Raw genomic sequence first — 72089 nt, 5'->3', positions numbered from 1 at the left:
ACCATAGTAAGTAAACTAATATTAAATACATTAAAAAAAGGGTTAAAGATGTTCATTCTAATTATTATTCTTTGTACTTTGTGAACACTTGTAGTTTGAACAGTTTCTTAAATTCAATCATATCGGTGCTTTTTTTGATTTATTTGATTAATCCATTCCATAATTTAATTCCACATACTGATATACTAAAGGTTTTAAGTTTTGAATGAGCATACAAATGTTTTAAATTAGATTTTCTTCTAAGATTGTATTTTTCCTCTTTTGTTTAGAAGAATTGTTGTACATTCTTGGATAGCAGGCTATAATTTTGCTTTGTACATCATTTTAGCTGTTTGCAAATGCACCAAATCATTGAATTTCAATATCTGTGATTGAATAAATAAAGGGTGTTTATGTCCTTCTAAGTGATCTTTTTTGTAACACGGTTAGTGAATGAAGTGCACATTTGTAGTTGTTGCACCATATTTCTACACAATAACTCAGATATGGTAACACTAGTGAGCAGTAAAGAATATGAAGGGATTTTTGGTTTAAAACATGTTTTGCTTTATTCATTATTGATGTGTTTCTTCCTACTTTATGTTATATAATTTTACATGAGGTTTCCAATTCATTTTATCTAATATTACACCCAAAAATGTGTTTTCTTTTACCCTTTCAATATCTACTCCGTCTATTTGTATTTGTTTTTGACTTTCTCTTCTCCTGTTACCAAATAGCATTATTTTAGTTTTACTGAGATTCAAGTATAGTCTGTTTTTGTCAAACCATCTTTTTAATTTGTTCATTTCTTCTGTCATTATTTGTATTAGCTTCTGTGTTCTCTTCTGAACAAAACACAGTTGTATAATCTGCAAATAATACTAATTTAATGGCTTGTGTAACTTTACAAATGTCGTTTATATAAAGACCGAACTATTTTGGTCCCGGTATTGATCCCTGAGGTACGCCACAAATCATTTTTAGCTCTGTAGAAGTGTGTTCGCCTATCTTCACGTATTACTTCCTGTTTGTTAAGCAGCTTCTAACCCAGTTAAATACCAACACTCTGATGCCGTACCTTTTTATTTTATTTATTAATGTGCTGTGATTAATTTTGTCAAATGGTTTTGTTGAATCCATTAACACTGTAGCAGCACATTTTTTGCTATCTATTGTATTTGTGATGTCTTCCGTTATTTCGATTACTGCCATTGATGTTGAGATGTTGGCTCTGTGTCCGTATTGGTTGTCTGTGAGTGTTTCATTTTTATTTATGAATTTGTCTAATCCGTGAAACAGTTTTTCCTATTATTTTTTTTTTAGAAAACTGTGGCAGTAGAGAAACAGGACTGTAGTTTGTAAACTGGTGTTTGTCTCCAGTCTTATAAATCGTTAAGACTTTCGCTATTTTCATTTTATCTGGGAATTTGCCTGTTTGAAAGGCTAGGTTGCTAATATATGTTAAATGTTCTAAGATCTCTTCAATAACTTTTTTATCGTTTCGATATCAATTTTGTTGCAATCAGTTGAGGTCTTGGATTTACTTTTTTTCAACATATTGTTTCCTCTTAGGAACATAGCGTTGGGTATATCTATGGTGTCATTCAAGTCCTCAGCTGACTCAGGATCTGGAATACTTTCCTCCAAATTTGGACCAATGTTCACAAAGTACTTATTGAAGATTCCAACTACTTCGTTCATATTGCCATTTTTCACATTTCCATCTCAGAAGTATTCAGGATAGTCCTTTTTAGCACCATTTTTAATAATGCTTTTTAGGATGCCCCATGTTGCTTTCATATTGTTTATGTTCTTGTCCAAGAATTGACTGTGATAATATTTTCTACATGTCCGTAGTATGCCAGTTTGCTGGTTCTTATACCTTTTGTACTTGGTTTCTGCTTCTGTAGATCTTTGTGTTATAAATGTTCTATACAGTGTATTCTACTTTTTGCAATAATTTTTCAGTCCTTTTGTCATCCATGGTTGATTATTTTCTTTTGCTTCTTACTAAGTTGTTTCAATGGATAGCGTTTGTCATAAAGCATCTCAAAGGTATTAAAAAATAAATACCGTATGCATCATCTACATCATGTCCCAACTCTGTTTTCTCAGATCATTTTTACTGTCATACTTTGTTCTGTACATATTCTTCGAAAAGTCTTTTTGTCATCAATGTTCCTCTTGTAATTTTCGTCGTAGATTATGAAAACTGGCAGATGATCTCCAATGTCAGATATTAGCGGGTCACTCGTGATATTATCAAAATCATTTTTGAAAATATCAATAAGTGTGGTGCTGTGTCCTGAGAATCTTCTTTTTCTTGTGATTTTAGGATATGAACTCAGGCAATACATTGTGTCAATAAAGGCATCTATGGGCTTTTGTTTGTTAGGATTCAAGAGGTCAATGTTGAAGTCTCCACATGCGAAGCTTATTTTTTGACTGATTTCGGTAAAAGATGCCCTAATCCAGTTCTCAAACGTGTCAATGTTTGACTTCGGTGATGTATATATACAACTGATCAGATCGTTTTTGCTTTTTTCATGACATAATTCAATAGGGGGGTATAGCTCGGTTGGTAGAGTGGCCGTGCCAGCAACTTGAGGGTTGCAGGTTCGATTCCCGCATCCGCCATCCTAGTCACTGCCGTTGTGTCCTTGGGCAAGACACTTTACCCACCTGCTCCCAGTGCCACCCACACTGGTTTAAATGTAACTTAGATATTGCGTTTCACTATGTAAAGCGCTTTGAGTCACTAGAGAAAAGCGCTATATAAATATAATTCACTTCACTTCACTAGTGATACACTCTAAGATATTATCAATAGCAAGTGAAATTTTTTACCACTTTGTAGTTTAGGTTCTTCATCACGTACACGGCTACTCCCCCTCCGTTCTTGTTGATTTATTTGGTTTAATTTAGTTAATATCTTTCTACGTAAAAATCCATTCATTTTAACATCCATCAATGTTTCTGAAATAGTGATAATTTTGAAGGGTTTGTTCAATTGTTCCAAAAAATGATAAATAAATAAATGATAAATGGGTTGTACTTGTATAGCGCTTTTCTACCTTCAAGGTACTCAAAGCGCTTTGACACTACTTCCACATTTACCCATTCACACACACATTCACACACTGATGGAGGGAGCTGCCATGCAAGGCGCCAACCAGTACTCATCAGGAGCAAGGGTGAAGTGTCTTGCTCAGGACACAACGGACGTGACGAGGTTGGTACTAGGTGGGATTTGAACCAGGGCCCTTCGGGTTGCGCACGGCCGCTCTCCCACTGCGCCACGCAGCAACAGAACCGCTCGCAAAAAATGCTTCATATTGTTGAAGTTAGCATTCAAACTTCTGCTGTAAATAAATAATCAACAGTTTGTTGTATATTTAAATGTTTCCGTTATATTGTTCGTCTATATATTAAATACAATTATTCTTGGTGTGAAAGAAAACATTTGGATCTGGAACTATATCCTTGTCTAATTCCGGACTATTGTAATCTATGCTGCTGATGGTTTTCAGTTCCATACTTTCCTGTTCTCAAATCATTTGTGTTGTCCGATGTGATGAATGTGCACTTGAGTGAAGATCATCTTGTTCTGTAATCCCTTGGACCGTGGTTATTTTGTAGTCGAATGTCAATGTTTGTTTTCCGTCAGACTCCATTATCGTTGTTGTTGTTGCTGGGAGTTCTGATATCCGTTCAGATCCTTGATGTCATTGACAACTAGGACTCTTGCTTCTGGACTTCTATTCAGCTGTATGTAGATTTTACAGTTGGCGCGCCGAGCTCCCTAAATTTTTCCTTGTTTCCTCAAGTCGCGTGCTTTCTTGGCAATTTCAGCATTGCATTCAGTGAGGTGCTCGAAACGGCCTTCTTTCATCTCCGTAATATCGCTAAAATTCGCTCCATTTTGTCCACTAAAGACGCCGAGATCATTATCCATGCGTTTGTTACGTCTCGTCTCGATTACTGTAACGTATTATTTTCGGGTCTCCCCATGTCTAGCATTAAAAGATTACAGTTGGTACAAAATGCGGCTGCTAGACTTTTGACAAGAACAAGAAAGTTTGATCACATTACGCCTGTACTGGCTCACCTGCACTGGCTTCCTGTGCACCTAAGATGTGACTTTAAGGTTTTACTACTTACGTATAAAATACTACACGGTCTAGCTCCATCCTATCTTGCCGATTGTATTGTACCATATGTCCTGGCAAGAAATCTGCGTTCAAAGGACTCCGGCTTATTAGTGATTCCTAGGGCCCCAAAAAAGTCTGCGGGCTATAGAGCGTTTTCCGTTCGGGCTCCAGTACTCTGGAATGCCCTCCCGGTAACAGTTGGAGATGCTACCTCAGTAGAAGCATTTAAGTCTCATCTTAAAACTCATTTGTATACTCTAGCCTTTAAGTAGACCTCCTTTTTAGACTAGTTGATCTGCCGCTTCTTTTCTTTCTCCTATGTCCCCCCCTCCCTTGTGGAGGGGGTCCGGTCCGATGACCATGGATGAAGTACTGGCTGTCCAGAGTCGAGACCCAGGATGGACCGCTCGTCGGGACCCAGGATGGACCGCTCGCCTGTATCGGTTGGGGACATCTCTATGCTGCTGATCCGCCTCCGCTTGAGATGGTTTCCTGTGGACGGGACTCTTGCTGCTGTCTTGGATCCGCTTGAACTGAACTCTCGCGGCTGTGTTGGAGCCACTATGGATTGAACTTTCACAGTATCATGTTAGACCCGCTCGACATCCATTGCTTTCGGTCCCCTAGAGGGGGGGGGGGGGGGGTTGCCCACATCTGAGGTCCTCTCCAAGGTTTCTCATAGTCAGCATTGTCACTGGCGTCCCACTGGATGTGAATTCTCCCTGCCCACTGGGTGTGAGTTTTCCTTGCCCTTTTGTGGGTTCTTCCGAGGATGTTGTAGTCGTAATGATTTGTGCAGTCCTTTGAGACATTTGTGATTTGGGGCTATATAAATAAACATTGATTGATTGATTGATGTACACATTTGTGCCCTTCAGCTTTTTTTCCCCTGTGTGAGCAATGCCATTTTGGATTTCCTGTTGGCGAGCTTAACGATGGTCACTGGCGTGGTGGTGTTGCCTCTTCTATTCAGTGGAATGCACGCACCAATGGTGTTAATATGAACATCAATTCCCTGTGATTGCAGAAAGTTGACCACTTGTTGCTCCGTTGAAGCAGCATCCGTGTTATCTGGTTCTCTTCTGTTGTCAGCTGCTCTTGCATAGGATCGAGGATTGATGCGTAGCCCTGCAATGATGATGTCATTCTGTCGTGTAAACTGATCCATTTCCTATTTGATGTTTTCACAACAGTGATATTCCCCAGATTGCTGACATCTTTGGGCTGTTGTCTCTCCACAACAATGCTATTGTCAATCAATCAATCAATCAATGTTTACTTATACAGCCCTAAATCACTAGTGTCTCAAAGGGCTGCACAAACCACCACGACATCCTCGGTAGGCCCACATAAGGGCAAGGAAAACTCACACCCAGTGGGACATCGGTGACAATAATGACCCAGTGGGACATCGGTGACAATAATGACTATGAGAACCTTGGAGAGGAGGAAAGCAATGGATGTCGAGCGGGTCTAACATGATACTGTGAAAGTTCAATCCACAATGGATCCAACACAGTCGCGAGAGTCCAGTCCAAAGCGGATCCAACACAGCAGCGAGTCCCGTTCACAGCGGAGCGAGCAGGAAACCATCCCAAGCGGAGGCGGATCAGCAGCGCAGAGATGTCCCCAGCCGATACACAGGCGAGCAGTACATGGCCACCGGATCGGACCGGACCCCCTCCACAAGGGAGAGTGGGACATAGAAGAAAAAGAAAAGAAACGGCAGATCAAGTGGTCTAAAAAGGGAGTCTATTTAAAGGCTAGAGTATACAAATGAGTTTTAAGGTGAGACTTAAATGCTTCTACTGAGGTGGCATCTCGAACTGTTACCGGGAGGGCATTCCAGAGTACTGGAGCCCGAACGGAAAACGCTCTATAGCCCGCAGACTTTTTTTGGGCTTTGCGAATCACTAACAAGCCGGAGTCCTTTGAACGCAGATTTCTTGCCGGGACATATGGTACAATACAATCGGCAAGATAGGATGGAGCTAGACCGTGTAGTATTTTATACGTAAGTAGTAAAACCTTAAAGTCACATCTTAAGTGCACAGGAAGCCAGTGCAGGTGAGCCAGTACAGGCGTAATGTGATCAAACTTTCTTGTTCTTGTCAAAAGTCTAGCAGCCGCATTTTGTACCAACTGTAATCTTTTAATGCTAGACATGGGGAGACCCGAAAATAATACGTTACAGTAATCGAGGCGAGACGTAACAAACGCATGGATAATGATCTCAGCGTCTTTAGTGGACAAAATGGAGCGAATTTTAGCGATATTACGGAGATGAAAGAAGGCCGTTTTAGTAACGCTTTTAATGTGTGCCTCAATGTCAATGTGTAGCACTCATTGTCCCAATGGGTGTTATCTTGTTGTGTGGCATGTAACTGTTGGCGCAACAATGCATTCTCCACAAGCTGTTTTAATGCATTCATTTCTTCTCTGAACATTCTAAATTCCACTATATCTTTAGGATTTTCTTTTCTGTCTTTGATTACCTGTTCTTGGATATTTGCAACATGTTTTTTTGTACACCGCTGATTAGCTGTTCCTTGAGAGTGTTGACCCTGCTCTGTGGAGTTACTACTTGTCACGATCCGGTATGCGGATCGTTTTTTTGTTTTGCCGCTTATATGTCTTTGTTCATGTTTAGTTCTGGACTCTGCCGATTCCTTGTGTTTGAGCACTTCCCCGTTTGTTTAGTCACCATGGCAACGCTTTGTGCTCCTCCTCACGGGCTCCTGTCACACCTGTTGTTGATTATCATTTGTGTATTTAAGCCCACCTGATTCCTCAGTTCGTCCTCGGTCCATTACTTGCTTTTCGCAACACGTCACGTTTTGTATCCTTCTGCCCTCGATTATTTTGTGCTAAGTTCCGCCTTAGCTTCACGTGCGTGTGGCACGTCGTTTAATGTTTTCTGTTTCCTGCTACGTTTTAGCATTAGCTTTCCGTGCATTGGCACGCGCTTTGTTTTTCTCCTTTTTTTGCACCAGTGTTCTTTTGTTTTATTATATTAAAACATATTCTTACCTGCAATCCTGCTGACTGGTAGTGTGTGCATCCACGAAGTGGCAACTCCGCGCAACAAGTGCGCCGAACACGTGACACTACTAACTCTTAGAATAGAGTTTTATTGTCTTTATTACAGGCGGATCGGTGCGGCGTCTTCAGTAATGCGGACGTTGTACCGATCCGTTGTGGTGAAGAAGGAGCTGAGCCGGAAGGCAAAGCTCTCAATTTACAGGTCGATCTACGTTCCCATCCTAACCTATGGTCATGAGCTTTGGGTCATGCCCGAAAGGATAAGATCACGGGTACAAGCGGCGGAAATGAGTTTCCTCCGCTGTGTGGCGGGGCTCTCCCTTAGAGTTAGGTTGAGAAGCTCTGCCATCCGGGAGGAACTCAAAGTAAAGCCGCTGCTCCTCCACATCGAGAGGAGCCAGATGAGGTGATTCGGGCATCTGGTCAGGAGACCACCCGAACGCCTCCCTAGGGATGTGTTTAGGGCACGTCCAACCGGGAGGAGGCCACGAGGAAGACCCAATCCAATCCAATCCACTTTATTTATATAGCACATTTAAACAACAATAACGTTTCCAAAGTGCTGCACAGCCATGTTAAAAACAATATTAAAAAAATATATATTATGCTCCACCAATGACTGAATAAAAACAAAATATAAATAAACATAAAAACAATATAAAAAAACAATATAAAAACAAATATGATTAAAAACAATTTTAAAGGGTAAAATCAATTAAAACAGTAAAATAGAAATCAAAGTGTATAAAAAACACAGAGGACAACAGAGGACAGAGGACCACACAACTCACGTAGTGTTAAAAGCCAAAGAATAAAAGTGGGTCTTAAGACGAGACTTAAAACACTCCACTGTGGAAGCAGTTTGAACATGGAGGGGCAGAGTGTTCCAGAGCTTAGGGCCGACCACAGAGAAGGCCCTGTTTTCCCATCGTCTAAAGTCTGGAACTGGCTCTCGGACCTCAGAGCGCGCGCAGGAATGTAAATTTGGATGATGTCCGAGATATATTGAGGTGCCATTCCATGTAAAGATTTAAAAACAAACAGCAATGTTTTAAAATCAATTCTAAAATGAACAGGGAGCCAGTGCAAACTCTGAAGAATTGGGGTTATATGCTGGCGTTTCCTGGCCCCTGTTAAAAGTCGTGCTACTCAGGACACGTTGGGAAGACTATTTCTCCCGGCTGGCCTGGGAATGCCTCGGAATCCCCCAGGAGGAGCTAGACGAAGTGGCTGGGGAGAGGGCAGTCTGGATTTCCCTGCTTAGGCTGCTGCCCCCGTGACCCGACCTCGGATAAGCGGAAGTAGATGGATGGATGGATGGATGTCTTTACTACAGTGAACAGGTTCAAAGAACCACAAAATTGGAGCAGATCCCCTAAGGTGCATACACAATAATTTAGTATTATAAATAATTAAAAACGATTAAAAATAAGATATATATCCACACACATGCATATATCCATACATATGCCTATATATACATATACACATATAACAGTGACGTGCGGGAGGTTCATGGCTGGTGAGACACTGACTTCATCACAATCAGATTTACAAACACATTAACCCTAAAGAGTATCTTATTCACCATTTGATTGGCAGCACTTAACGGGTTATGTTTAAAAGATCATACCAGCATTCTTTACACATACAAACTGTAGCACACAAAAAAGCACATTTCATTAAAAAAAACGTTATCATGGTCTTACCTTTGCTTATAAATGAAGTCAATGCGCCGCTCCTGCTTCGATTGAAATTCCAGTTTAGAAAACAGTTTTATTTTAGATATGTAATCATCCGTGTTAAAAGTCCGGAGGAGAGAAAAAAGTAAACACACGCTGCTCACTCTTGCTGCTTGTTGTCACTTCTTCTGCAGCCGAGTTGTCGCAAGAATGATCCGGGGGATCACTAGCGCCCTCTATCACCAGGAGGCGGGAAAACAGGTGCCTCGCACAGTGCGTCTTCGCAGCCGTTTTATGATTGCCCAGCACAAGAAATACGTTACACACATCCAGTTGTTGACAAAATACACTGTACATTATATACCTTAGCTAACTAAACGAGGAAAAAACGTATAATATAATTCATTTAGCAATATGGTCTCACTGCACAGCAGCCAGCAATTAGCCGAGTCATTGCGCAATCCATGGTGAGGCTCAGCTGCTGACTCAACGCATGTCTCTTCTCAGTATTTGAATGACAAAAGTGAAAATTCTGAGATTTTGAATAAAAATAATCTAAAACTGGTGAAGTTAAATGGAAAATAACTTCATAAAGTATAATCACTGGATAGATATAACAATTTAATTAACATTTTTTCTTTCCATGATGCCACTTGAGGCCCCGCCTCCCCTGACTGCACGTCACTGACATATAACATTATTGCACATTTAAGTCCAAAACAATAAAAAGACATGAAACATGTCTTTTTATTGGGACAGCGTGGCGCAGTGGAAGAGCGGCCGTGCGCAACCCGAGGGTCCCTGATTCAATCCCCACCTAGTACAAACCTCATCACCTCCGTTGTGTCCTGAGCAAGACACTTCACCCTTGCTCCTGATGGGTGCTGGTTAGTGCCTTGCATGGCAGCTCCCTCCATCAGTGTATGAATGTGTGTGTGAATGGGTAAATGTGGAAGTAGTGTCAAAGCGCTTTGAGTACCTTGAAGGTAGAAAAGCGCTATACAAGTACAACCCATTTATTTACATGACGGACACATTGTGCTCACTCAGTGCCTGTTTAATGCTACTATGGCTCTTGGGGTTTTTTAGTCTATTTATGTCCACTTTTAGCACCCTATAGCGTCTGCCCGAGAGTAGCAGTTCTAGGTGGCAGTGCCCGGGCTGGGATGGGTCATTCAGGATGCTCCGTACTTTCCTGAGACAACAGGAGCTGTACAGGGAGGGGGGCATGCGATGATCTTCTGGGCGGTCTTTACGACCCTCTGGAGCAGGGGTGTCAAACTCAAATACAGAGTGGGAAAAAATTTAAAACTGAACAAAGCCGCAGGCCAAAGTTGAACAAATTAACCAATAGGTACCCAAACAAGTTTTGCATTGAACAAGCAAGGCTTATATACAGTAACTTTATAGTGACATGCAAAATCGAGTTTCAAATAATAATAATAATAATAATTAAAAAATGGCATCCATCCATCCATCATCTTCCGCTTATCCGAGGTCGGGTCGCGGGGGCAACAGCCTAAGCAGGGAAACCCAGACTTCCCTCTCCCCAGCCACTTCGTCTAGCTCTTCCCGGGGGATCCCGAGGCGTTCCCAGGCCAGCCGGGAGACATAGTCTTCCCAACGTGTCCTGGGTCTTCCCCGTGGCCTCTTACCGGTTGGACGTGCCCTAAACACCTCCCTAGGGAGGCGTTCGGGTGGCATCCTGACCAGATGCCCGAACCACCTCATCTGGCTCCTCTCGATGTGGAGGAGCAGCGGCTTTACTTTGAGTCCCTCCCGGATGGCAGAGCTTCTCACCCTATCTCTAAGGGAGAGCCCCGCCACACGGCGGAGGAAACTCATTTCGGCCGCTTGTACCCGTGATCTTATCCTTTCGGTCATGACCCAAAGCTCATGACCATAGGTGAGGATGGGAACGTAGATCGACCGGTAAATTGAGAGCTTTGCCTTCCGGCTCAGCTCCTTCTTCACCGCAACGGATCGGTACAACGTCCGCATTACTGAAGACGCCGCACCGATCCGCCTGTCGATCTCACGATCCGCTCTTCCCCTCACTCGTGAACAAGACTCCTAGGTACTTGAACTCCTCCACTTGGGGCAGGGTCTCCTCCCCAACCCGGAGATGGCATTCCAACCTTTTCCGGGCGAGAACCATGGACTCGGACTTGGAGGTGCTGATTCTCAGTCCGGTCGCTTCACACTCGGCTGCGAACCGATCCAGCGAGAGCTGAAGATCCCGGTCAGATGAAGCCATCAGGACCACATCATCTGCAAAAAGCAGAGACCTAATCCTGCGGTCACCAAACCGGAACCCCTCAACGCCTTGACTGCGCCTAGAAATTCAAATTGAATGCATCTTTTGTATTTGCAGCCTTCTGAGGTAAATATCAAAATATATTGTAGCGTCCCAAAAGAGTTTGTGCTGCAAGGGGTTCTGGGTATGTGTTATGTTGTGTTTATGTTATGTCACAGGGCGGATGTTCTCCCGAAATGTGTTTGTCATTCTTGTTTGGTGTGAGTTCACAGTGTGGCGCATATTTTTTAACAGTGTTAAAGTTGTTTATATGGCCACCCTCAGTGTGACCTGTATGGCTGTTGACCAAGTATGCTTTGCATTCACTTATGTGTGTGTAATAGCCGCATATATTATGCGAGTGGGCCTGCATGCTGTTTGTATGGAGGAAATGGGGACGTGACGACAGGTTGCAGAGAATACTAAAGGCAGTGCCTTTAAGGCACGCCCTCAATATTGTTGTCCGGGTGGAAATCGGGAGAATGCTTGCCCCGGGAGATTTTTGGGAGGGGCACTGAACTTCGGGCGGATTGGCAAGTGTGAGAAATCGCGGTGTTACAGCGGCACCGCTGCTGTGTGATAACGGCGGGCCAGCTATAACGGTAATTTGATATTGCCTCAAGGGCCAAATTTGGCCCGCGGGCAAGAGTTCGACAACCATGCTCTGGAGCGTCGTTCTCTTTGCGGCCGTGCAGCTGCTGAACCACACGCAGATGCAGTAGGTCAGGATGCTCTCAATGGAGCACCGGTAGAGGGACACCAGCAGTTCCTGTGAGAGGTGGTTGTTCCTGAGTATTCTCAGGAAGTGCAGTCTCTGGTGTGCCTTTTTGATGGTAACCGTGGTGTTGGTGCTCCAGGTGGACTCCCCGGGAGCAGAAGTCGGAGACCCTCTCCACACAGTCATCGCTGATGACCAGGGGCAGGATGTCCGTTTTTTTCCTCCTGAAGTCTATGACCAGCTCCTTGGTTTTGGAGGTTGTACCACTCTCTAGTTGCGGGATCTCAGTGACAGGAAATAATCAGTCTGGGTTTGCAGACTTTTTATTTTCTTTTTCTACTCTGTTGAGTCTATTATATTTTGTCGAGTTTCTCTCCTTCACTCTCCGTCCCCCTGAGTCTCTCTGGGCTCCCTCTTCCTTCCGGGCTCCTCACGCTGCTTTAAATAAAGAGACAGGTTTATTGTTTATTGACTGGATCCCCAATAGCTGACTCCAAGGCGACTGCTAGTCTTCCTTGGGTCCCTACAGGAGCATACAAAATTAAACTACAAAGAATACATGCATTACCAAACATTATACAATGGAAAAATACAACATAAGATAAAAAAAAAGCTAGTTAAAACCAGTATTAAAAACCCACGTCATGTGGGCAGCTGCAATAGGTGTATCTTCAAAGCTGTCTTAAATGAGAATTTACTTTGTGAGAAATTCAATCAATCAATCAATCAATGTTTACTTATATAGCCCTAAATCACTAGTGTCTCAAAGGGCTGCACAAACCACTACGACATCCTCGGTAGGCCCACATAAAGGCAAGGAAAACTCACACCCAGTGGGACGTCGGTGACAATGATGACTATGAGAACCTTGGAGAGGAGGAAAGCAATGGATGTCAACATGATACTGTGAATGTTCAATCCATAATGGATCCAACACAGTCGCGAGAGTCCAGTCCAAAGCGGATCCAACACAGCAGCGAGAGTCCCGTTCACAGCGGAGCCAGCAGGAAACCACCCCAAGCGGAGGCGGATCAGCATCGCAGAGATGTCCCCAGCCGATACACAGGCAAGCAGTACATGGCCACCGGATCGGACCGGACCCCCTCCACAAGGGAGAGTGGGACATAGAAGAAAAAGAAAAGAAACGGCAGATCAACTGGTCTAAAAAGGGAGTCTATTTAAAGGCTAGAGTATACAAATGAGTTTTAAGGGGAGACTTAAATGCTTCTACTGAGGTGGCATCTCGAACTTTTACCGGGAGGGCATTCCAGAGTACTGGAGCCCGAACGGAAAACGCTCTATAGCCCGCAGACTTTTTTTGGGCTTTGGGAATCACTAATAAGCCGGAGTCCTTTGAACGCAGATTTGGTACAATACAATCGGCAAGATAGGATGGAGCTAGACCGTGTAGTATTTTATACGTAAGTAGTAAAACCTTAAAGTCACATCTTAAGTGCACAGGAAGCCAGTGCAGGTGAGCCAGTACAGGTGTAATATGATCAAACTTTCTTGTTCTTGTCAAAGGTCTAGCAGCCGCATTTTGTACCAACTGTAATCTTTTAATGCTAGACATGGGGAGACCCGAAAATAATACGTTACAGTAATCGAGGTGAGACGTAACAAACGCATGGATAATGATCTCAGCGTCTTTAGTGGACAGAATGGAGCGAATTTTAGCGATATTACGGAGATGAAAGAAGGCCGTTTTAGTAACGCTTTTAATGTGTGCCTCAAAGGAGAGAGTTGGGTCAAAGATAATACCCAGATTCTTTACCGTGTCGCCTTGTTTAATTGTTTGGTTGTCAAATGTTAGAGTTGTATTATTAAATAGAGGTCGGTGTCTAGCAGGACCGATAATCAGCATTTCCGTTTTTTTGGCGTTAAGTTGCAAAACGTTAGCGGACATCCATTGTTTAATTTCATTAAGACACGCCTCCAGCTGACTACAATCCGGCGTGTTGGTCAGCTTTAGGGGCATGTAGAGTTGGGTGTCATCAGCATAACAGTGAAAGCTAACACCGTATTTGCGTATGATGTCACCTAGCGGCAGCATGTAGATGCTGAAGAGTGCAGGGCCAAGGACCGAACCCTGGGGAACTCCACATGTTACCTTAACATAGTCCGAGGTCACATTGTTATGAGAGACACACTGCATCCTATCAGTAAGATAAGAGTTAAACCATGACAGGGCTGAGTCCGACATACCAATTCGTGTTTTGATACGCTCTAATAAAATATTATGATCGACGGTATCGAAAGCAGCGCTAAGATCGAGGAGCAGCAACATAGATGACGCATCAGAGTCCATCGTTAGCAATAGATCATTAGTCAATTTTGCGAGGGCTGTCTCAGTCGAGTGATTTGCCCTGAAACCAATCTGAAGGTGTCTTTATTTTAAAGTTATCGTGGCCGTGATTTTACCAGTCCGGCCCACTCGAGAGTAGATTTTTCTCCATGTGGCCCCCGATCTACAATGAGTTTGACACCCCTGGTCTAGCCACTCAGTTTTGAACAAGTTGCAGTTTGTTCAGGTCAGACTTAGTCGTAGCGGACCATGTTATAGGACAGTAATGAAGATGACAGAAAACCGAGGACTGTATGACTTGACCCATTGTTGAGGATGTCAACAAGGTGGAGTACTATTCTAAACCTCTTCCCATTTTCATTAAAATACTATCAATATGATTGGACCATGACAGTTTACTGTCTAATAGCACACCAAGCAGTTTTGCTTTTTTGACCTGCACAATAGGTATATCTGACATTGAAATGTGAAGCTGAGGGTCATCAACAAGCATATGCCTGGATCCATTAAGAATGCTTTTTGTTTTGTCAATATTCACAACAAGTTTACTCTCATTTACCCAGCGTGACACTCTCTCCAGGTCCTGATTTAAAGGCCTACTGAAACCCACTACAACCGACCACGCAGTCTGATAGTTTATATATCAATGATGAAATATTAATATTGCAACACATGCCAACAGGGCCGGTTTAGTTTAATAAATTGTCATTTTAAATTTACCGCTGAGTTTCTTGTTGAAAACGTCGCGGAATAACGACGCGTGCGCGTGACGTCACGGACTGTCAGGAAATATTAGCGCAGCACCATTTGCGGCTAAAAGTCGTCTTTATTCATCGCGCAATCAAACAGTATTCTGGACATCTGTGTTGCTGAATCTTTTGCAATTTGTTCAATTAATAATGGAGAAGTCAAAGTAGAAAGATGGAGTTGGGAAGCTTTAGCCTTTAGCCACACAAACACACGGTGATTCCTTGTTTTAAATTCCCCTAGGTGAAGCTTTACTATGGATCAGAGCGGTCAAGCGGACATGGTTCCCGACTACATGTCAACCGGCAGGTTTCGGTGAGAAAATTGTGTTAAAAAGTCGCCTCTTACCGGAGATCTGTGGAGTTTGCGCTGTCCTTGTATCTGCCGTGACTTCCCTCAGACACTGGCCTCTAGACACCCGTGGACACACCCCTCCGACTATCAGGTACTATTTAATCCCACTAAAACACTAGTCACACAATAGAAAAATAAGGGATTTCCCAGAATTATCCTAGTGTCTAAAAACATCTGAATCCGTCCCAATGCAATCGCCTTGTTTTTTCAACTTTATTTATTTATTTATTTATTTTTCTAGTCCTTCGCTATCAATATCATCATCCAATAATCTTTCATCCTCGCTCAAACTAATGGGGAAATTGTCGTTTTCTCGGTCCGAATAGCTCTTGCTGCTGGAGGCTCCCATTATAAACAATGTGAGAACGTGAGGAACCCTCACCCTTGTGACGTCATCGTCTGCGACTTCCGGTAAAGGCAAGGCTTTTTTATTAGCACCAAAAGTTGCAAACTTTATCGTCGATGTTCTCTACTAGCAAAAATATGGCGATATCGCGAAATGACCAAGTATAACACATAGAATGGACCTGCTATCCCCGTTTAAATAAGAAAATCTCATTTCAATCAATCAATCAATCAATGTTTACTTATATAGCCCTAAATCACTAGTGTCTCAAAGGGCTGCACAAACCACTACGACATCCTCGGTAGGCCCACATAAGGGCAAGGAAAACTCACACCCAGTGGGACATCGGTGACAATAATGACCCAGTGGGACGTCGGTGACAATGATGACTATGAGAACCTTGGAGAGGAGGAAAGCAATGGATGTCGAGCGGGTCTAACATGATACTGTGAAAGTTCGATACATAATGGATCCAACACAGTCGCGAGAGTCCAGTCCAAAGCGGATCCAACACAGCAGCGAGAGTCCCGTTCACAGCGGAGCCAGCAGGAAACCATCCCAAGCGGAGGCGGATCAGCAGCGCAGAGATGTCCCCAGCCGATACACAGGCAAGCAGTACATGGCCACCGGATCGGACCGGACCCCCTCCACAAAGGAGAGTGGGACATAGAAGAAAAAGAAAAGAAACGGCAGATCAACTGGTCTAAAAAGGGAGTCTATTTAAAGGCTAGAGTATACAAATGAGTTTTAAGGTGAGACTTAAATGCTTCTACTGAGGTGGCATCTCGAACTGTTACCGGGAGGGCATTCCAGAGTACTGGAGCCCGAAATGAAAAAGCTCTATAGCCCGCAGACTTTTTTTGGGCTTTGGGAATCACTAATAAGCCGGAGTCCTTTGAACGCAGATTTCTTGCCGGGACATATGGTACAATACAATCGGCAAGATAGGATGGAGCTAGACCGTGTAGTATTTTATACGTAAGTAGTAAAACCTTAAAGTCACATCTTAAGTGCACAGGAAGCCAGTGCAGGTGAGCCAGTACAGGCGTAATGTGATCAAACTTTCTTGTTCTTGTCAAAAGTCTAGCAGCCGCATTTTGTACCAACTGTAATCTTTTAATGCTAGACATGGGGAGACCCGAAAATAATACGTTACAGTAATCGAGACGAGACGTAACAAACGCATGGATAATGATCTCAGCGTATAAGGTAATGATCGGACAATACTTTAGTATACGGGAGTATGGTAACTTTTCAGTAGGCCTTTAAGTTATTTTGTAGGTCATTTAAGGTAGAGGCAGTGCTGTATAGAGTTGTGTCATCTTTTGTTGTAACACAGGGAAGATCATTAGTAAAAATAATAAAAAGCAGCTTTCTTCAGGCACGCCGCAGTAATTGTACTTGCATTCAGATAGGCGACCATTAAAACACACTCTGTGTGATCTTCCTGATAGATAGCTCAACATCCAAGAAAGTGACCATATTTTCTCCGTCTGGATATCATTATGTTGTGATCTACGATCTCAAATGCCTCACTAAAGTCAATCAGGGCAGTAGCAACCATCTTCTTGACATGCATTAGTGACAGCCAGTCATCAATCAGCTGAGCTAAAGCAGTAGATGTTGAGTGACCTTGTCTTGAAGCATGCTGGGAACACGACATCAGTTTGTTGTAGGTAAAGTCATCTTGAATCGGTTTGAAAACAACTTTTTCCATCAATTTACTAAGAACAGGAAGTATGCTTATTGGTCTACTGTGTTTTACAGTAAAATCTTTACTTTTGTCCTTGGGTAGAGGGATGACTTTGGCCTCCTTCCAAACCCCAGGACAGACTCCATATCTTAATGATGTATTTACTATATGACAAATTGGAGTTGATACATGGCATGCCACAATTCTTAACAATTTGCCATCTAGCATGTCCGTCTCAGCAGGTTTATCAGATGGCAGTGATGACAACAATTTCTCAATATCAGAACTACTAAGTGGTACAAAATCGAACCTGCAGTTTTTACCCTTCATTATATGATTTTCAATTAATGTGCATGAGGAGAAGCCATGAGAATGCGTCATATTCGCTCTCAGATTTTCCACCTTGTTTGTGAGGTGAGGTGAATTATATTTATATAGCACTTTTCTCTAGTGACTCAAAGCGCTTTACATAGTGGAACCCAATATCTAAGTGTGGGTGGCACTGGCAGCAGGTGGGTAAAGTGTCTTCAATCAATCAATGTTTACTTATATAGCCCTAAATCACTAGTGTCTCAAAGGGCTGCACAAACCACCACATAAGGGCAAGGAAAACTCACACCCAGTGGGACGTCGGTGACAATGATGACTATGAGAACCTTGGAGAGGAGGAAAGCAATGGATGTCGAGCGGGTCTAACATGATACTGTGAAAGTTCAATCCACAATGGATCCAACACAGTCGCGAGAGACCAGTCCAAAGCGGATCCAACACAGCAGCGAGGGTCCCGTTCACAGCGGAGCCAGCAGGAAACCATCCCTAGGATAATTCTGTGAAATCCCTTATCTTTCTATTGTGTTGCTAGTTTTTTAGTGAGATTAAATAGTACCTGATAGTCAGAGAGGTTTGTCCACGGGTGTCTTAACGCCAGTCTCTGAGGGAAGTCGATGGCAGCTGCATGGACGGCGCAAGAGGCGACTTTTTACCACAATTTTCTCACCGAAACCTGCCAGTTGACAAGTAGTCGGGAATCATGTTCGCTTGACCGCTCTGATCCATAGTAAAGCTTCACCTCCAGGAATTTTAAACAAGGAAACACTTGTGTGTTTGTGTGGCTAAAGGCTAAAGCTTCCCAACTCCGTCTTTCTACTTTGACTTCTCCATTATTAATTGAACAAATTGCAAAAGATTCAGCAACACAGATGTCCAGAATACTCTTTAATTGCGCGATAAAAAGAGACGACTTTTAGCCGCAAATGGTGCCGCGCTAATATTTCCTGACAGTCCGTGGCGTCATCATTCCGTGACGTTTTCAACAAGAAACTCTGCGGGAAATTTAAAATTGCAATTTAGTAAACTAAAGCGGCCGTATTGGCATGTGTTGCAATGTTAATATTTCATCATTGATATATAAACTATCAGACTGCGTGGTCGGTAGTTGTGGGCTTAAGTAGGCCTTTAAATCATGTCCTACAGTTGATTAGAAAACCTGTTCCAGCTGCTTCGTAGCCGGCTTCCGCACATGCTCTGCCCACAGGTGACGCACGGACCACGCCCCCTCCACAGAGGTTTTCAGGGCCAGGTTGTGCACCACTCCGACAGTTCTTTCAAGTCTGGTTCCACCCCTGACAATGGTGTGCTGTCCTGTTGGCGGCTTCTTGTCGTGCTCATGGTTGCTCAGCGCCAAAGTGGAGCCACTGGTGTTGTTCGCTTCTGCGGCAGGCTGCAGCTTTATGGTTTTTTTGGGTTTGGTTTTTTTTCCCCACGTAATTGTGGACCCGCCAGTGCTGTGTCAGGTCAAAAGCTTTCAAAAATGTCCAATTCCTTTGTTTTTTGTTGTAAAGCTTTGGGTTGCTAAGCAACGGCTTTGAGCTAGTAGTAGTAGTAGTAGCTAGTTAGCTTCCGGCTTTCCGGCGTTTTCGGCTCGCTTATTTTAGCGAATCTGTGCCTCCCGCTAGGCAGAGCTGAAGTCGAATATGTTAGCAAGCTGTCTTGTTGCCGTGATCACAATCAGTAGTCGGAATTTACAGTTTTTTTGGTCCAAAAGAGTGATTAAATGAAAAGAACACGTTACTTGCATTTCTGTGGTTGTCGTACACAATGTTAGGGAGGTTAGTAATATCAGATTTTTTTATTTAACATAAACTCTAAGCTGACAATAAAAATGGTGCTTGTTATCTTACACCTATAAATCTCATTTGCTAATGTGCATATCGCATCCATCCATCCATCCATCATCTTCCGCTTATCCGAGGTCGGGTCGCGGGGGCAGCAGCCTAAGTAGGGAAGCCCAGACTTCAATATCTCCAGCCAATTCGTCTAGCTCTTCCCGGGGGATCCCGAGGCGTTCCCAGGCCAGCCGGGAGACATAGTCTTCCCAACGTGTCCTGGGTCTTCCCCGTGGCCTCCTACCAGCTGGACGTGCCCTAAACACCTCCCTAGGGAGGCGTTCGGGTGGCATCCTGACCAGATGCCCAAACCACCTCATCTGGCTCCTCTCCATGTGGAGGAGAAGCGGCTTTACTTTGAGTTCCTCCCGGATGGCAGAGCTTCTCACCCTATCTCTAAGGGAGAGCCCCGCCACCCGGCGGAGGAAACTCATTTGGGCCGCTTGTACCCGTGATCTTATCCTTTCGGTCATGACCCAAAGCTCATGACCATAGGTGAGGATGGGAACGTAGATCGACCGGTAAATTGAGAGTTTTGCCTTCCGGCTCAGCTCCTTCTTCACCACAACGGATCGGTACAACGTCCGCATTACTGAAGACGCCGCACCGATCCGCCTGTCGATCTCCCGATCCACTCTTCCCCCACTCGTGAACAAGACTCCTAGGTACTTGAACTCCTCCACTTGGGGCAGGGTCTCCTCCCCAACCCGGAGATGGCACTCCACCCTTTTCCGGGTGAGAACCATGGACTCGGACTTGGAGGTGCTGATTCTCATTCCGGTCGCTTCACACTCGGCTGCGAACCGATCCAGCGAGAGCTGAAGATCCCGGCCAGATGAAGCAATCAGGACCACATCATCTGCAAAAAGCAGAGACCTAATCCCGTGGCCACCAAACCGGATCCCCTCAACGCCTTGACTGCGCCTAGAAATTCTGTCCATAAAAGTTATGAACAGAATCGGTGACAAAGGACATCTGTGCACATCTCAGTTTGTCCTTATTACACACAAGCTGTTTTAGCGTAACGTGCATTGTAGTTTGCAAAGTTAAAGGTGTTGAAATCGTCATGTAAAATCGCTGATGCTAATCGGTAGCGTGTATATAGCATTTTGAAAAATGGAACCTTACTGATGAGCACATTCTATTAGGCATGCTTGCCAGGTTTGCTTGGAAAAGTTCGCTATGAAAACGCTTGTTTGCCAGCCAAGTGTTTGAGCCAGCGGGAAGTGATGTTACTTGCACCAATGGTATCAAAATATGGTACAGTTTGATATTAGGTGAATTGGTTCCCAATGGAATTAGTTCGGTACCCATGCCTAATTAGGACAAAGAAGTATCACTAATGAGACCACTAAGCTGCTTATATTACTGTCCAGAGTGAAAGATACTTCAAAGATATGATCTTTATCCTTGATGACGGTCATGCAGCTAATGTGGATTTTACAATGCCTGATTTTTTTTTTCACTTTCCTTTTTTTTATGCCTTGCCCTCCTGATAGTCATGCACATAACTAGTGCTTATTTTGTACGGTATCAATAAATAACAGGAGCACGTGTGCAACCACGTAAGACGGAACATCATAAGATGAGGACCACCTGTAATGGATTTGGGACAGTACTACACTACCGAAATGCACACTTTCCATGTACATTAGAAGTGGGTAAAATACGGACCGTTAAAATTCTCAATCCGACCCGCCGGAATTTCTACATGTAGCGGCCACAAACAATATCTAAATAAAATCCAGCTTACCCAAAACAGAGCTGCCAGACTAGCTCTCCATTGCTCATTTAGGACTGGCATTGAGATCATGCATCATGAATTGTCATGGATGAAAGTTGATGAAAGACTGGCTTGTAGTTTGATTCTATTTTTAAAAACCATCTATACATACCATAAACCCTCATATCTGTATTCTCAGCTCTTGCTTGCCAGTGACAGTCACAACTACGGTACCAGGCTAACCCAAAGAGGTGCGCTCACCCGTCTTAAACCCAAAAGTGATGTTTTGAAAAAGACTGTAATGTATCGGGCAATCACTTACTGGAACAGACTTCCACAATATCTGCTATCAATCACCAGCATAGTGGGCTTTAAGAATAAACTAAAAGGAGAAGTATTGCGTAAAGAGATTATTTTAGATTGTACCTAATGTCATGACTGTTTTTATTGACTATTGAGTATTTTATTGATTATGGGATAAGCAGCAGAAAACGGATGGATGATACTTTTTCGTCACTTATTGTTTGTCTTTGGTACACTAATGTGTTTTAGGCCATTGGTTCTTTGTTTTATTTTTGCAAAAATGTATACAGTATATCTATTTTTATATTGCTATTTTTATCTACATGCTGCCGCTAGGTGACATCATACGCAAATACGGTGTTAGCTTTCACTGTTATGCTGATGACACCCAACTCTACATGCCCCTAAAGCTGACCAACACGCCGGATTGTAGTCAGCTGGAGGCGTGTCTTAATGAAATTAAACAATGGATGTCCGCTAACTTTTTGCAACTCAACGCCAAAAAAACGGAAATGCTGATTATCGGTCCTGCTAGACACCGAACTCTATTTAATAATACAACTCTAACATTTGACAACCAAACAATTAAACAAGGCAACACGGTAAAGAATCTGGGTATTATCTTCGACCCAACTCTCTCCTTTGAGGCACACATTAAAAGCGTTACTAAAACGGCCTTCTTTCATCTCCGTAATATGGCTAAAATTCGCTCCATTCTGTCCACTAAAGACGCTGAGATCATTATCCATGCGTTTGTTACGTCTCGCCTCGACTACTGTAACATATTATTTTCGGGTCTCCCCATGTCTAGCATTAAAAGATTACAGTTGGTACAAAATGCGGCTGCTAGACTTTTGACAAGAACAAGAAAGTTTGATCACATTACGCCTGTACTGGCTCACCTGCACTGGCTTCCTGTGCACTTAAGATGTGACTTTAAGGTTTTACTACTTACGTATAAAATACTACACGGTCTAGCTCCATCCTATCTTGCCGATTGTATTGTACCATATGTCCCGGCAAGAAATCTGCGTTCAAAGGACTCCGGCTTGTTAGTGATTCCCAAAGCCCAAAAAAAGTCTGCGGGCTATAGAGCGTTTTCCGTTCGGGCTCCAGTACTCTGGAATGCCCTCCCGGTAACAGTTCGAGATGCCACCTCAGTAGAAGCATTTAAGTCTCACCTTAAAACTCATTTGTATACTGTAGCCTTTAAATAGACTCCCTTTTTAGACCAGTTGATCTGCTGTTTCTTTTCTTTTTCTTCTATGTCCCACTCTCCCCTGTGGAGGGGGTCCGGTCCGATCCGGTGGCCATGTACTGCTTGCCTGTGTATCGGTTGGGGACATCTCTGCGCTGCTGATCCGCCTCGACATCTCTGCGCTGCTGATCCGCCTCCGCTTGGGATGGTTTCCTGCTGGCTCCGCTGTGAACGGGACTCTCGCTGCTGAGTTGGACCCGCTTTAGACTGGACTCTCGCGACTATGTTGGATCCATTGTGGATTGAACTTTCACAGTATCATGTTAGACCCGCTCGACATCCATTGCTTTCCTCCTCTCTAAGGTTCTCATAATCATTATTGTCACAGACGTCCCACTGGGTGTGAGTTTTCCTTGCCCTTATGTGGGCCTACCGAGGATGTCGTGGTGGTTTGTGCAGCCCTTTGAGACACTAGTGATTTAGGGCTATATAAGTAAACATTGATTGATTGATTGATCTTTGGTATGAAAATTATTAAGTAACAACATCTATTATTATTTTTTGGTTCTTTGTTGTTGCTATTTTTGTATTATGACAATTTATTATTGGATCATGTTGTACTGCATTTTAATCGTTTGTTCTGTGGTTGTGTGATGTTTTTTGCCTGGACCCCAGGAAGAATAGTCTCCACTGCGGTGTAGACTAATGGGGATCCTTAATAAACTAAACTAAATATGATGTGTAGTGCTGCTTTAAATGACCTTAAAGGCCTACTGAAACCCACTACTACCCACCACGCAGTCTGATAGTTTATATATCAATGATGAAATATTAACATTGCAACACATGCCAATACGGCCTTTTTAGTTTACTAAATTACAATTTTAAATTTCGCGTGAAGTATCCTATTGAAAACGTTGCGGTATAATGACTCGTATGATGACGCGTGCGCGTTACGTCACCGGTTGTAGCGGACATTTTGTTCCAGCCCGATCCAAGCTATAAGTACTCTGCTTTAATCGCATAATTACACAGTATTCTGGACATCTGTGTTGCTGAATCTTTTGCAATTTGTTCAAATAATAATGGAGAAGTCAAAGAAGAAAGATGTAAGTGGGAAGCGGTGTATTGCAGCTGCCTTTAGCAACACAAACAGAACCGGTGTTTCCTTGCTTACATTCTTGAAGGTGAGGCTTTACGATGGAACAGAGCGGTCAAGCGAACATGGTTCCTGACCACATGTCAACTGTCAGGTTTCGGTGAGAAAATTGTGGTAATAAGTCCTCCCGGTAACAGTTCGAGATGCCACCTCAGTAGAAGCATTTAAGTCTCACCTTAAAACTCATTTGTATACTCTAGCCTTTAAATACACTCCCTTTTTAGACCAGTTGATCTGCCGTTTCTTTTCTTTTTCTTCTATGTCCCACTCTCCCTTGTGGAGGGGGTCCGATCCGATCCGGTGGCCATGTACTGCTTGCCTGTGTATCGGCTGGGGACATCTCTGCGCTGCTGATCCGCCTCCGCTTGGGATGGTTTCCTGCTGGCTCCGCTGTGAACGGGACTCTCGCTGCTGTGTTGGATCCGCTTTGGACTGGACTCTCGCGACTGTGTTGGATCCATTGTGGATTGAACTTTCACAGTATCATGTTAGACCCGCTCGACATCCATTGCTTTCCTCCTCTCTAAGGTTCTCATAGTCATTATTGTCACCGACGTCCCACTGGGTCATTATTGTCACCGATGTCCCACTGGGTGTGAGTTTTCCTTGCCCTTATGTGGGCCTACCGAGGATGTCGTGGTGGTTTGTGCAGCCCTTTGAGACACTAGTGATTTAGGGCTATATAAGTAAACATTGATTGATTGATTAAGTCGGCTCTTACCGTGGACATGAGCGGAGCTTGCGTCCTGCAGCTGCGTGGCTTCTCTCAGAGACACTGGCGGTCACCCCTCCGACTTTCAGGTACCATATAATCTCACTAAAACACTAATAACACAATAAGCAGATAAGGGATTTTCCAGAATGATCCTAGTAAATGTGTCTAATAACATCTGAATCGCTCCCACTGCCGTTTTTTTTTCTTTTAGTCCTTCACTCTCACTATCCTCATCCACAAATCTTTAATCCTCGCTCAAATTAATGGGGAAACCGTCGCTTTCTCGATCTGAATCGCTCTAGCTGCTGGTGGCCATGATTGTACACAAGGTGAGAATGTGAGGAGCTCCACAACCCGTGATGTCACGCGCACATCGTCTGCTACTTCCGGTACAGGCAAGGCTTTTTTATTAGCGACCAAAAGTTGCGGACTTTATCGTGGATGTTCTCTACTAAATCCTTTCAGCAAAATATGGCAATATTGCGAAATGATCAAGTATGACACATAGAATGGACCTGCTATCCCCGTTCAAATAAGAAAATTTCATTTCAGTAGGCCTTTAAGTCTTGAACTATAGAAAGTATTTCAATGGCTGAAATACGTGCTTTTGGGTGTTGTACGAGTTATTACGGTAATCTATGTAGCTCAGACGAGGAACAAAGCAAAGTGAGGGGTTTGTTTTCAGAGCAGCCAGCCACAAACGCGTGTGTCAGAAACAGATGCGTAAACAGATTTTAACGTGATAATATTTCATATTGATGGTATTTATTACCCTTTGCTTTCATATTTTGCCCTTTTTTTTTTTACATTTTTGTTGTGTTTTGTTGTCTTTTGCTTGATTGTAAAAGATACACAACTATCAAGGAGTTGGGCTGAGAAGTAACAGCTTCTTCCCTCAGGCCATAAGACTCTTGAATGCATCATAATAATCGGCTCAATTCCCCCCAAAAAACGGATTAACTCGCTGGAATATAAAGACAATATAACATACATTCGTAAATGTGGATGCATATGCAAAAGTGCAATATATTTATCCGTACAGTAATCTATTTATTGCGCTTTTATCCCGCACTACAACGAGCTAATGCAACAAAATGTTGGTCTTATCTGTACTGTAAAGTTCAAATTTGAATGGCGATAAAGGAAGTCTAAATCTAAGAGAGGATTGATATTCATATGTTGTTAATATTCGGTAGGGTTGTGAATCTTTGGGTGTCCCACGATTCGATTCAATATCGATTCTTGGGGTCACGATTCGATAATATATCGATTTTTTTCCATTTGATTCGATTCTCGATTCAAAAACTATATTTTTCCGATTCAAAAGGATTCTGTATTGATTCAATACATAAGATTTCAGAAGGATCTACCTCAGTCTGCTGACATGCTAGCAGAGTAGTAGACTCTAGCCTTTAAATAGACTCCCTTTTTAGACCAGTTGATCTGCCGTTTCTTTTCTTTTTCTTCTATGTCCCACTCTCCTTTGTGGAGGGAATCTGGTCCGATCCGGTGGCCATGTACTGCTCACCTGTGTATCGGCTGGGGACATCTCTGCGCTGCTGATCAGCCTCCGCTTGGGATGGTTTCCTGCTGGCTCCGCTGTGAACGGGACTCTCGCTGCTGTGTTGGATCCGCTTTGGACTGGACTCTCGCGACTGTGTTGGATCCATTATGGATTGATCTTTCACAGTATCATGTTCTCATATGTTCTCATAGTCATCAGTATCATCAGTATCACAGTATCATGTTCTCATAGTCATTATTGTCACCGATGTCCCACTGGGTGTGAGTTTTCCTTGCCCTTATGTGGGCCTACCGAGGATGTCGTAGTGGTTTGTGCAGCCCTTTGAGACACTAGTGATTTAGGGCTATATAAGTAAACATTGATTGATTGATTGATTGATTTAAAAAAAAAAAAAAACTTTTAGAATTGTAAAGGACAATGTTTTATTGACTGATTACAATAACGTTAATTTGTTTTAACTGTTAAACGAACCAAAAGTACGACTTATTTTATCTTTGTGAAAACATTGGACACAGTGTGTTGTCAAGTTTATGAGATGCGATGCAAGTGTTCTTTTTTATTATTTTTATAAATGTCTAATGATAATGTCAGTGAGGGATTTCTAATCACTTCTATGCTGAAATTATAACTAATATTGATACTGTTGTTGATAATATTCATTTTTGTTTCACTACTTTTGGTTTGTTCTGTGTCGTGTTTGTGTTTCCTCTCAATTGCTCTGTTTATTGCAGTTCTGAGTGTTGCTGGGTCAGGTTTGGTTTTGGAATTGGATTGCATTGTTATGGTATTGCTGTGTAGTGGTTTGTTGGATTGATTACAAAAAATTGTAAAAATATATAGTAAAAAAATTTGATTTTTTTAAAAATGAGAATCGATTCTGAATCGCACAACGTAAACGATTTGATTTGTATTCGAATCGATTTTTTCCCACACACCTGATATTCAGTGTTTTATTGTTCATAGTAGGGCTGCAACAACTAAGTAATTGAATCGATTAAAATTGATTATAAAAATAGTTGGCGATTAATTTAGTCATCGATTCGTTGGATGTATGCAATGCGCATGCGCGGAGTTTATTTATTTTTTCAAATTAAATATTATTATCCATCCATCGGGTCGCGGGGGGCGCTGGCGCCTATCTCAGCTACAATCGGGCGGAAGGCAGGGTACACCCTGGACAAGTCGCCACCTCATCGCAGGGCCAACACAGATAGACAGACAACATTCACACTCACACTCACACACTAGGGCCAATTTAGTGTTGCCAATCAACCTATCCCCAGGTGCATGTCTTTGGAAGTGGGAGGAAGCCGGAGTACCCGGAGGGAACCCACGCATTCACGGGGAGAACATGCAAACTCCACACAGAAAGATCCCGAGCCTGGATTTGAACCCAGGACTGCAGGACCTTCGTATTGTGAGGCAGACGCACTAACCCCTCTGCCACCGTGAAGCCCAAATAAATATTATTATTATTATTTAAATGTTTTCCCTAAACCTTTATTTACAAACTGCAACATTTACAAACAGCTGAAAAACAATAATCAAAATAAGTACAAAAACAGTACAAAACAGCGCCAGTGAGCCAGCCAATGATGTGTCATGTGCAGCTCACGTGACCACGCCGTCTCCTTTGCTGGAAACTACAGATGCGCGGTTTGCGGTCTCATCCGCGGAGTCCACGGATAAACCGCGGGTCGGGCGGTTGACATGACGAAAAAATTGATTTTAATTAGATCCGGGCGGGTGGCGGTTGAACCATCCGGAAATATTTGATATGCACGGTTCTGTGATCGGTATCCTTTGCCATTCAAAGTGCCATTTAAGAGCCGTATCATAAAGCGAAGACGACAACAAAGAGACGAAGAAGACAAAAAAGAAACGCTATTATTCTCCTGAATGACTGCCGGTAGTCAACCAGGTAATAAGTATTAGGGCGTGCTATGAAGCCATTGGCTTTGTCGCCTACTACAACATGTACGATCTGCTTGTCAGTCCAGCCTCATGTTGTGTGTGGCTTCCGCGACAACACGCACACGACTGCAAGGCATACTGGGTGACACAGAGTACACTAATGGTTGTGATATAAAAAATTGTAACACTCTTAGATTAGATAGTACTTTATTTATTCCGTCAGGAAAATTACAATTTTCAGCACAATCCCATTCAAGATCAGACAAACATTACAGGGAGACAGAACAGGATCGCTGACGGGTCTGCCGGCTTCCAGCGCCCCTTACAAAAAAGATGACATACAGGTAAACGGGGGGGGGGAGAGAAAAAAATAGAAGATTAAAATAAAATTTAAAAAATCGGTCTTAGCCTGGGCCCCGGAGAGGGGGTGCAGACTGAGGCCAAGGGAAAAAAAACAACTCATAGCCACATGTGTGTAAGAGGGAAACATAACACAGCGGACATTAAAGACATTAAAGCAGCAGATACAACCAGACACTTCTACATACAGCTATGAATAAAAAGTAAAAGAAACATATCCACTGTGGTGGCCTCTGCGGTGTTCCACGCCATCGTCCGCTGGGGAGGAGGGAGCATGGCCAGAGACAGAAGCAGACCCAACAAAGCAACCAAGACAGCCGACTCCACTCTCGGCCAGTGTCCAGTCCGCATGGATGAGCGAGGATACGTCCAAGGAGACTGAGGTGTCCGACACCTGCTCACCCAGCCAAGACACCGCGAAGCCTCTCCGTCCCAGCGCTCCGTGCTAGCTCCGCAGCCCTGTGCCCCTCATCCGCATCTCCTCCAGTCCCTCCAAACAGACTCTGGTGTAGCAGAGACCCAGCAGCTGGTCTCCATGGCCAAAAGGCTCCCGGGAGGCGGATCCTCTTAGTAATATGCACCACGCTGTGAAGCCACACCAATTAAGAACGACAAACACATTTCGGGAGAACATCCTCACAGTAACACAACATAAACGCAACACAACACATACCCATAAACCTTTGTATTCATGACACTTCCTGACTATTTTATACACCCCGCTAGCAGCAAACCCTAAACCACCCCCCACCCGTGTCGGTAAGGTGGGCGGGGTTGGGGGCGCGGGGGTGTAAAATATATTCAGGAAGTGTCACGGATACAAAGGATAATGGGTATGTGTTGTGTTGCGTTTACGTTGTGTTACTGTGAGGATGTTCTCCCGAAATGTGTTTGTCAATCTTGTTGGGTGTGGCTTCACAGTGTGGCGCATCTTATTAAGTGTTAAAGTTGTTTATATCACAACCATCAGTGTACTCTGTATCACCCAGTATGCCTTTCAATCTTGTAAATGTATTTGCAGAAGTTGCACACAACATGTTGCAGGAGCAACAATCGGTTCGTACATGTTGTTGATGGTGTCAAAGGCAATGGCTTCACAGCACGCCCATATTCTTGTATTCAGGATGAACGCTATTGGATAGTCGCGGAAACGTTAGCGGCTCCAATTGTCATCATTACTCTGTGAAACAGGTTTAAATAGCTCTGTGAGTGGTAAAGGCGGACAACCCCTGATGTATTTCAGCGGGCGGTTGGCGGGCGGGTACGGTCCTGATAAAATGTTGGTTCGGGTGGACGGCGGGTGCATGACGACTTTGGTGATGCGGATGCGGATGATATAATTGCCTATCCGCGCATCTCTACTGGAAACATTCAAAAAATGGCGGAGGGAAACAGTACGGATAGTTCAGCGGAGAAACATCTCCAGGTTATTGCTTCAATGGAGAAAAGTGTAAGACGTAAGTCGTCAAAAGTGTCGGAACACTTCACTTTAAAGACTTCAAAGAAGACATTTCCTGCAAAACGTGCAGCATGGACATCGCGTGGCACGGAAGGACAAGCTTGCTTCAGCAGCACCTGAAGAGGAGCCATGAATGAAGGGAAGAACTCACTGTACGTAACATTTTTAATTCCATAGTCCGAGTATATTGATCTGTTGTATTCGTCTTTGTGTGTTTTTAATCTTTTGTTAACGAGGAGATTTTTTTTTTAAAGAAGCGCAGCAGCAACTGTTGCTATTAACTTTCAGAGTGTTAGGAACTTTTTGGATAGTGCGGCGACTTCATTTTCTGTGTTTTGAATCACAACAGGCATTCATAAGTTCAGCTTTTTAATGAGTAACGTTAACGTTATGTCTTTGTTGCAACGCGGGGCTGATAATGTGTGTCCGGCACATTTGACTCCGTTTTGAGAGAGAAAACGCACGTTTAACAATTTGGAAATAAACGTAACAGACAGAAATATCTCAAGTTGGTTTCAAAATGGATCACTGTAGCCGGGCCCAATAAAGCTATATAAATCTATTTAGACTTGAGTGACGCTTTAGTATAACTAAATGTTATGAAGGTGCTGGAATATTTCATGCTATGATTCAGAGGCAGCCTAAAATGAATCCTTTATTATTCGGAACAGAAAAGTGTACTATATCTGATCCACTTCTGATCTGAAGAGTTACATTTCTGTGTTGTTATTGGTGTATTCTGCAACTCCAATGTCTATTTATTTAATAGAGCTGTTTTTTTAATGTGGTGGCGTATTTGTTTTTTTTGATTGATTGATACTTTTATTAGTAGATCGCACAGTATCAATCAATCAATCAATGTTTATTTATATAGCCCCAAATCACAAATGTCTCAAAGGACTGCACAAATCATTACGACTACAACATCCTCAGAAGAACCCACAAAAGGGCAAGGAAAACTCACACCCAGTGGGCAGGGAGAATTCACATTCAGTGGGACGCCAGTGACAATGCTGACTATGAGAAACCTTGGAGAGGACCTCAGATGTGGGCAACCCCCCCCCCCCCTCTAGGGGACCGAAAGCAATGGATGTCGAGCGGGTCTAACATGATACTGTGAAAGATCAATCCATAGTGGCTCCAAGACAGCAGTGAGAGTCCCGTCCACAGGAAACCATCTCAAGCGTATCAGCAGCGTAGAGATGTCCCCAACCGATACAGGCGAGCGGTCCATCCTGGGTCCCGACGAGCGGTCCATCCTGGGTCTCGACTCTGGACAGTCAGTACTTCATCCATGGTCATCGGACCGGACCCCCTCCACAAGGGAGGGGGGGACATAGGAGAAAGAAAAGAAGCGGCAGATCAACTGGTCTAAAAAGGAGGTCTATTTAAAGGCTAGAGTATACAGATGAGTTTTAAGGTGAGACTTAAATGCTTCTACTGAGGTGGCATCTCGAACTGTTACCGGGAGGGCATTCCAGAGTACTGGAGCCCGAACGGAAAATGCTCTATAGCCCGCAGACTTTTTTTGAGCTCTGGGAATCACTAATAAGCCGGAGTCTTTTGAACGCAGATTCCTTGCCGGGACATACGGTACAATACAATCGGCAAGATAGGCTGGAGCTAGACCGTGTAGTATTTTATAAGTAAGTAGTAAAACCTTAAAGTCACATCTTAAGTGCACAGGAAGCCAGTGCAGGTGAGCCAGTACAGGCGTAATGTGATCAAACTTTCTTGTTCTTGTCAAAAGTCTAGCAGCCGCATTTTGTACCAACTGTAATCTTTTAATGCTAGACATGGGGAGACCCGAAAATAATACGTTACAGTAGTCGAGACGAGACGTAACAAACGCATGGATAATTGTACAGTACAAATTCCGTACAATTGACCACAAAATGGTAACACCCCAATAAGTTTTTCAACTTGTGCAAGTTGTGGTCCACGTTAATCAATTCATGGTAGTCTGAACAGAAAATCAATCAATCAATCAATGTTTACTTATATAGCCCTAAATCACTAGTGTCTCAAAGGGCTGCACAAACCACTACGACATCCTCGGTAGGCCCGCATAAGGGCAAGGAAAACTCACACCCAGTGGGACATCGGTGACAATAATGACCCAGTGGGACGTCGGTGACAATGATGACTATGAGAACCTTAGAGAGGAGGAAAGCAATGGATGTCGAGCGGGTCTAACATGATACTGTGAAAGTTCAATCCATAATGGATCCAACACAGTCGCTAGAGTCCAGTCCAAAGCGGATCCAACACAGCAGCGAGAGTCCCGTTCACAACGGAGCCAGCAGGAAACCACCCCAAGCGGAGGCGGATCAGCAGCGCAGAGATGTCCCCAGCCGATACACAGGCGAGCAGTACATGGCCACCGGATCGGACCGGACCCCCTCCACAAGGGAGAGTGGGACATAGAAGAAAAAGAAAAGAAACGGCAGATCAACTGGTCTAAAAAGGGAGTCTATTTAAAGGCTAGAGTATACAAATGAGTTTTAAGGTGAGACTTAAATGCTTCTACTGAGGTGGCATCTCGAACTGTTACCGGGAGGGCATTCCAGAGTACTGGAGCCCGAACGGAAAACGCTCTATAGCCCGCAGACTTTTTTTGGGCTTTGGGAATCACTAATAAGCCGGAGTCCTTTGAACGCAGAATAACTAATGATGGTACCCAAATTGAAATTGAAAATGAGAATACATTTTTGGGAGTAATATTTGATAGTGAACTATCATGGAAACCTCATGTCTGTCACGCCGGGACATGGATTAAGTTTGCTTCTTTGATGCAGAGAGAATTTGGGAAGAGTCAGGCGTGGATGATTTATTTATACATGTGACCAAAACAAGGGGCATGAACAGCAAGGTGCGTGGCAGGTGATCGGGGGCATGAAGCTATAGGCAGGTAGCAATAGCTGAATGCAGGCATGTACAAAAAGCAAAGTTCCCAGAAATGATTAATTAAATCAACTGGGTATGTATTGAGTTACATGTAAATGATGCTACTATGTACAATCATAATATGGTTTCTCTCATTTCAGAAAGAAACAAGCCAGCATTAGCGACTTGGTACAAAGGAAGGTGTGCACACCACGGCAAGCGGCTACACTGACTGATGCTATCCTGAATATGTTGCTAATTGACATGAGCCGACTATCAATGGTGGAGGATGAAGGTTTTATCAATCAATCAATCAATGTTTACTTATATAGCCCTAAATCACTAGTGTCTCAAAGGGCTGCACAGACCACCAAGACATCCTCGGTAGGCCCACATAAGGGCAAGGAAAACTCACACCCAGTGGGACATCGGTGACAATAATGACCCAGTGGGACGTCGGTGACAATGATGACTATGAGAACCTTGGAGAGGAGGAAAGCAATGGATGTCGAGCGGGTCTAACATGATACTGTGAAAGTTCAATCCACAATGGATCCAACACAGTCGCGAGAGTCCAGTCCAAAGCGGATCCAACACAGCAGCGAGAGTCCCGTTCACAACGGAGCCAGCAGGAAACCACCCCAAGCGGAGGCGGATCAGCAGCGCAGAGATGTCCCCAGCCGATACACAGGCGAGCAGTACATGGCCACCGGATCAGACCGGACCCCCTCCACAAGGGAGAGTGGGACATAGAAGAAAAAGAAAAGAAACGGCAGATCAACTGGTCTAAAAAGGGAGTATATTTAAAGGCTAGAGTATACAAATGAGTTTTAAGGTGAGACTTAAATGCTTCTACTGAGACAAATGATTCACGTCCTGGCTTCACGGTGGCAGAGGGGTTAGTGCGTCTGCCTTAAAATGTGAAGGTCCTGCTGTCCTGGGTTCAATCCTGTGTGGAGTTTGCATGTCCTAACGTGAATGCATGGGTTCGCTCCGGGTACTCCGGCTTCCTCCCACTTCCAAAGACATGCACCTGGGGATAGGTTGATTGGCAACACTAAATTGGCCCTAGTGTGTGAATGTGAGTGTGAATGTTGTCTGTCTATCTGTGTTGGCTCTGCGATGAGGTGGCGACTTGTCCAGGGTGTACCCCGCCTTCCACCCGATCGTAGCTGAGATAGGCGCCAGCGCCCCCCGCGAATAAGCGGTAGAAAATGGATGGATGGATGGATTCACGTCCTCAATCCCGGTAACACCCTTCCCTCGAGGAACCATTTTACCAAATTGATGGAGAGGAAGTACGAGCAGACATTCCATGCTGTGCAGACTGACATAAAAGCCACCCAGAGCAAACTTGCTCTCACTACGGATGTGTGGACAAGTGTAGCCTAACTTGGCAATACATGCCACTACATTGGAGACGAATGGAACATGAAGTCAATCTGCCTTACAACCATGTCACTAGAGGAAAGACATTCAGCATCTAACTTTGCAGAACGGTTGGAATAGGTAGTAGCCAGGTTTGAAATTCCCCTAAGCAAAATTATTGCTATTGTGACAATGGTGACTTTTTTATTAAAAAAATAACATTTTTGCAACACTTGCCTTGTTTTATTTGGCAAGTCGAAAGGACATGGTGTTTTTTTAAATTAAGTATTGGAAAGGATAGAAATGTAGTTCGTCTCTTTTATCCGATTATTAACCGCAGTAATATTCGACAGATTAATCGATTTTCAAATTAATCGTTAGTTGCAGCCCTAGTTCATAGTTAATATTGTGAATCCCACCATCTATACTTTATTTTATTTACATTGTACATTTTGGGTGTCCCATTCAGTAAAAAAAACTACAACTCCATTACGTTTTTTTGAGGTGGTCTGTCATAACGCTTTAGAATACTATCGTACATTGTGACTTTTAGTATTAGTGTTCCTGGGAAAAAAGGGACATACTGTACAGCAGTTTTTTTTAAACAGCTAAATGTGTATATATCATGTATACATTGGCCCTCCAGACACATTTTTTCTTTCAACGTGGGCCCCCGAGTGAAAATATTTTCCCAACTCTGATGTACATAGTGTACATATTCATGGGTACTTATGAAAGTAGACGCAATAAAAGTGTGTAAAGATTTGTCATTCAAAATAGGTATATATTTTTTTTTTCAATGCAGCAAAAAAGCACAAGGATTGTGTTTTTTGTGAAAAATGTTTTCTGTATGAAGGGCTTCTGAAAAGTGAGGGGTAAGTTGCACTAACAGGCGAGGTCATCAAAGCATATTCATGCGTTTGTTACGTCTCGTCTCGATTACTGTAACGTATTATTTTCGGGTCTCCCCATGTCTAGCATTAAAAGATTACAGTTGGTACAAAATGCGGCTGCTAGACTTTTGACAAGAACAAGAAAGTTTGATCATATTACGCCTGTACTGGCTCACCTGCACTGGCTTCCTGTGCACTTAAGATGTGACTTTAAGGTTTTATTACTTACGTATAAAATACTACACGGTCTAGCTCCAGCCTATCTTGCCGATTGTATTGTACCGTATGTCCCGGCAAGAAATCTGCGTTCAAAAGACTCCGGCTTATTAGTGATTCCTAGAGCTCAAAAAAAGTCTGCGGGCTATAGAGCGTTTTCCGTTCGGGCTCCAGTACTCTGGAATGCCCTCCCGGTAACAGTTCGAGATGCTACCTCAGTAGAAGCATTTAAGTCTCATCTTAAAACTCATTTGTATACTCTAGCCTTTAAATAGACCTCCTTTTTAGACCAGTTGATCTGCCGCTTCTTTTCTTTCTCCTATGTCCCCCCCTCCCTTGTGGAGGGGGTCCGGTCCGATGACCATGGATGAAGTACTGACTGTCCAGAGTCGAGACCCAGGATGGACCGCTCGTCGGGACCCAGGATGGACCGCTCGCCTGTATCGGTTGGGGACATATCTACGCTGCTGATCCGCTTCAGATGGTTTCCTGTGGACGGGACTCTCGCTGCTGTCTTGGAGCCACTATGGATTGAACTTTCACAGTATCATGTTGGACCCGCTCGACATCCATTGCTTTCGGTCCCCTAGAGGGGGGGGGTTGCCCACATCTGAGGTCCTCTCCAAGGTTTCTCATAGTCAGCATTGTCGCTGGCGTCCCACTGAATGTGAATTCTCCCTGCCCACTGGGTGTGAGTTTTCCTTGCCCTTTTGTGGGTTCTTCCGAGGATGTTGTAGTCGTAATGATTTGTGCAGTCCTTTGAGACATTTGTGATTTGGGGCTATATAAATAAACATTGATTGATTGATATTCGAATTGTTTGGCACAAGGTTCCCCAAACTGAAGATCCTGGTCAGATGAAGCCATCAGGACCACATCATCTGCAAAAAGCAGAGACCTAATCCTGCGGTTACCAAACCGGAACCCCTCAACGCCTTGACTGCGCCTAGAAATTCTGTCCATAAAAGTTATGAACAGAATCGGTGACAAAGGACAGCCTTGGCGGAGTCCAACCCTCACTGGAAATGTGTTCGACTTACTGCCGGCAATGCGGACCAAGCTCTGGCACTGATCATACAGGAAGCGGACCGCCACAATAAGACAGTCCGATACCCCATATTCTCTGAGCACTCCCCACAGGACTTCCCGAGGGACACGGTCGAATGCCTTCTCCAAGTCCACAAAGCACATGTGGACTGGTTGGGCAAACTCCCATGCACCCTCAAGAACCCTGCCGAGAGTACAGAGCTGGCCCACAGCTCCACGACCAGGACGAAAACCACACTGTTCCTCCTAAACCCGAGGTTCGACTACCCGACGTAGCCGCTGGATCGGTTCGCAGCCGAGTGTGAAGCGACCGGAATGAGAATCAGCACCTCCAAGTCCGAGTCCATGGTTCTCGCCCGGAAAAGGGTGGAATGCCATCTCCGGGTTGGGGAGAAGACCCTGCCCCAAGTGGAGGAGTTCAAGTACCTAGGAGTCTTGTTCACGAGTGAGGGAAGAGTGGATCGTGAGATCGACAGGCGGATTGGTGCGGCGTCTTCAGTAATGCGGACGTTGTACCGATCCGTTGTGGTGAAGAAGGAGCTGAGCCGGAAGGCAAAGCTCTCAATTTACCGGTCGATCTACGTTCCCATCCTCACCTATGGTCATGAGTTTTGGGTCATGACCGAAAGGATAAGATCACGGGTACAAGCGGCCGAAATGAGTTTCCTCCGCCGTGTGGCGGGGCTCTCCCTTAGAGATAGGGTGAGAAGCTCTGCCATCCGGGAGGAACTCAAAGTAAAGCCGCTGCTCCTTCACATCGAGAGGAGCCAGATGAGGTGGTTCGGGCATCTGGTCAGGATGCCACCCGAACGCCTCCCTAGGGAGGTGTTTAGGGCACATCCAACCGGTAGGAGGCCACGGGGAAGACCCAGGACACGTTGGGAAGACTATGTCTCCCGGCTGGCCTGGGAACGCCTCGGGATCCCCCGGGAAGAGCTAGACGAAGTGGCTGGGGAGAGGGAAGTCTGGGTTTCCCTGCTTAGGCTGTTGCCCCCGCGACCCGACCTCGGATAAGCGGAAGATGATGGATGGATGGAAGGTTCCCCAAACCAATTAAAGGAAGTGGTTTATCCTTTCATGAGCTCACCACAATAAGAACTATCAATATCAGGCAAGTCGCTTCTGCCCCAAATATTTTCTGTCATTTTGATTACGGAAACGCTGTGAGCATTTATTTGCACACATGAGCAGATATGAGCGATCCGTTTTTGAAGCGTGTTCACTGGCTCTAATTGACATTTATCTGGAAGAGATCATCCGGGAAAAGATGTCATCTTTGATGCAACATGACACTTGCCTTCATCAAATAGGACAGAAGAAAGCGCGCCCTGCAACATGTGCGCTACCTTTGACAAGTGCGCACAACCTCACACTTTGCCAACTAGAAACGACATCAGACGTTATTTACAGTAAACTATGCATATCATTAGCGACACACTGACTGACAGACAGACAGACGCCATACACAGAGTGAGTGTACTGAAGCGGGCTGCAGGTTTTTATTCTGTATGCCACGGCCCCAGGTTTTATCCGTCCCGCATGATGAGTTTGCTAAGTATAGAAATAAACCTGAAATATTTGAATGAAAATAACAGCTGTTCTAAATGTGTCCACTGGAGGTCGCAATAGCAATTCTTTGTATCTTTGTAGATGATGCTGCACGTCATCCATCCATCCATCCAATTTCTACCGCTTGGGCAGTCGAGGAAAATTATTAAACAACATAAACAACATCTTGTAATTTGAATTTGATGTAATTTTTGTATCGTGATGGATTGAAAATTAATGATTGATGAACATTATCACAAAATTTATTTAGAAAATCTAAATAACGACAAATAAAATATACGGCGGGACGGCGTGGCGCAGTGGAAGAGTGGCCGTGCGCAACCCGAGGGTTACTGGTTCAAATCCCACCTAGAACCAACCTCGTCACGTCCGTTGTGTCCTGAGCAAGACACTTCACCCTTGCTCCTGATGGGTGCTGGTTAGCGCCTTGCATGGCAGCTCCCTCCATCAGTGTGTGAATGTGTGTGTGAATGGGTAAAATGTGGAAATAGTGTCAAAGCGCTTTGAGTACCTTGAAGGTAGAAAAGCGCTATACAAGTACAACCCATTTATTTTATTTTATTTATATATTATTAACCGCAACAGGTAATTGTAAAAGAAAACATTATGATTTGTACATTTTCAGAATGTGCTTGTTCTATTTTTAAACAAAGACAACAATTGGAAGTTGTCTTTATTTTTACGTTATCGTGCCGGGATTTTGCCAGTCCGGCCCACTTGGGAGTAGATTTTTCCTCCGTGTGGCCTCCGATCTAAAATGTGTTTGACACCCTTGCTGTATGCTCAGGAAATATGCAAATTTAGCGATTTATTCCCCTTCATGGAAATGTTATGTATGATTCTAAAACAGATTAATTGAATTTAATGATTTATTTTATCATGACGGATGAGGCTCCCCTGAAAAAACAAAGTTTTGAGTTTAAATATACAGTGTACGCATGTTTTTGCATTTTTTTTTAAATATATACAAACCCTGTTTTCATATGAGTTGGGAAATTGTGTTACATGTAAATATAAACAGAATACAATGATTTGCAAATCATTTTCAACCCATATTCAGTTGAATATGCTACAAAGACAACATATTTGATGTTCAAACTGACAAACATTTTTTTTTTTGCAAATAATCAATAACTTTAGAATTTGATGCAAGCAACATGTGGCAAAGAAGTTAGGAAAGGTGACAATAAATACTGATAAAGTTGAGGAATGCTCATAAAACACTTATTTGGAACATCCCACAGGTGTGCAGGCTAATTGGGAACAGGTGGGTGCCATGATTGGGTATAAAAACAGCTTCCCAAAAAATGCTCGGTCTTTCACAAGAAAGGATGGGGTGAGATACACTCTTTTGTCCACAACTGCGTGAGCAAACAGTCAAACAGTTTAAGAACAACGTTTCTCAAAGTGCAATAACAAGAAATATAGGGATTTCGACATCTACCGTCCATAATATCATCAAAAGGTTCAGAGAATCTGGAGAAATCACTCCACGTAAACGGCACTATATCAAAAACCGACATCAATCTCAGGAACACTTCAGAAAACCACTCTCACTAAATATAGTTAGTCACTACATCTGTAAGCTCTACTATGCAAAGCGAAAGCCATTTATCAACAACATCCAGAAATGCCGCCGGCTTCGATGGACCCAAGATCATCTAAGATGGACTGGTGCAAAGTGGAAAAGTGTTCTGTGGTCTGAAGAGTCCACATTTCAAATTGTTTTTGGAAATATTCGACATTGTGTCATCTGGACCAAAGGGGAAGCAAACCATCCAGACTGTTATCGACGCAAAGTTCAAAAGCCAGCATCTGTGATGGTGTGGGGGTGCATTAGTGCCCAAGGCATGGGTAACTTACACATCTGTGAAGGCACCATTAATGCTGAAAGGTACATACAGGTTTTGGAACAACATATGCTGCCATCTAAGCGCCGTCTTTTTCATGGACGCCCCTGCTTATTTCAGCAAGACAATGCCAAGCCACATTCAGCACGTGTTAGAACAGCGTGGCTTCTTAAAAAAAGAGTGCAGGTACTTTCCTGGCCCGCCTGCCTGACATGTCTCCCATGGAAAATGTGTGGCGCATTATGAAGCGTAAAATACGACAGCCGAGACTCCGGACTGTTGAACGACTGAAGCTCTACATAAAACAAGAATGGGAAAGAATTCCACTTTCAAAGCTTCAACAATTAGTTTCCTCAGTTCCCAAATGTTCATTGAGTGTTGTTAAAAGAAAAGGTGATGTAACACAGGGATGAACATGCCCTTTCCCAACTACTTTGGCACGTATTGCAGCCATGAAATTCTAAGTTGATTATTATCTGCAAAAAAAAAAAAATTTTATGAGTTTAAACATCAAATATCTTGTCTTTGTAGTGCATTCAATTGAATATGGCTTGAAAAGGATTTGCAAGTCATTCTATTCCGTTTATATTTACATCTAACACAATTTCCCAACTCATATGGAAACAGGGTTAGTACAAACATTGTTTTTTGTCAGTATGAATGAAGATTGGACACCTCCTGGTTTGTAAATACCATTTGAAAACTTATACTCCAAATAGACTGTTAAAATTGGTCTACTAGATTAGATTAGATTAGATAGTACTTTATTTATTCCATCAGGAGAGTTCCTTCAGGAAAATTACAATTTTCAGCACAATCCCATTCAAGATCAGACAAACATTACAGGGAGACAGAACAGGATCGCTGACGGGTCTGCCGGCTTCCAGCGCCCCTTACAAAAAAGATGATATACAGGTAAACAAGGGGGGTGGGGGAAGAATAGAAGATTAAAATAAAATTTTAAAAATCGGTCTTAGCCTTGGCCCTGGAGTGGGGGTGCAGACTGAGGCCAAGGGAAAAAAAAAAAAAAAAACTCATAGCCATAGTACACATCCCTCTTACGTGTGTGTAAGAGGGAAACATCAAACATCAAAGAACACAGAGGACATTAAAGACATTAAAGCAGCAGATACAACCAGACACTTCTACATACAGCTATGAATAAAAAGTAAAATAAACATATCCACTGTGGTGGCCTCTGCGGTGTTCCACGCCATCGTCCGCTGGGGTGGAGGGAGCATGGCCAGAGACAGAAGCAGACCCAACAAAGCAACCAGGACAGCCGACTCCACTCTCGGCCAGTGTCCAGTCCGCATGGATGAGCGAGGATACGTCCAAGGTGACTGAGGTGTCCGACACCTGCTCACGAAGCCTCTCCGTCCCAGTAGCTCAGTGCTAGCTCCGCAGTCCTGTCCCCTCATCCGCATCTCCTCCAGTCCCTCCAAACAGACTCCGGTGTAGCAGAGACCCTGCAGCTGGTCTCCATGGCCAAAAGGCTCCCGGGAGGCAGGTCCAGAAGTCCACAAAAAAAAAAAAAAAAAAAGCACCACAGAGGTCACGAAAGTGCCACCCCTTGTCAAACAGTCCCAAAGGGTCCCGGACCAAAATGCAAAAAAATATAAATACACATGAAAACAAGAGGGAAACACAAAAGGATGACACAAGAGCACAGAGCTCCTGCCTACAGCAGCCACTACAGCAGCGCCATCTTGGGAAAAAAAAAAAAAAAAAAAAAAAAAAAAAAAAAGGTATTGCAATACCCCTTAATAGTGCACTTAAAAGTGCCCTGTACTTTGCAGTGGTTTGTTGGGGGAGCTGCACCAGCAGAATGGACTTAAACCAGATTGACAAACTGATCTGGAAAGCCGGCCAAACTAGCGGAGCTCATACTCCAACAGGCTCCTTCAGCTTCGTTCCCACTGTGTTCGATTCAAAAACTCCTTCATTCCGCACTCCATCCAGTTTTAAAAATCAATCCACATACCGCAATAGATGATAACTGTCTATTACCTGACACCTTCTATGTTAGCTACCTCTCTTTGTTTATAATCTATATTTCACGCTGTCCTTTTATTTTATTTTTGCTGCAGCTGTTAAATATACTGCAGTATTGAACATGGTAATTGGGATTTGTTATAAATTATATTTTATATATTATATTGTCTGTCTATCTGTGTTGGCCCTGCGATGAGGTGGCGACTTCTCCAGGGTGTACCCTGCCTTCCGCCCGATTGTAGCTGAGATAGGCGCCAGCGCCCCCCGCGACTCCAAAAGGGAATAAGTGGTAGAAAATGGATGGATGGATATTATATTTTATAAAATTATAATATATCAGATAGGTTGATTGGCAACACTAAATTGGCCCTGGTGTGTGAATGTGTGTGTGAATGTTGTCTGTCTATCTGTGTTGGCCCTGCGATGAGGTGGCGACTTGTCCAGGGTGTACCCCGCCTTCCGCCCGATTGTAGCTGAGATAGGCACCAGCGCCCCCTGCGACCCCACAAGGGAATAAGCGGTAGAAAATTGGATGGATGGAGTATATATTATATACTGTATATAGATTATGTAAATATTACATATGTTATATTTTATATTGCTACTATGGTACATTTTTAGTCTAATTTTTAATACATGCATAACTCTTTCCATCCTTTGTATGTCTAATACAATATAATGCAAATACCTAACCTCAGTATACATCAGCATTGATGGTTAAAAAATATATATAGAGATTTTCTTTTTGACGTTCTGTAAAGATCAAGGTTGACTAAAAACAAGTTGGACCGTTTGCGGGAAGGCATGCGTAGACAGCGTCCCCTGGTGGCCAAGTGTGGTAACTGTAAGAAACGGTGCCGCTTAAGTGTCAGCAGGTTGTATCAGATCAGTGCTTTTAATGTATTTTATGTTGTTTGTTTCCCTGTTCTAACATCATTTCCCCATTGTGGGATGAATAAAGTACATCCTAACGTCACGTCTAAAAACAGTTCCACTGTGGTCTACGTTGTTCTTTGTAGACTTGTAAATAAGCAAAAAAAAAAGGATAGTTGGATAATCAAGCTTTAATATTATATTAAAAGGCAACAAGTACTCATTTCAGTTGATTTCGAACATGCATACATTTTCAGTTGGTTCATTACAGCACGTCCGAAAGGGAGTAGGAAGAAGAAGAGCTTATTTAATCCTACCCCTTTTCATACCATAGCAACTTTATCCAATTTCTTTGTTAAAGGCCTACTGAAATGAGATTTTTCTTATTTAAACGGGGATAGCAGGTCCATTCTATGTGTCATACTTGATCATTTCACGATATTGCCATTATTTTTGCTGAAAGGATTTACTAGAGAACATCCACGATAAAGTTCGCAACTTTTGGTCGCTAATAAAAAACCGGAAGTGGCAGTCGATGTGCGTGTGACATCACCGGAGTGAGGGCTCCTCACATCCTCACATTATTTATAATGTGAGCCACCAGCAGTAAGAGCAATTCGGACCGAGAAAGCGACGATTTCCCCATTAATTTGAGCGAGGATGAAAGATTCGTGGATGAGGAAAGTTTGAGTGAAGCACTAATAAAAAAAATTAAAAAAGAAATAAAAGGCGACGGCTTCAGGCGGCGGCAGTGGGAGAGTTTCAGATGTAATTAGACACATTTACTTGGATAATTCTGAAAAATCCCTTATCTGCTTATTGTGTTAATAGTATTTTAGTGAGATTACAAAGTCATACCTGAAAGTCGGATGGCTGCGGTGAACGGCAGTGTCTCTGAAAGAAGCCGAGGAGCCAAGATCCCATCCATCCATCCATTTTCTACCGCTTATTCCCCTTTGGAGTCGCTGGCGCCTATCTCAGCTACAATCGGGCGGAAGGCCGCGTACACCCTGGATAAGTCGCCACCTCATTGCAGGGCCAACACAGATAGACAGACAACATTCACACTCACATTCACACACTCGGGCCAATTTAGTGTTGCCAATCAACCTATCCCCAGGTGCATGTCTTTGGAAGTGGGAGGAAGCCGGAGTACCCGGAGGGAACCCACGCATTCACGAGCCAAGATCACAGCTGCCTTTTTGAGCTGCAGGATGAAGTCGCGTAATCCACTCAAGTTTCCAGTAAGAGCCGACTTAATATCACAATTTCCCATCCAAAAACTTGCTGGTTGACGTAGAGAAACATGTTCGCTTGACTGCTCTGTGTTAAAGCTTCACAACAAATAAAGAAACACCGGCTGTGTTTCGGTGATAAAAACAGCTGCAATACACTGCTTTCCACCAACAGCATTCTTCTTTGATGTCTCCATTATTAATTGAACAGATTGCAAAAGATTCAGCAACACAGATGTCCAAATTACTGTGTAATTGCGCGATGAAAAGAGAAGACTTTTAGCCGTAAGTGGGGCTGCGCTAATTTGTCCCCTCCAACCAATAACGTCACAAACACACATCATCATACGCATCATCATTCCGCGACGTTTTCAACAGGAAACTCCGCGGGAAATTTAAAATTGTAATTTTGTAAACTAAAAAAGCCGTTTTGGCCTGTGTTGCAATGTTAATATTTCATCATTGATGTATAAACTATCAGATTGCGTGGTCGGTAGTAGTGGGTTTCAGTAGGCCTTTAAATAATATACCATAGTATGCAAACAAATACTTATAATCTTTGTCTGAATTTTAAAAAAGGGTTCAAGATGTTCATTATTGTTCTGTGTACTTTGTGAACACTTGTAGTTTGAACAGTCTCTTGAAATTAATCATATTGGTGCTTTGATTTATTTGGTTAATCCATGCTGTAATAAAATTCCACATACTGATATGCCTAAGGTTTTAAGTGTTGTACGAGCATACAAATGTTTTATATTTCTCCTCTTTTGTTGAGAAGAGTTGTTGTACATTCTTGGGTAGCAGGTTATAGTTTGCTTTATATATATTTTGAGCTGTTTACAAATGCACCGAATCGTTTAATTTCAATAATTGTGATTTAATAAATAACAGCTTTGAATATTCTCTATATCCAACATTATGTAGTATTAGGGACCGATGTCCTTTCGGGACAGAGGACACTATTGAATTTCTAAGGTTTTATTCTAATTGATCTTTTTTGTAACAGTTAGTGAATAAAGTGCACAAATGTAGTTGTTTCCCCATATTTCTGCTGAAAAAATATCAATCTATTTTTGATGTGAAAACCTGAGCCAGGCTTTCCAGTAGTTTTTTTTTTAAACATGAGACTGAGCCAGCTTCCTTTTTATGTTCTTTAATACACATTAAATAGGAGTGGTGGGATTCTTGGCAAAAAGAAAAAAGACAAAAAGATGCAATTAAGATCAGATCACGACTGAACATATTGCAAAGTGGCCTTTCATTCACGTCCCTAACCCTTGAAAACACACACACACACACACGCACGCACGCACACGCACGCAGTCAGGCACACGCAATAGGAACACTCCATTTGAGAAACATTCTGCAACACACATTAATGAAATGAAGCACAACCTACAAAATATGCACCTTTCAGTACGACAACTATACAAAATGTGTTAAAGTAGGATCACGGTTTAAGTGATTCGGGGGAAATCAACTGTTGGCACGCATTAGGGATGGGAATTAAAACGTTCTAAAACACAGGATCGGTAAAGGAAACGTCTCTTCAAAATCTTGTCGAGGGCGACCCCTGGTGTTCACAACTCACACTTCACCAGCAAAAACACTTGAATAGGAAAGTGTAGTGTATTTAAAACCGTTCTCTATTGATAAGAAAGAAAAAAAAAGTACAGTTTGATAATTAATGTACATCACCCAATCAAATGAATCAATCAAAATTGTGCCTCATAACAATAACTGTCAATTATTCTGCTGAATCGTTTCGACACCAAAAGGCAGTTTTCTACATCATTGCAACAGATGAAGGAATTCGACCCTAAAAATAATCTCTATCAGACAAATCTGTTGACGTGTTGTGAGAAGAGCATTTAAGTATAAAGGAAGGGCTGTGTTCTTGTGTGGATGTGCCTTAGTCTTACTAACAATGGCAGGTTTGGCTCTCACAAGGCAAAGGTGAATTACTGAAGACCCGATCAACTGGACTGTCGCTGCACGCCTCATCAACAAGGCAGCTGATGAACACACACACAGGACACCATGCATGTCGCCACAAAAACAAGAACTTAAAGAAGGCGATGTGATCGCTCCCCACACCATACAAAGAAATGACAAATGAATGAATGAATAGCTATTTAAAGTTGTTAAAAACAGTTAAAGGATGCCATGCATACATAAACATTTCTCCTTGGAGAGTAATTTACACTAGATGAGTACTTTTTCTTTGGCATCCCAGGCCATGATGTAACCTGTAGCCAAAGGACCTTCACAGAACTAAGTGTCCGGGAGTTGTGATGTAGATTGCAAACAACTTGGGGAAGAAGAAAAAAAAAATCACCACCCAACAAAATCGGAACAAACCAAAATGCATGTGAGCAACTGGCACAGAAAATAAAGCTTATTGTTGTCCAAGTAGCAAATAAGAAGGCAGACAAAGTGGGTCGAGTTAAGTATTGGTTACAGAGGGTGTTGAGAAAAAAGCTAATAATTTAGTGTAATGTACAAAATCTTTTACTTGATCTGTTCAACATAGTTTCTTTTTTTTTTAAGTCTGTCTGGATAAGGACTGATTTTTCACAGGAGTGTACACTTTGTCTTGGACTTCTTTTTCTTTTTTTTGCCCTCCTTGCTCATCTTCTCCTTATGCTTGCGGATTTCTCGAACTAACGTGTAAAAGGCATCGTCCACTCCCTGGAAAAACAACAGAATGAAATGTGGATTAAAGATGTGCTGGGTCAAAAACACCATTCCAGAAAGAAGCTGCATCGACTTGAACTGCTTGCTTTTCAACAAAGACGACACAACGCCAGTGTAAATGCAGCTACTTTACAGAAGGAATATTCCAGTAAAAGTGTCCTTGAATGCACCACAGAAGAGAAAGAACAGGAATTACAAAGAGGAATTTGTGTCAGAAGGGAGAAGTCACACAAAACAGACTTAACATCTACAGTACGTCTGCCAAATTCTCATCATAGCCACGTCACAGCCAGCGATTAAGTCCCAAATTGAGTATGATCTCCATTAATCACCCAGGTTGGCTCACGAGCCCCAACACCTTTGAGCGTGTTCATTCCAGCAGACTGACATACTTTTACGCTGCAACCTCGGCCACAAGCTGGGGGTAGAAGGAGAGCCACTGTGCTTTGTGTTCCAAAATGCTTGCATTTTAACCAGGGCTGAAACCTAAAATAATACATCAATAATTACTTATGGGCTTCAATAAATGTATTATTTTAAAGAATTGCTGCTTTGTACTATTAATGCAAAACATATTTATGCAGTGCCTGAACAAAAATACTTTCTGGACTAGATCATAGCACTGCCCTTCCCTTCATCTGTAGTATGTTCATGTATCAGGCACACATCTAACCGGAACCAACACATAAGTTTTCTTGGAAAAATCCTCACACTGAGCTTGTCCAAATGAACTGCATCCTACTCGGAGATGTGTAAATAATTTGTGGTGAACATACAGTTGGGCTCGATGATTTTATAGCAAAAAAGAATCCCAGAAGTGGCCAATGAATACAATCTACTATTAAATTGGCAGAATGTTAAAAGTAAAAGTAGCAACGATAGTCACACACACGAGATGTGGCAAAATTATTCTCTGCATTTGATCAATCACCCTTGATCACCCCCTGGGAGGTGAGGGGAGCAGTGAGCTGCAACGGTGCACGCGCCTGGGAATCATTTTTTGGTGATTTAACCCCCAATTCCAACCCTTGATGCGGAGTGCCAAGCAGGGAAGTAATGGATCCCATTTTTATAGTTTTTGGTAGGACTCGGCCGGGGTTTGAACTCACCACCTACCGATCTCTAACCACCAGGCCACTGAGTAGGTATGATGAGTGAAATGCTGTCATTGTGAAAAGAAGGTATGTTTATCTGCACCTCCTCACAGACAATGGCGCCAGCACCGTAGCCCCGACTGCCCTGCATTCTTGTCGGTAGAGCTGGGCGATATAGCAAAAAAATTATCACAATTATTTTTTTCATGCGGTATAGCTCGGTTGGTAGAGTGGCCGTGCCAGCAACTTGAGGGTTGCAGGTTCGATTCCCGCTTCCGCCATCCTAGTCACTGCCGTTGTGTCCTTGGGCAAGACACTTTACCCACGTGCTCCCAGTGCCACCCACACTGGTTTAAATGTAACTTAGATATTGGGTTTCACTATGTAAAGCGCTTTGAGTCACTAGAGAAAAGCGCTATATAAATATAATTCACTTCACTTCACATCTGAACTCGATTAGTATCACAATTTATTGTTTTTTTTGTTAAGGGATTATAGCGAGTACCGTTGCATCCCTGTTTACTATTGTTGTACCTTCTTACAAACAACTCTTTCATGTTTGATAGAGGCAATATAACAGCTGACAACTGTCATTTTGTTCATATTTTTAATGGTGTTTACTAGAGGTGCAACCTTACAGGAATCAGACGCTACATTCCGTACCTGGTTTTAGGGCTACGGTGTTGCTTCTTTTTGATGCGTTTTTGTTAACCCGACTCTCGCCAGATCCGTGTAGCTTGCTGAGCTCCACATAAGGATCTGTGCTTGAGGGCAATGCAAACTCCTTCAAGATAGCAAAAAATAATTAACCGATCAGGATCGCCGGGTGGGATTTCATAGATGGGACATAGTGCCGAAGCAACTATTTGATTCAAACAGCAATGGCGGCACGCAGCGTGGAGTCGTGTGCTGACATTGATTCTGCTATGGCAATTGTTTAGTCGAATCTATCGAATATTAATTATTTAAAAGATGCACAGAGAACTTTTCACTCTGTCGTTATCCAATATGTCGGCTGTTCTGTTTTGGATTTTCCACAGTCGCTCTCATCAGCGTCACAAGTTGATTTGGATGTGAGTGGTTGAAGTAGCATGTCATTCAAGCTAACGGACAAGTGGTTTATCCAATCACATACAATGATTTTTTTACAAGGCCCCGCCTTCGGAAATACATCTATTGAAAAGTCCCAGATCCTTTTGTGGAGCTCAGCAAACTACAAGGATCTGGTGAGAGTCAGGTTAGTGTTTTGTGGGGGTAAAGAAAAATAATGTTTATACCGCTTAAAGTTATTTTGTTTTTTTGCTTATCATCACAAACATTCTGCAGTAAATAAACTTATCAGCAGTGTACTGAATATTATAATACTTTTATTTCAAGTTAACGTTTGCCAAATAACGCTTTCAAATTGTAAATTATTATTTGTGTTCTATGATTACTTGTATACATCAGTGCTTCTCACCAGTGTTTTGGCAAAGGGCAAGCAGTGACAGATAAAGTTTTTTGTTTTTTTAAATGCAACTACAGTAGCTTATATTAAATAAAATTACATGAAAGCGCAGTTTGAATTTGAGGTACTGTAAAATAATGTGTACAAACACAAAACAAGTTCAATGATCATTTCAGGAACAACATTATTTTTAATTAACAAATGATTAGAACAAAAAGTGTTTTTCAGTACATGTTATATCTGAGGAGTTGAATCTTTGCATTGCAGACACACAAAGTCTAATTAGAAAATACTTATATATAAAAATGCCTTTTTCTGATAAAACTAGTAAGAGTGTTTATTCTCACAGTCGTGTCTAAAGGAGTATAGTTCAGTCATAAAGACATGAGAATGCCTGTGAGTCCGCATTTAGTGGGACTGAAGTCTGACAGGGAAGTTGCTGCTCTGAAATGTTGTTTCAACTTCTGTGCTAGTGTTAGTCATATTTCTTTATTTTATTCTTCTTGTCTGTACTTTAAGCTGTGTGAGGGGGAAGAGGCACACTGCTGTTTAAACAATTACGTAGTGACGAGCCTTACTTTTGCAAATATGGAAGGGGAGGTCGCGCACACACACACGGGATCACGATCACTAAAGGTGGATCATTCCGTGCAAGATTATACCAAGCATCGTTGCTTCCCTACTGCGATAACTTCTAACAGACAGCTTTGCCATGATTGATCGAGGAAATATGCAACAGTTGATCACCGTGATCTAATTCAAATGAATCGCAATCAACGATCATATAATCGCCCAGCCCTACTTGTCGATCTACCTGTCTGTAGAGGTGGGAAAAATGATCGATTCTCCGATGCATAAAGTCTGCAACGTGGGCAATTCATGAATCAATGGACGAATATATGAACATCAAGTATTTACGTATGGATGTTAAATAAAATTATACTGAGGGTTCTAAAATGTGGCACGATTAAGTTTATGGCAACTTTGGCCAAGGTGTCTGAACGTTCGGTGGTTTTAAAAGGCACAAAAAAGATGCCTGCTCGCCTTGTAAGGACTTTTATTAGCTTTTTCAGTTATCGGGCTACTACAGTTCTAACGTATCTAGTCTTCCATACGGACGGTCAGCAACTTTTGATTATCCTAAATAAATAAAAATAAAATGGATTCTCAATCTGTTAGCAAAATTTTGCATAATGAAGTGCATTTTTTTCACCAGTTGAATGATTTTTTGCCCCTGTAAATTTGCCATACTGACATGTTTGACCGTGTTGATAGACTGATCCTGTCATTCAAGCTGAAATATTCCAAAAACGAGACATTTGCTTTGCAATCATATTTTCTCTTCCTATTTTTTGTTACTTTCTGGTTACTTAAAAGCGAGTCGTGTTTAAGCCACCAGTCCCACCTTCACTCATATAGACAAAGATTGTGGATGACTGACAAGAGTGTTCACGACATTCATTTCATTCTACATGCTTGGGTGCTGAGAGCGATGCACAGAGTAAGCGTGAACCCTCTTTTAGCCTGTTTGAAAGCAAAGAACAAAGTAAAACACAACCATGGCAGTTTATTGATGCGGGCAAAATTCAGTTAATTGTAATTTATTGTTTAATTAATGGACTTAATATCAGCCCAGGTCTTACTAATTGTCGCCCAAAAGCCGTGTGAAAAACACTGTGCTAACGCTAACGTTATCCAGCTTTTGTTAATGCGGCACCGATGCTACAGATGGTCGCATCTTGAACATCCTTCTTTCTAGAATACTAACTTGACGGCTTCAAATACTATTGATTGAACATGAATGCTAAAATAACTGATGCATTCATGTGTGTGCTTTCTCTTACTTTAAAAGTATGTAAATTTAAAGCAGTTACGTTATGTTACATTAATATGCTTTGACTTGAAATACTGGGAAAATTTGCCCAATAACATATTGTGTCAATAAGTGTAAGAATCACGGCATTTAATTACACATTTAAATCACTGATACAAAAGAAAATGCCCTATGTTGGTAAAATAAATCAGAGGTGCCCAAAGAGTGCTGCCCAACGGCCATTTTAAAATAATTTTAATTAAGTATATATTATACATTTTAATTCAATACATTTTACTTTTATGACTGTATGTAAAAATCTGCACTGCAACTATACAATTTCCCCATTGTGGAATGAATAAAAGGTCCATCTTATTCTAAAACACCAACGACTATTTGTGTCATGCAAAACACATCAGCTTAGATGTTTTTCTTCAAGTATTCTGACGTACACTGAACTGGTTTTAAGATCTTCAGTTTCCAAAATGTATCAAAGTGGCCCCCTGCATTCTTTAATTTTTCAGTATTTTTCAGCCTTCAGTGACAAATGTTTGGATACACCTGGTGTAAATTGTAAAAAAATAAAAAATAAATTAAAAAAACAGGATATGAGAAACATCTAAATAGATTTAATAGGGCCCTACAAGTGTAAATTTAGGTATGAGTTCCAATTTACACTAAATTTCCACCTACGTGTTATAGGGACTTTAGGACCGCCTGTATTGAGGAATTAATACTGCTGTCAGGGTCAATAATAATCCCTGTAAATGTTGATATATTATATGCAGCTCTGGTTAGATATCATTAGATCAGGACTGGCACCTAAAGTTTTAGGCAGTGAGTTCACAGGGTGGAAACCTTGTTTACCCCAGATTGGACCAAGAGTAAACGAGCGTGAAAGAAAAGCAGTTAAATGAGCAAATAAAATCAACGGTACCAGTCAGAGATTACGACCAACCATCACAAAAGACACACAGAAGCAGGCACAAATCATCCGTTGAGTCCCGTTAGCGCCTCACCACAGCCCCAGCAGGTTAGCTTGGAGAAGCCAACACACCCTTTGTCCCTTGCTTTAGTCTCCACAGTCCAGTTTGAGCATATGTAAAACAGAGTCGGTGGTGGGACCAAGGGTGCATACACTTACCCCTTTCACATCACAACACACTTTTTAAGCTTGACACAGCGTGGCGTCTTTTCCTCCTTGCAGAGCTTATTGAGGCGGTACTGCCTGATCACCCGTACCAGGGTGTAAAAGGCATCTTCCACTCTCTGCAGCAAGACACAACTTCCCTCAGTGGTGGGGAACACAATAGTTGGGCCGCATGTCACACAGTTTGCATACAAATTACACACACACACACACACACACGTTTGGGCTCAGGTGGCTTGACCAGCAAATAACTGGTCTGCTGACTCAAACACCAACTCAAGTTCTGCCATATTAGTCTTTACGGTCACCAACTTACCTCCTGGGGAAATTTCCAAGTGATTTTTCTGGGCTGTGTTGAACTAGACACATTCTGTGCAATCATCAAACCTTTTGACACAATGCAATGTGATGGGTCGTGGTTAGCGCCTAGCAAAACAGCTTCTGCCCTTAGTATTTCTCTACGCCTGACGGTATAAAACAATAGAATAGAAAGTACTTTATTGATCCCGGGGGGAAATTCAGCACCACTTGCACAAGACTTGCAGTGTAGTTTTTTTCAGCGCTTTAGCGTTGGCCGGGTCTAAAAAATAAACTACATCTCCCAGAATCTTCTGCGTAGTGTGGAGCGCCATAAGCAGGAAGTAAAGTGTGTTTGTATTCGATGAGAGGAATTGTTTTTGGGGAAATTTCCTGTAAAAATTTAAATCAAATCTATCCACAACAATTTGCGTTATGTAGCTAAAAAACTAACTTTGGCGAAAACATAACCTCTTTGGCGGAGGTAAGTCTGCGTTCTGCAAAGCAATACTTTCGTCTTGAGCGTTTTTAAGGTGACAGACACAGAGGCAGCTGGTCACATAACACCACGCAAAAGGTAAAAAACAAAAAAGTTAGTTATGAGGGATCAGTGTGGCCAACTGAGCAATTTTGTCGTCATATTTAGCGAGTATTCAGACCCGTCCACTGCAACTAAATATTAATGTTCTGATTTTTTGGGTAGAGAGATGTACAAAATTCCCACGCAGTACGCACTAAATGTAAAAGCCAGGACATGTTTCAATTGTCATACATTTTACCCAGTATTCAAATACAAGCGGTCACGAAAGTTTAAGTACTTGCTGTGGCGACCGGGGACTGTGCATTACCACGGCCGTGAAAAGCAAGGTTGGAAGTGTGCACAGCACTTTCATTAAGGGGAAAGCCCAGCCTTTAACTAGTTTGAAGAAATTATGACCATAAACAAAGCCACAAACATTTGAAAAAAAAAAAAAAAAAAAAAGCCAAAATGCGCAATGTAACGAGCTGAAATTACTCAGACGTGTCTAAATGTGAATATTTTAAGCCTCGTTAAAAAAATGCATTCACATGTCTTGGCAGAAGGTAAATTGCAGTATCAGCTGCCAAGAGGTAACTATACATTCAAAAAAACAGCAGTGTTCTATAACCTTATACTCTTCCTTTCATGACCGCTTGTAATTTAATAGCGAATAAATGCAAGACGCAAAACACACTCCACATTCCATCGTTTCAATTGTAATTAGTACTGCTTAGAAATGTAATGATATGAAAATTTTACATCACAGCTATTTTCACCAAAACTATCATGGTTATTATGGTTGCGGTATTGTTGAATGTGCTCAAAAAGTACTTAAACACACACTGAAGTCTTCTGACCAAGTTGCTTTTTTTAAAAACTAAAACAAATAGACATTCAAAGATGAGTGAAGAGACTGGTGTGCTCACTGGCCAATTTCACTTCAAAGTACATATATTAAATATTTTGACCAATTAACTTTTTTAAATAACTAAAATAAACATTTAAAAAAACACAGTATTTTGCCTTTATTTGTGTTTCTTATGCTTCACTGATAGTGTTTTAGTCTTAAAGCGGAAAAGAGATAGTATTGAGTTCGGTCAACCATATATGCAAATTAGACAATGGTGTTATCTAAACGCCCCCCGACAGATTGATTGTAGTCCTGTAGAAAACACTGTCTACAAAGTAGTTTTTTTAAAGATATAGTATTCAATTTAATCATCAAATTTCAACGTATTATGCAATTCTTGTTAAGTCATTTGGCTGTACAAAATATTGTAAAACTGACGCATCAAAAGTTAAACAGCAGCACCTTGTAGGAGGAAGAGCACCGATACACTTGGGTAAAAACAGGTTATTCTGGTGGGAAAATTGAATCATGGTAGGGCTGGGCGATATATCGGCATTATTTTAGAAAGATATATACATTTGAGACAATACCGGCATACAAGTATCTTTTGATGTGTCTTTGTTATAGTGGTAGCTGAGGAAGGGTCTGTCATATGCCAGGAGTTGCTACTGCGCATTGCAGACACCGACCACATTTACCTTCGCCCGACATGGCTTATTAACCAGAGGTCACACAAGCCTGTGAAAAAATTCAACAGAGCACCTTTCAGAGCCAACAAACTGCCGCCGCCAACTGCTGAAGCTAACAAATACAGTTCAGCTGAAACTCTCGCTGACGTCACGTCGCTTGTTGACCGACACCGTCTTTTAAAAAAAAGGCACACCCACGTCCACCCTGCTCTCATTAACTTTTCTCAACTACATGTATTTAAAGTTTTTTTAAGTAACGCATGAATTACTTTCCCCAGTAATTAATTACATTTATTAAGGAGTAATTCCATACGTAGTTAACTTACGTTTTTTATTTAAGTAACACGTAACTATAATTTTTTTAAAGTAATTTTCAGATCACTGGTGGTAATAGTAATGTGGTGTTGAGTTGAAACTAAACACTTTTGTTTTGTTCAAAATACCGATAAATATTGTGTATTGCGATATCAGTTTTGGTCCATATCGCCCAGCCCTAAATCATGGCAATGATTATTTCACCACACTGGATCAAGCAACATGGCAGAGAGACCAAACAAAGAAGTGTTGACCAAGCTGCACCAGCTCGACAGCCGCAGAAGGCCCTGATGACAACACTCACCACATCACTATATAAGACCGAAAAGACCACAGACAATATCCCAAACACAATCATGGTAACCACAATCAACAATCCCAATCCTCACCCTAGAATAATTACTGGTAGTTTTCAATCACAATTACAGATATGCAGATTATTAATAAAATAGGAAACCCAGAAGAAGTAATCTCACATATTCATGACACAAAGGCATGCAATAATTAGAGTACCCCCTAAGAAATACCAATTAACCAGAGTGGACTGATATAACTCCCAGTGAAAAGTGTTGGAAAAAAGTTACACAAAGACGGAACACCACACATGACACAAGAAGACGTGTAGAGTTTAACATGCCAAAGTGAAGCGCTGAGAGTAGACAGTGTCAGTGTGTGACTCTGGCTGGACACGTACCTGTCTGGTTTTGGCTGATGTCTCAATGAAGGGAATGCCATAGCTACGTGCTAAGTCCTGAGCCTGTTTGGTGTCCACTGTTCGGGACGGGAGGTCACACTTGTTACCCACCAGCACCATGGGGACATCCTCAGAGTCTTTCACCCGCTTTATCTGTTCTCTGTACATTGACATACATAGAATTTAGACTTCAACTAAGACATGGTGCAATAACAAGTAAAGCGAAATGTTTTGGAGGTGTGTAACAATCTAGATTTGTATAGGGGTCACCTCCTAACTTACCTGTAGTTGTGAATGTCCTCAAAGGACTTGGTGTTGTTGATGGCAAAAACACAGAGGAATCCCTCCCCTGTTCTCATATACTGATCTCTCATAGCGCTGTACTCCTCCTGACCTGCAGTGTCCAGGATGTCCAGCAGACATGTCTCTCCATCTATCACCACTTGTTTTCTGTACGAGTCCTGCAACAGAAAACCAGAAGAGGTATCAGGAGTGTGTCCAAATAGTAGCTGCAAAAGTACCAAAAAGAAGACAGTTGGGAATGGTTACAGTAGGTTTCCCCCTCCCAATTTACAGTATATCATTACACCAATGTGAATAAATAAGTATGGTGGTGTTTCACCCAGCTCTCGTTCTCCTGGCCTTATTGGTTCTATGGACTTTTTTCCATGTGTGCACAAAGGTAAAATAGTATTGATAACATGTTTTATTAGGCAACACTTAATACACTGGTTGTAGGGCCACACATCATACAAGAATAATTATTTGATGAGTGCCTCTGAGTCAGCCATCTTATTAAATGTGCACATCTAATCCACAAAACATGAATAATTAACTTGCGTCTCAGTAACTATGTTCTCTCTATACATGGTAAAGTTCAAAGACAAGCAGACAAGGAAATTAAAACCTGTTTGATGTCTCTACACTTAAACTTGAAGAATGCGTTAGAACCACTCTTACACAGGAATCTCTGACCCCATACTAAAATACACATCACATTATGGAGACAGGAAGAATCAAGATATTTACATGGATGTACACACACATACCTCAATGGTGGGGTCATATTCGTCCACAAAGTGGTTCTGGATAAGTTGAATTGTAAGTGCGCTCTTGCCAACGCCACCAGCTCCCACCACAACCAGCTTATATTCTGTCATGATTAACCTGTGGCACCAAAGGGAAGCACATTGTTGGACACTGAAAACCATTAATTCAACATCAGTTTCTCCATGCACTATGCAATGTGAAGTAAAAATGTGTTTACACACACATTTCTGGCTGTACGTTTACTAGTAGGCTGCCTAATGGAGACTGTCATCATTTTAGGTAAAGGGACCTACCAGTTGCGAAAAGAGAAAAATCCTTAATTATAAGTCGACAAGAACATGCTTACTAGTTTATACGCTGTCAACTATTTTAATGACTCAACCAGACACATTCTTGACAAATTGTTTCTGAGTGCAATCTGTTCTTTATCATTATAATTCTCTATGACAATATTTTACCAGTTTGCTGAACACTATTGGGGAAAACATTTTAATACTATTAAGAAGCTCTTAAAAGTAACCAGAATCATCATATGGGGTATAATACATTAATAAATGAACAGGATAAATGTAAAAACCCAGATTTAAGGTTTTGCTGGGCTCTAAAAAAAAAAAAGTAGTAAATAAAGTTGGCTCTTTTAATGTTTGAGCTAGGGCTGGGCGATATATCGATATATCACGAGTTTGTCTCTGTGCGATATAGAAAATGACCATATCGTAATATTCGAGTATACTTCCTCCCACCTCCAAAGACATGCACCTGGGGATAGGTTGATTGGCTACACTAAATTGGCCCTAGTGTGTGAATTTGAGTGTGAATGTTGTCTGTCTATCTGTGTTGGCCCTGCGATGAGGTGGCGACTTGTCCAGGGTGTACCCTACCTTCCGCCCGATTGTAGCAGAGATAGGCACCAGCGCCCCCAAAGGGAATAAGCGGTAGTAAATGGATGGATGGATGGATGTTCTCACGCAGTTGATTTTAGCTGCGGGCATTATACTACAGGCTCTTCCCACTCATTTTTGTCTCTCCTTCTCACAGACAGCAAGCACACACACTTGCATACGTCAAATACTGTCACGTCATACGTCACATACTATACGCCCTCACGGAGCAGAGAGGTAGCAGCGTGGCTAACATCAGCTGTCATGCTAGCGCAGTGTTGCGGGTGGTAATACGAGAGAAAGAAGGTGCAAATCTGGAAACAAATGAAGGAAGAATTAATTCCCAAGAAAAACAGCACGGGGTCCATTGTGTGGCGGTGGTTAGGCTTCAGCGGGACGATGTCGAATGGACAACTTTAATTTGTCAAGTGTAGGGCACAAGCGTTGCTACCAAAAGTAGGATTACTGCTAATATGTAGCATCATATGAAAAGTCACCTGCTAATAACTGTTTAATAAATACAGTTTAAGTCAATGGACTTAGTTGTGATTTCCTTCTCTGCATGAAAGTTTAAAATGAGCATATATAAATGCAGTATGAGCAAGAATGTTTTAATGTAGACACATAGAATCACAGTACTGCTGTGATTATATGTATCAAGAGTTAATTCAAGGCTAAGGCAAAATATCGAGATACATATCGTGTATCGTGATATGGCCTTAAAATAGAGATATTTTTAAAAAAAAGGCCATATTGCCCAGCCCTAGGATGAGCTGCATTCTTACAGCAACACTCACTTGTAGGTTACAACTACAATAATAAACACTATCAGACAATGTCAAAAGAAAACTTAAAATGTATCTTTCTTCAAGGCATGAATTTTGCGTTACATAATTGTACATGCTCACCTTTTTTAATACTACAAATATGACAATACCGATAACACCTTGGAACACCTATAGTCTAAGTCAGAGGTTCTCAAATGGGGGGTACGCGTACCCCTGGGGGTACTTGAAAGTATGCCAAGGGGTATGTGATTCTTTAAAAATATTCTAAGAAATAGCAACAATTAAAAAATGCTTTATGAATATATTTATTGAATAATACTTCAACAAAATATGAATGTAAGTTCATAAACTGTGAAAAGAAATGCAATATTCAGTGTTGACAGCTAGATTTTTTTTGTTGACGTGTACCATAAATATTGATGTTAAATATTGCTTTTTTTGTCAAGAAATGTTTACAATTAAGTTGATGAATCCAGATGGATCGCTATTACAATCCCCCACAGAGGGCACTTTAGGTTGATGATTACTTCTATGTGTAGAAATCTTTATTTATAATTGAATCAGTTGTTTATTTTTCAGCAAGTTTTTAGTTATTTTTATATCTTTTTTTTCCCGAATAGTTCAAGAAAGACCACTAACTGGGGCGGTATAGCTCCGTTGGTAGAGCGGCCGTGCCAGCAACTTGAGGGTTGCAGGTTCGATCCCCGCTTCCGCCATCTTAGTCACTGCCGTTGTGTCCTTGGGCAAGACACTTTACCCACCTGCTCTCAGTGCCACCCACACTGGTTTAAATGTAAAAATTTGATATTGGGTTTCACTATGTAAAGCGCTTTGAGTCACTAGAGAAAAAGCGCTATATAAATATAATTCACTTCACTTCACTACAAATGAGCAATATTTCGCACTGTTATAAAATGTAATAAATCAAACTGACGACATAGGGCTGTATTTTACTTCTTTATCATTTATTTTTTCAACCAAAAATGCTTTGCTCTGATTAGAGGGTACTTGAGTTAAAAAAAATGTTCACAGGGGGTACATCACTGAAAAAAGGTTGAGAACCACTCAACTATCGGACTGTGTGGTCGGTAGTAGTGGGTTTCAGTAGGCCTTTAATTCTAAACATTTCTTCACAAAAGAAGAAATCTTTAACATCAATATTTATGGAACTTACTCACAAAAAAATCTAGATGTCAACAGTTAATATTGCATTGTTGTATTTTTTTTTCACAGTTTATGAACTTACATTCATATTTTGTTGAAGTATTATTCAATAAATATTTTTATAAAATATTTTTTAATTGTTGCTATTTTTAGAATATTTTTAAAAATATCTCACGTACCCCAATCTTGCGCACTTTGCAAATTTGGACGGAATCTAACAGCAAAACAGTCTCCCAAACACTGCGTAGATGGCATCAAGACCTATTTATCCCAGCGTGAGGGTTGGGAAACGAAGGTGTTTGGCGAGGGAAGTGTGGATTCAGGCCGGGTGGCCTATTTCAAGTTCCATGTAACCCTACATTATTATATTTTATAAATAGTAAACCACGTTGTGGTAGTAGTTTAGTCAGTAGTTTAGTCGTGGATGTACACTGTATAGTAGGGGCGTGGGGGGAAAATCGATTCGAATACGAATCGAATCGTTTATGTTGTGGGATTCGGACTCAATTTTAATTTTTTAAAAATCTATTCTTTTTTTTTTTTTATTAAAAAAAAAAAAAAATTGTTTTTTTTTAATTAAAAAAAAAAAAATGTTTTTTTTAAATCGATTCAACAAACCTCTAAACGGCAATACCATAACAATGCAATCCAATTCCAAAACCAAACCTGACCCACCAACACTCAGAACTGCAATAACAGAGCAATTGAGAGGAAACACAAACACGACACAGAACAAACCAAAAGTAGTGAAACAAAAATGAACATTATCAACAACAGTATCAATATTAGTTATCATTTCAGCATAGCAGTGATTAAAATTCCCTCATTGACATTATCATTAGACATTTGTAAAAAAAAAAAAAAAAAGAACAATAGTGTCACAGTGGCTTACACTTGCATCGCATCTCATAAGCTTGACAACACACTGTGTCCAATATTTTCACAAAAATAAAATAAGTCATATTTTTAGTTTGTTTAATAGTTAAAACAAATGTACATTATTGCAATCAGTTGATAAAACATTGTCCTTTATAATCATAAAAGCTTTTTAAAAAAAATCTACTACTCTGCTAACATGTCAGCAGACGGGTAGATCCTGCAGAAATCCTATGTATTGAATGAATACAGAATCGTTTTGAATCGGAAAAATATCGTTTTTGAATCGAGAATCGAATCGAAAAAATCTATGTATTATCGAATCGTGACCCCAAGAATCGATATTGAATCGAATCGTGGGACACCCAAAGATTCACAGCCTTACTGTATAGTGATGAATCCAATAAACATTTGATTTGACTTTGATTGGAGATAAAATTTGCAAAAAGCGCTTGCCATCCATCCATCCATTTTCCATCCATCCATCCATCTTCCGCTCATCCGAGGTCGGGTCGCGGGGGCAGCAGCCTAAGCAGGGAAGCCCAGACTTCCCTTGCCCCAGCCACTTCGTCTAGCTCTTCCCGGGGGATCCCGAGGCGTTCCCAGACCAGCCGGGAGACATAGTCTTCCCAACGTGTCCTGGGTCTTCCCCGTGGCCTCCTACCGGTTGGACGTGCCCTAAACACCTCCCTTGGGAGGCGTTCGGGTGGCATCCTGACCAGGTGCCCGAACCACCTCATCTGGCTCCTCTCGATGTGGAGGAGCAGCGGCTTTACTTTGAGTTCCTCCCGGATGGCAGAGCTTCTCACCCTATCTCTAAGGGAGAGCCCCGCCACACGGCGGAGGAAACTCATTTCGGCCGCTTGTACCCGTGATCTTATCCTTTCGGTCATGACCCAAAGCTCATGACCATAGGTGAGGATGAGAACATAGATCGACCGGTAAATTGAGAGCTTTGCCTTCCGGCTCAGCTCCTTCTTCACCACAACAGATCGGTACAACGTCCGCATTACTGAAGACGCCATTTTCTACCGCTTATTCCCTTTTGGGGTCGCTGGCGCCTATCTCAGCTACAATCGGGCGGAAGGCGGAGTACACCCTGGACAAGTCGCCACCTCGCATTTTGCGCCCATTGGTATTGTGCTTACAACACCTTCAAGTACCCCCATTTGAGAACCACCGGCCTAAGTATTTACACTGGAAGTGCTTGACTATCTGTAAAATCATGTTGTAACATCTAAAAAGTCTCACTTCTTTAGATTAACGCCTGTGTAAAGCGTCAAAACTCACACTAAAATCCTAATTCTGGTGTGGAGGTTGAAAAGAACTCTGGAAATATATGCTGGGAAGCCTGCTGGGTTGCCAGGCGGCGGGGTGAAAACCTCTGAACACAACCAGGCTGCAGTGTGCTAGAAGCTAAGTTAGCATTGGTGCTAACCGCGACTTTAAAAAGTAAACCAAAGCTTATCCGTCACGTCATTAACAGAAATAATTCATCGACGCAACATTGTTCACCTGGTATGAATGAACACCTGTGCTATTCGTTCAATTAAAGGGTTACAAAGTGCCAAGTTTGAAGCCGCCATTGACAAGCTAGCAAAAGAAACTGCAGCCTAGGGCCGACATTCGCTCCGCAACTGGGCGTCGTTTTGCATTTACAATGAAAACAAGACAGTGCTTTAAAAACAATGACATAAGAACACATGCTTGAATGAAACGTACAAATATGTGAACCGTGCACTTATGTGTTACCTTTAAACGAATGCAGTTCCGCGTCTGAAACGAGTCAAGCTGATCTTCCTCTCGCCTCACACGATGATGTCTGCATTTCCCGCTCCGCTACTAAAGGCCCGCATCAAAGCTGTCTGCCTCGAACCACAATGCGCCGAACTAAGTCAACAAATCAATAGATTGAACTTTCCATTTGTCCCAGCGTCCGGTCTCGCTGCTGAGTTTTCTGGCCTCCTCTTTGGCGAAATATGGGCGGATACCCTGAACGCACTTTACCCACAAAGCCTAGCTGGAGAGTCCACTCTAGGCCGTGTCATTTTATGACTATTCCACCGCCATAACCTCGTCAAACACACTTTCGCGCACCTTTGGCTCGATTTTATTTATATTTGATGTTAATCACACAGACATGACGTCATTTATTACTTCCACTGTGCTTTTTTTATTTTTTTTGGGGGGGGGTGACGTGTGTGTATTAGTGTATTATGCAAAGTATAGCGTAAGTATGTAGGTCACGTGATGTAGGTTTCAGAGCAGTATTCTGTTCTGCTGGCTGCCGTAGAGTCAACATAGGCTAGGGGGCGACTCCAGTATATATAGGCTCTAAATATAACTGGAATGTCCCGGTTGGACGTCATTCCAAGGCAGGGAAGTGATTTGGCAATCCCTTGTCAGTTTTCCAACTTGGTCGAAAGGTTTACTCTTGCGCACTGGATGCGCATACACACTGTTTTTTTTAGGGTTTTTTTTTTATAGCTTTTAGAGCAGTAGTTCTTAACCTTGTTGGAGGTACCGAACCCCACCAGTTTCATATATCATTATCCATGCGTTTGTTACGTCTCGTCTCGACTACTGTAACGTATTATTTTCGGGTCTCCCCATGTCTAGCATTAAACGATTACAGTTGGTACAAAATGCGGCTGCTAGACTTTTGACAAGAACAAGAAAGTTTGAACAGTAGAAGCATTTAAGTGTCACCTTAAAACTCATTTGTATACTCTAGCCTTTAAATAGACTCCCTTTTTAGACCAGTTGATCTGCCGTTTCTTTTCTTTTTCTTCTATGTCCCACTCTCCTTTGTGGAGGGAGTCCGGTCTGATCCGGTGGCCATGTACTGCTTGCCTGTGTATCTGCTGGGGACATCTCTGCGCTGCTGATCCGCCTTCGCTTGGGATGGTTTCCTGCTGGCTCCGCTGTGAACGGGACTCTCGCTGCTGTGTTGGATCCGCTTTGGACTGGACTCTCGCGACTGTGTTGGATCCATTATGGATTGAACTTTCACTGTATCATGTTAGACCCGCTCGACATCCATTGCTTTCCTCCTCTCCAAGGTTCTCATAGTCATCATTGTCACCGACGTCCCACTGGGTCATTATTGTCACCGATGTCCCGCTGGGTTTGAGTTTTCCTTGCCCTTATGTGGGCCTACCGAGGATGTCGTAGTGGTTTGTGCAGCCCTTTGAGACACTAGTTTGTGCAGCCCTTTGAGACACTAGTGATTTAGGGCTATATAAGTAAACATTGATTGATTGATTGATTCATCATATTACGCCTATACTGGCTCACCTGCACTGGCTTCCTGTGCACTTAAGATGTGACTTTTACTACTTACGTATAAAATACTACACGGTCTAGCTCCATCCTATCTTGCCGATTGTATTGTACCATATGTCAATCAATCAATCAATCAATGTTTATTTATATAGCCCTAAATCACAAATGTTTCAAAGGACTGTACAAACCACTACGACTACGACATCCTCGGAAGAACCCACATAAGGGCAAGGAAAACTCACACCCAGTGGGACGTCAGTGACAATGATGACTATGAGAAACCTTGGAGAGGACCTCAAATGTGGGCACCCCCCCACAGGGGACCGAAAGCAATGGATGTCGAGCGGGTCTAACATGATACTGTGAAAGTTCAATCCATAGTGACTCCAACCCAGCCGCGAGAGTTCAGTTCAAAGCGGATCCAAGACAGCAGCGAGAGTCCGGTCCACAGGAAACCATCCCAAGCGGAGGCGGATCAGCAGCGTAGAGATGTCCCCAACCGATACACAGGCGAGCGGTCCATCCTGGGTCTCGACTCTGGACAGCCAGTACTTTATCCATGGTCATCGGACCGGACCCCCTCCACAAGGGAAGGGGGGACAGAGGAGAAAAAGAAAAGAAGCGGCAGATCAACTGGTCTAAAAAGGAGGTCTATTTAAAGGCTAGAGCAGGGGACGGGAACCTTTTTGGCTAAGAGAGCCATGAAAGCCAAATATTTCAAAATGTATTTCTGTGAGAGCCATATAATATTTTTTTAACGCTGAGTACAACTAAATGAGTGCATTTTTAAGTAAGACCAACATTTTTTGAGTATAATAAGTCTCTTCTTCTTTTTAATAACATTGTTATTCTAAAAGTTAACCAATAATAAATATGATACTTCTTACCATTAATGCGACATATTGGACAGGTGTGATAGAAAACGAATGGTTGGATTAAAATGCATGAGAATGTTTTATAATTTGAACGTTATTTTTAACAATGTGATTACCAGCGGAATTGTTAGTTACTTACCATGTTAAGCAATGTCAGCTAAGATTTATCTGAGAGCCAGATGCAGTCATCAAAAGAGCCGCATCTGGCTCTAGAGCCATAGGTTCCCTACCCCTGGACTAGAGTATACAAATGAGTTTTAAGGTGAGACTTAAATGCTTCTACTTAGATAGCATCTCGAACTGTTACCGAGAGGGCATTCCAGAGTACTGGAGCCCGAATGGAAAACGCACTAAAGCCCGCAGACTTTTTTGGGGGTTTAGGAATCACTAATAAGCCGGAGTCTTTTGAACGCAGATTTCTTGCCGGGACATATGGTACAATACAATCTGCAAGATAGGATGGAGCTAGACCGTGTAGTATTTTATACGTAAGTAGTAAAACTTTAAAGTCACATCTTAAGTCCTTCTTGTCCCGGCAAGAAATTTGCGTTCAAAGGACTCCGGGTTATTAGTGATTCCTAAAGCCCAAAAAAAGTCTGCGGGCTATAGAGTTAGTACTTCGGAGTCTTGTTCACGAGTGAGGGAAGAGTGGTTCGTGGGATCGACAGGCGGATCAGTGCGGTGTCTTCAGTCATGTGGATGCTGTATCGATCCGTTGTGGTGAAGAAGGAGCTGAGCCGGAAGGCACAGCTCTCAATTTACCGGTCGATTTACGTTCCCATCTTCACCTATGGTCATGAGCTTGGGGATATGACCGAAAGGACAAGATCTCCATTGCAAGCGGCCAAAATTAGTTTCCTCCACCGGGTGGCGGGGCTCTCCCTTAGAGATAGGGTGAGAAGCTCTGTCATCCGAGAGGAGCTCAAAGTAAAACCGCTGCTCCTCCACATGGAGAGGAGCCAGATGAGGTGGTTTGGGCATCTGGTCAGGATGCCACCCTAACGCCTCCCTAGGGAGGTGTTTAGGGCACGTCCGACCGCTAGGAGGCCACAGGGAAGACCAAGGAGACGTTGGGAAGACTATGTCTCCCGGCTGGTCTGGGAACGCCTCGGGATCCCCCGGGAAGAGCTGGACGAAGTGGCTGGGGAGAGAGAAGTCTGGGCTTCCCTGCTTAGGCTGCTGTACCCGTGACCCGACCTCGGATAAGCAGAAGAAGATAGATGGATGGATGGACGTCATGAGATTAATATGGACTCAGGCTATGTATACACTAGCCCGGGTAACCCCTTAAACAAAAAGATATTTAGCCTAAGCTCCCTTTCAGCCACGCTAAACCATTGTTTAAGGTTCCCTTCCTCGGACAAATTTCTACACGTTTAAGTCCGCCGTGTATTTCTTGAATCTCCGGCTTTTAGTTTTGTGTGGACTCATTGATCGTTTACAAACTGACGCCAGAAAGACAGCGCCCCATACAGGAAGTGACGTCAGAAAGCGGTATCGTAACTCAGGGGGAACCACTGGAAAGATGGAGGCGAGTCATCCAGACATGCCCGTGTTTCTCCTTCCGTGTTTACAGATGTTTGTGGAAACCACACATGAATACCTTAAGAGAAAGTGATTGCAGCTATTTTGGATACAGCACTTCTCAGACGACAAGAGAACTTTCAAATGTCCAGGTCAGCTGTGATTCTACTTTCCGAAAAACTTTGTCCATTTGTCGAACGAAAGACAACGAGATTGCGGGCTCCCATGGATGTGATTTAAAAAAAAGGTAGCGTGTGCTTTGTATTACCTGGCCATCGAGGGAAGACTACGGAAAACAGAAAATGCCTTTGGCCCGTTAAAGCAGACTGTATCAGTTATTGTCCGCCATGTATGTCGCGGAATTAATGTCTAGGTCCAGAATACAGTCACCAAAAACGAATGGACAATAAAGGTGAAGGCAAAAGAGTGAGATGTGTCCTGACCAGCTATCTAGATCCCTAGATTGCTTGTTGTAAAATGTTCTTTATCACATTGTTTACGTGTCCAATAAAGATTTGATTGATTTATGATGGCTCAGTTGTGATTCACTACAAAAAGGCCCCACAACACACCGGATTCCAGTTAATTGAAATATCACAAGACTGGATATTGTTCAGATAAGTTTATTTTAAGAACTTGCACATAAACCAACACTGGAGGTGACTGTGACGTGCACATTTTACGCGCATACGCCGGCGGACGTAGGGGGGAAGGGGTCTTAAACGCTGGCATTGGGTGTGTGGAGACTGATAAGATTAGGTGGGATTCACCCTGGATAACCTTATCAAGCTTAGTGTAAACAGGGCTTCAGTTCCAAAAGGAAACTCTAATTTGATTGCTGACTTGCCACTATCTTATGGACAAAGGTAAAACTATGAATCAGTTAACATCATCTTTTACTCTGAAGAGTGTACAGCAGACCATTTACTGATATGACCCAATCAAAACAACCTTTACCACCCGTGGTGCAAAGGAAAAAAAAGTCAACACACATGGTCACACATAAATCAACCTGAGCACTGCACTTTGTAAAAAATTACTTTTTTTTAAACATGTTAAAATACCATTTATACTTCAAAATTACACACATTTAAACCCACAACAATGCATTGTGGGGTAAATGCAAAACACTCTCCACACTTGTTTGTCACATTTTAGCTGCTTCATATTTCTGAGTGAATACAAAATTTTAAAGAAGTTGTCACAGAAGTAAATCATTTAGGAGTTGAATTTGTGCATTCTCTTGATAGTCAATTATATTAATTATATATCTATTATATTGATATACACTGTGACCCCAAAATTGACAAGGGGTAAATGGATGGATGGATATACTAATATAACATAATGTGTGTGTGTGTATATATATATATATATATATATATATATATATATATATATATATATATATATATATATATATATGTTGGGAACTCGCATGGCTGCAGTTGTGTGTCCCCGATGATGCAAGAATCCAGGAGAGTTGAGTGAAGTTAAGAAAATAATTTAATACTCATAAGAAACTGAAATAAACATGAAGCAGTCTTGCATAGTAAATTCTCCAACATAGATTTTATCATCGAGCACTGAGGAGTGCTCGAGTGAAACGTAGACACTAGTGTGATTGACAGCAGGTGTGAACCGCTGCCAATCTACGAAAACAGAAAAACAACAGTGCTCCGTGAATAAAACAGGAAATACAACAAAATAAGAGCACTGAACAGGAAGTAAATACAAAAACACGAAAAACTAACAGAAATGAAGTGACAGATTGTCACAGGACCTCCCCCTCAAGGAACAGATACCAGATGTTCCCTGGAAAAAGAAAAATGGAAAAAAGTCCACATTGTAAGGGAGGGAGGAATTGGTGGAGGGTCGCCAAACCTCGTGTCCCCGCAGCCAGCGAAAGTCAGGTGGCGGCGGCACGTAGAGCGCCGCTGGAACTGGCGAGGTGGGCGGCCGAAAAAGAGGAGAGTGTGTCCCGCGAGGAGAACGCGCAGGGCACGGTCACATCCACGGCCGACGTAGAAGTGGGCGCGCTGAAGCAGGCCGGGAAGCAGCAGACGTAATCGCCGTCGTGGAAAACGCAGGCGTCATCGGCGGCGTAAAAACTGCAGGCTTCATCGGCGGTGTGAAAGCGGCAGATGAAGACGACGGGCGAGGGGAAGCAAATGCCGGCCAAGGCGCAGCATATGCCGGCGTTGGAGCAGGCGGCGACGATGACGACAATGATGATGGCGGTGTAGTTGCAAAGTCCCATCGGCGACGAGGACGTCCCCGTGGGAGAGAACGATGGCGTGGATGACAGCGGCGTGAAAGCGGCAGACGTCATCGGTGGAGTGGAAGCTGATAGCGGCGTGTGCTCGGCTGCACCGCCACGAGTAGTGGCAGCTGTCATCGGCGTCGTGAAAGCGCCAGATGAAGACGCCGGGCGAGGAGCAGCAAATGCCGGCCGAGGAGTAGCGGATGCCAGCGGTGATGAAGCCCGGCGTGGTGCTGGTCTTGGCGGCGTTGGAGCCGTGCGTAGTGCCGGCGTTGGAGGCCGGCTTGGTGCTGCTGATGTCAGCGTTGCAGCTGTGCGTAGTGCCGGGGTTGGAGCTCGGCGTGGAGCCGGCGTTGGTACTCGGCGTGGAGCCGGCGTTGGGGCTAGGCGTGGAGCCGGCGTTGGGGCTAGGCGTGGAGCCGGTGTTGGAGCTGTGCGAAAGCCCGCCAGGCACGTAGATGTCTCCGTGGAAGGAGACGCTTGCGAAGATGACAGCGGTGTGTGCCTGGCTGCACCGCGGTGTATTGTGGGCCCCCCTCCACTAGGCGGCTGCCAGACGCCGTCCACACTTGCAGGAAGACATGCCTGCTCGTCGGAGTCCCCCGGTGCGAAAACCAGGGATGGGCGGGAGGGGGCCAGGAAGAGGGATGAAGACACGTCCTGCGCCGAGTCCCAGCAGGAGGACAAAAGCGACCTCACTGTGGGCTCCACTGGAGCTCTCGGCGAACCAAAAAAGAGAGCGGGAGCTGGCAAAAAGAGCAGCCAGGGAGCAGCCGCTGGAAGCTGCGTAGGAGCAGGGAGAAGCAGCTCAGCAGACGACGGGAAGGATGGCGGCGGCGGACGTTCCGGTCGGAGAGCCGCAGTCGGCGACGGAGCCGCGAGACGTGAAGGAGGAGGCGGGCGCGCCGGTCGGTGAGCCGTAGCCGGCAGCTTTGCCGAGAGGAAGGATGGCGGCGGAGGACGCGCCGGTCGGTGAGCCTTAGCCGGTAGCGTTGCCGCGGGAGCCGCGAGGCATGCAAGAAGTGGCGGACGTGCTGGTCGGAGAGCCGTACCCAGCCGTCGAGCCGAGAGGAAAGATGGCGGCGGGGGATGCGCCGGTCGGAGAGCCGAAGCCGGTGGCGTTGAAGTGTGGGGAGAGGGTCCGCGTCTGTTGGCTGGGACCGCACAAACCTGGCCTTCAAGTCCGCTAGGAATTGTGCAGTCCAGAACGTCGGCTGAGGATTGCCGACAGGGATTCTCGCGAGGACACTTTCTGGCTCGATGATACTGTTGGGAACTCGCATGGCTGCAGTTGTGTGTCCCCGATGATGCAAGAATCCTGGAGAGTTGAGTGAAGGTAAGAAAATAATTTAATACTCATAAGAAACAGAAATAAAAATGAAGCAGTCTTGCATAAAAAAATTCTCCAACATAGATTTTATCATCGAGCACTGAGGAGTGCTCGAGTGAAACATAAATAGACACTAGTGTGATTGACAGCAGGTGTGAACCGCTGCCAATCAACGAAAACAGAAAAACAACAGTGCTCCGTGAATAAAACAGGAAATACAACAAAATAAGAGCACTGAAAAGGAAGTAAATACAAAAACACGAAAAACTAACAGAAATGAAGTGACAGATTGTCACAATATATATATATATATATATATATACAAACCCTGTTTCCATATAAGTTGGAAAATTGTGTTAGATGTAAATACAAACGGAATTCAATGATTTGCAAATCCTTTTCAACCCATATTCAATTGAATGCACTACAAAGACAAGATATTTGATGTTCAAACTCATAAACATATTTTTTTTTGCAAATGATAGTCAACTTAAAATTTCATGGCTGCAACATGTGCCAAAGTAGTTGGGAAAGGGCATGTTCACTACTGTGTAACATCACCTTTTCTTTTAACAACACTCAATAAACGTTTTGGAACTGAGGAAACTGATTGTTGAAGCTTTGAAAGTGGAATTCTTTCCCATTCTTGTTTTATGTAGAGCTTCAGTCGTTCAACAGTCCGGAGTCTCCGCTGTCGTATTTTACGCTTCATAATGCGCCACACATTTTCGATGGGAGACAGGTCTGGACTGCAAGCGGGCCAGGAAAGTACCCGCACTCTTTGTTACGACGCCACGCTGTTGTAACACGTACTGAATGTGGCTTGGCATTGTCTTGCTGAAATAAACAGGGGTGTCCATGAAAAAGACGGCGCTTAGATTGCAGCATATGTTGTTCCAAAACCTGTATGTACCTTTCAGCATTAATGGTGCCTTCACAGATGTGTAAGTTACCCATGCCTTGGGCACTAATGCACCCCCATACCATCACAGATGCTGGCTTTTGAACTTTGCGTCGATAACAGTCTGGATGGTTCGCTTCCCCTTTCAAATATTTCCAAAAACAATTTGAAATGTGGACTCGTCAGACCACAGAACACTTTTCCACTCTGCTGTGCATTTTAGATGATCTCTGGCCCAGAGAAGCCGGCAGCGTTTCTGGATGTTGTTGATAGAAGGCTCTTGCTTTGCATAGTAGAGCTTTAACTTGCACTTACAGATGTAGCGCCAAACTGTATTTAGTGAGAGTGGTTTTCTGAAGTTTTCCTGAGCCCATGTGGTGATATCCTTTGGACATTGATGTCGGTTTTTGATACAGTGCCGTCTGAGGGAGCGAAGGTCATGGTCATTCAATGTTGGTTTCCGGCCATGCCGCTTACGTGGAGTGATTTCTCCAGATTCTCTGAACCTTTTGATGATATTATGGACCGTAGATGTTGAAATCCCTCAATTTCTTGCAATTGCACTTTGAGAAACGTTGTTCTTAAACTGTTTGACTATTTGCTCACGCAGTTGTTGACAAAGGGGTGTACCTCGCCCCATCCTTTCTTGTGAAAGACTGAGCATTTTTTGGGAAGCTGTTTTTATACCCAATCATGGCACCCACCTGTTCCCAACTAGACTGCGCACCTGTGGGATGTTCAAATCAAGTGTTTTATGAGCATTCCTCAACTTTATCAGTATTTATTGCCAGCTTTCCCGACTTCTTTGTCACGTGTTGCTGGCATAAACATTCTAAAGTTAATGTTTGTTTGCAAAAAAAAAATGTTTATCAGTTTGAACATCAAATATGTTGTCTTTGTAGCATATTCAACTGAATATGGGTTGAAATGATTAGCAAATCATTCTATTCCGTTTATATTTACATCTAACACAATTTCCCAACTCATATGGGGACGGCGTGGCGCAGTGGGAGAGTGGCCGTGCACAACCCGAGAGTCCCTGGTTCAAATCCCACCTAGTACCAACCTCGTCACGTCCGTTGTGTCCTGAGCAAGACACTTCACCCTTGCTCCTGATGGGTGCTGGTTGGCGCCTTGCATGGCAGCTCCCTCCATCAGTGTGTGAATGTGTGTGTGAATGGGTAAATGTGGAAGTAGTGTCAAAGCGCTTTGAGTACCTTGAAGGTAGAAAAGCGCTATACAAGTACAACCCATTTATTTATTTATATGGAAAAAGGGTTTGTATGTGTGTATATATATATATATATATATATATATATATATATATATATATATATACTGTAGTTATTAGTAGTACATTTTTTGAATTGTTTTTTTTTACAATATTTCCTATGTAAAGTTAGTTTTTCTTTTTCAAAGATATGTTGAAATTGTGCTGTTTTTAGGGGGCAAAGGACCAATTAAATTGATTTGAATTAATTTAGTTGGGAGACATTGATTTGAAATACAAGTTTTTTAAGTTAAGAGCTCTGTCACAGACCCAAGCTTGCTTGTAAGTTGAGGTACTACTGTAAATCAAATTTAAAACGATGTGTACCACACAAAAACAAAATCTAGTCATCTTACACTTGTCATATTATCCTATATTTGACAACTGTTCCTTTTGTAATTATAAGACAGAAAATGCAAATAATTGATTTTTAGAATATGACACAGTATTTACATGTATTTTGGGAGGAGTTAAGAAGTTGGCTACAAGCCAAACATATAGAGATGTCCACAATAATACAGAACATATTCAATTTGGCATATTTATA

The 72089-nt window shown here is 42.7% G+C and overlaps 1 protein-coding gene across 2 annotated transcripts; it reads right to left on the bottom strand.

The window, feature by feature from the left end:
- Window positions 1–44906: 44906 nt before the first annotated feature.
- kras (v-Ki-ras2 Kirsten rat sarcoma viral oncogene homolog) lies at window positions 44907–62127 on the bottom strand. Of its 2 annotated transcripts, XM_061917525.1 has the most exons (6): window positions 61847–62127; window positions 56385–56502; window positions 55618–55796; window positions 55336–55495; window positions 51965–52089; window positions 44907–46460 (listed from the first exon to the last, which is right to left on the bottom strand). In XM_061917525.1, exons 2-5 carry the CDS (start codon window positions 56493–56495, stop codon window positions 51970–51972), a joined length of 570 nt encoding a protein of 189 aa, XP_061773509.1. In that variant the 5' UTR covers window positions 56496–56502; window positions 61847–62127; the 3' UTR covers window positions 44907–46460; window positions 51965–51969. The 2 variants fall into 2 exon arrangements, with proteins under 2 accessions (XP_061773509.1, XP_061773510.1); XM_061917526.1 differs by lacking the exon at window positions 51965–52089 and having other exon boundaries at window positions 61847–62126.
- Window positions 62128–72089: the final 9962 nt, after the last annotated feature.

This window comes from Nerophis ophidion, linkage group LG12 (genome assembly GCF_033978795.1).
Source record: "Nerophis ophidion isolate RoL-2023_Sa linkage group LG12, RoL_Noph_v1.0, whole genome shotgun sequence".
NCBI classification, from domain to species: Eukaryota; Metazoa; Chordata; class Actinopteri; order Syngnathiformes; family Syngnathidae; genus Nerophis; species Nerophis ophidion.
Note: the sequence above shows the minus strand (reverse complement) of the source record. Positions and strands in the feature narration are given on the sequence as shown.

Excerpts from the sequence above, each read along its gene's own strand:
- kras (XM_061917525.1), bottom strand. The coding sequence starts at position 56,495 with ATGACAGAATATAAGCTGGTTGTGGTGGGAGCTGGTGGCGTTGGCAAG. Across the intron at positions 55,797-56,384 it reads AATATGACCCCACCATTGAG|GACTCGTACAGAAAACAAGT; the intron begins GTATGTGTGTGT and ends TTTCTGTTGCAG. Across the intron at positions 52,090-55,335 it reads CATCAGCCAAAACCAGACAG|AGAGTGGAAGATGCCTTTTA; the intron begins GTACGTGTCCAG and ends GTCTTGCTGCAG.